The 71712-nt window shown below is 53.4% G+C and overlaps 2 protein-coding genes across 6 annotated transcripts; one reads left to right on the top strand and one right to left on the bottom strand.

The window, feature by feature from the left end:
- Window positions 1-28349: 28349 nt before the first annotated feature.
- On the top strand, window positions 28350-54091 carry LOC139235137 (AT-rich interactive domain-containing protein 5B-like). 4 transcript variants are annotated; one of them, XM_070866351.1, is made up of 7 exons: window positions 28350-28513; window positions 37502-37611; window positions 40276-40462; window positions 42471-42523; window positions 46129-46226; window positions 48481-48670; window positions 50914-54091. In XM_070866351.1, exons 1-7 carry the CDS (start codon window positions 28510-28512, stop codon window positions 52714-52716), a joined length of 2445 nt encoding a protein of 814 aa, XP_070722452.1. In that variant the 5' UTR covers window positions 28350-28509; the 3' UTR covers window positions 52717-54091. The 4 variants fall into 4 exon arrangements, with proteins under 4 accessions (XP_070722452.1, XP_070722451.1, XP_070722453.1 ...); XM_070866350.1 differs by having other exon boundaries at window positions 48478-48670; XM_070866352.1 differs by lacking the exon at window positions 28350-28513 and adding an exon at window positions 28612-28791 and having other exon boundaries at window positions 48478-48670.
- A 2174-nt stretch (window positions 54092-56265) lies between these two features.
- Window positions 56266-71387, bottom strand: aspdh (aspartate dehydrogenase domain containing). 2 transcript variants are annotated; one of them, XM_070865496.1, is made up of 8 exons: window positions 71191-71387; window positions 70170-70267; window positions 66745-66889; window positions 62571-62655; window positions 61501-61650; window positions 59523-59749; window positions 57796-57953; window positions 56266-56378 (listed from the first exon to the last, which is right to left on the bottom strand). In XM_070865496.1, exons 2-8 carry the CDS (start codon window positions 70222-70224, stop codon window positions 56341-56343), a joined length of 858 nt encoding a protein of 285 aa, XP_070721597.1. In that variant the 5' UTR covers window positions 70225-70267; window positions 71191-71387; the 3' UTR covers window positions 56266-56340. The 2 variants fall into 2 exon arrangements, with proteins under 2 accessions (XP_070721597.1, XP_070721598.1); XM_070865497.1 differs by lacking the exon at window positions 61501-61650.
- Between the last annotated feature and the right edge of the window lie 325 nt (window positions 71388-71712).

Below are 71712 nucleotides of genomic sequence, written 5' to 3'. Positions count from 1 at the left end.
GTCTCTCTCCCTCGGGGACTGGTAGATCCTATCCCAGTCTCTCTTCCGGGTTTGGTAGTTCCTATCCCGGTCTCTCTCCCCCGGTGCTGGTAGATCCTATCATTGTCTTTCTCTCCCAGGACTGGTAGATCCTATCACCGTCTCTCTCCCCCGGGGCTGGTAGATCCTATCCCAGTCACTCTCCCCCGGGACTGGTAGATCCTATCGTGTCTCTCTCCCCCGGGACTGGTAGATCCTATCCCAGTCTCTCTCCCTCGGGGACTGGTACATCCTATCCCAGTCTCTCTCTCCCGGGACTGGTAGATCCTATCCCAGTCTCTCTTCCCCGGGACTGGTAGTCCCTATCCCAGTCTCTCTCGCCCACGGGACTGGTAGATCCTATCCCAGTCTCTCTCCCCTGGGACTGGTAGATCCTATCCCAGTCTCTCTCCCCCGGGACTGGTAGATCCTATCCCAGTCTCTCTCTCCCCTGGGATTGGTAGATCCTATCCCAATCTCTCCCCCAGGAATGGTAGATCCTATCCTAATCTCTCCCCCGTGGCTGGTAGATCCTAACCTAGTCGCTCTCCCCCGGGGCTGGTAGATCCTATCCCAGTCTCTCTTCCTTGGGACTGGTAGATCCTATCCCAATCTCTCTCCCTCGAGTTTGGTAGATCCTATCCCAGTCTCTCTCCCCTGGGACTGATAGATCCTATCCCAGTCTCTCTCCCCCGGGACTGGTAGATCCTATCCCAGTCTCTCTCTCCCCTGGGATTGGTAGATCCTATCCCGGTCTCTCTCCGCCGGGACTGGTAGATCCTATCCCAGTGTCTCACCTTGGACTGGTAGATCCTACCCCGGTCTCTGTCCCCCGGGACTATTAGATCCTATCCCAATCTCTCCCCTGGGACTGGTAGATCCTATCCTAATCTCTCCCCCGGGGCTGGTAGACCCTATCCCAGTCTCTCTCCCCCGGGACTGGTAGATCCTATCCCAGTCTCTCTCTCTTCCGGGTTTGGTAGTTCCTATCCCGGTCTCTCTCCCCCGGGACTGGTTGATCCTATCCCAATCTCTCTCCCCCGGGACTGGTAGATCCTATCCCAGTCTCTCCCCCGGGACTGCTAGATCCTATCCCAGTCTCTCTCCCCTGGGACTGGTAGATCCTATCCCCAGTCTCTCTCCCCCGGGGCTGGTTGATCCTATCCCAATTTCTCTCCCCTGGGACTGGTAGATCCTATCCCAGTCTCTCTCCCCCGGGGCTGGTAGATCCTATCCCAGTCTCTCTCCCTCGGGGACTGGTAGATCCTATCCCGGTCTCTCTTCCCCGGGACTGGTAGATCCTATCCCAGTCTCTCTCCCCCGGGACTGGTAGATCCTATCCCAGTCCCTCTTTCCTGGAGTTTGTAGACACGACCCCAGACTTGGAAATATATCACCGTTCCTTCATCGTCGCTGGGTCACAATCCTGGAACTCCCTCCCTAACAGCACTGTGGGAGCACCTTCACCACACGGACTGCAGCGGTTCAAGAAGGCGGCTCACCGCCACCTTCTCAAGGGGCTATTATGGATGGGCAATAAATGTCGGCCTTGCCAGCGACGTCCACATCCCGTGAATGAATGAATACAAAAATATTCAGAATAACAGATACCCGAGATTGGAGGTGAGCTACAGGCTGGAATGTAGCCGAGGGGTTCGGGGTGGGGGTTATATGTAGAAGTTGGAGAACTATGTGTAACGCTGTGTGCTGTCGGGTACACAGAGATGTGTGCTGTGCCACACACAAGCTGACCATCAGTAGCCAGGCTACATGTATATACTGCCTACCACCTGCCGAGCCAGCTGTGCCCCAAACCGACTGAGAGCTCGAGGGCTGGTGTGGGCTGGGGTTTTAACCCTTTGCTGGTTGGGGAATAACAGAGTTGAAACAGAGCAGCAGCAGGAAGCTCGACTTCAGGCACGGATTGAATCATCCAAACGCCCAGCAGTCGCGGTGAAGCCGATCGCAGCCAGATTGCTTTGATTCGGAAATCTAGGCAAAGGGTCAGAGGTCGAAGGGCACCAAGGTTGCAAGCAGTCGGCCAGAAGATGGCTCAATGAGGATGAGGAATTGCTCGGGTTTCAAAAACCTGTGGGATCAAATAGAAAGAATTAACATTTCTATCGCATCTTTCACAACCCCAGAGTGTTCTAAAGCTTCACAGCCAACGAAGCACTTTCTGACATGCATTCACTGTTGGCATATAGAACTCGCCAATTTGCACACAGCAAGCTCCCACAAACAGCAGTGAGATCGAAGACCAGATAATCTGTTTTAGTGATTGGGGGGTAAATATTGGGCCCATAACATGAGGGAGAACTCCCCTGCTCTTCTTCGAAATAGTGTCATGTGATCTTTCACATCCACCTGAGAGAGCAGATGGGGTCTCGGTTTAACGTCTCATCCAAAAGACGGCCCCTCTAACAGTGCAGCACTCCCTCAGTACTGCCCCTCCGACAGTGCAGCACTCCCTCAGTACTGCCCCTCCGATAGTTCAGCGCTCCCTCAGTACTGCCCCTCCGATAGTTCAGCGCTCCCTCAGTACTGCCCCTCCGACAGTGCAGCACTCCCTCAGTACTGCCCCTCCGATAGTTCAGCGCTCCCTCAGTACTGCCCCTCCGACAGTGCAGCACTCCCTCAGTACTGACCGTCCGACAGCGTAGCACTCCCTCAGTACTGCCCCTCAGTAACAGGGCGCTGGGGGAGAGGGGTTACTGAGTGACAGTGTGAGGGAGCTGGATTAACATCAATACAGATACAGTCAGTGACACAGGGCGCTGCGGGAGAGGAGTTACTGAGTGACAGTGTGAGGGAGCTGGATTAACATCAGTAGGGATACAGTCAGTAACACAGGGTGCTGGGGGAGAGGGGTTACTGAGTGACAGTGTGAGGAAGCTGGATTAACATCAGTAGGGATACAGTCAGTAACACAGGGCACTGGGGAGAGGGGTTACTGAGTGACAGCGTGAGGGAGCTGGATTAACATCAGTAGGGATACAGTCAGTGACACAGGGCGCTGGGGGAGAGGGGTTACTGAGTGACAGCGTGAGGGAGCTGGATTAACATCAGTAGGGATACAGTCAGTGACACAGGGCGCTGGGGGAGAGGGGTTACTGAGTGACAGCGTGAGGGAGCTGGATTAACATCAGTAGGGATACAGTCAGTGATACAGGGCGCTGGGGGAGAGGGGTTACTGAGTGACGGTGTGTGATGACACTGTGGGAGCAGCTCATTAGCAGGGCTGGAAGGAATGCGAGTAGACGAGGTGATTGCGATGGTGGAGAGCAGGACGCAGCGAGCTTGGGAGTCGAAGGCTGTCGAGGAATGCAGAGGGAGGGCAGGAGCTCCTGGGACTCTGGGAGGGATTGGGGGAAGAAAGTTAACGTGAGATGGGGTTAGTGGCAGGAGAGGCTCGGCTGGTGCAGGAAGCAGCTGGAGTGGAAGGGGCAGGAAATATGGGGCGGTGAGTCATTGTAGAATGCTGCGCTGTAACACAATGAGTAACGGGGCACTTGCTGCGGTTTAACTGTTAACTCTTTCATGGCAGGGAAATCGGTAAAAGTAACAGTACTTTCACAAAGGTGGAATTTTTGGCTAATCATCCGTGACCTTATTCAGGGAGCAGTTTGAGTGTCTTCAGCACCACCTGTTTCAGATATGACCGGCAGGAAATTCCCCCCAATTACTGTCACGTTTACTGGCCATTCTGTATTTTCCCTTTTTCTGACCATCATTTCTTATCCCTCCCAAACCTGCTGTAAGGTTCTTTGCTCAATAATTCATAGCAACACGTTGCTATTGAGAACTAGTTGGTTTATTAGCAAAGGTTTAACAATCACACTACACATTACTAGTTCATCCACCAGGCTCACAACCACTGAACCCAATTGGCCAGGGTTTTATTGAGTCTTGTGAACATCATGTGACTGGCTCAGCCACTCCCAGTGAACAGCTCTACAAACCTGTGAGCACACACAGGGGCAGACATTACACCTCCCAAAGCTCGATGGCCAGGGGTCAAACTGTCCCTCTCTCCTCCGACCTCTAGGTAGGTGGAAAGAAGAGGGAAGGAACTTAGTCCTTCCCCAGGAGATCTCACACCCAGCTACGTACTGTTTGTGGTATTCTTGCTATTTCCTCGGCAAATGCAGCCAATTTGTACACAACGAGGTCCTAACAAACAGCAAAGAGATGAACAGCCAGTTAATCTGTGTTAGTGATGTGAGTTGAGGAATAAATATTGGCCAGGACACTGGGGATAACTCCCTCGCTCGTCTTCAAAATAGTGCCCTGGGATCTTTTACATCCCCCAAGAGAGCAAATGGGGCCTCGGTTTGCCATCTCATCTGAAAGAAGGTACCTCTGACAGTGCAGCACTCCCTCAGTACTGCCCCTCCGACAGTGCGGCACTCCCTCAGTACTGCCCCTCCGACAGTGCGGCGCTCCCTCAGTACTGCCCTCCGACAGTGCGGTGCTCCCTCAGTACTGCCCCTCCGACAGTGTGGCACTCCCTCAGTACTGCCCCTCCGACAGTGCGGCACTCCCTCAGTACTGCCCCTCCGACAGTGCGGTGCTCCCTCAGTCCTGCCCCTCTGACAGTGCGGCGTCCCTCAGTTGCCGGTGTGGGGCTCACAGATGCAGCTCGGTGCAGAGAACGATGAATTATCATGGGGGAAAAGGAGCAGTGAAAGGGAGGTCAATGTAGAGAATATTTATCTGAGAGGCAGGAGCAGCAAACGGAACAAACACTGCAACACTCAACAGTAAAAGCCCCCAAGATCTTTCCGAGGCACCAAGGCAACAATCGAAAGTGAGAAACCAACAGCCTCACTCTTCTGTTTGAACTGAGACTTTGAATTTGAATGCAATACCAAATGTTTCACATCTGCAATTATTACCCGACCGTTTGAACAGTTTGAGTTGCTCGCCTTCCAGGCACAACATTGACATGAATTCCTTGAAATAGTTTCAGAGCAGGACATTGGTAATGTTTGAGCCCAGATACATACTACTCAAACATTGCAGCTTGTCAGCATATCACAGGTCTGTCACCTCCCGCAATATCTCCGGACCCAATATCACAACAATATCTCCGGTCCCAATATCCCATCAATATCTCTGCCCCAAATATCCCACCAATATTTCCGGCCCCAATATCCCACCAATATCTCCGGTCCAAATATCCCACCAATATCTCCGGCCCCAATATCCCACCAATATCTCCGGTCCAAATATCCCACCAATATCTCTGGCCCCAATATCTCAGCCCCAATATCCCACCAATATCTCTGTCCCCAATATCTCAACAATATCTCAGCCCAAATATCCCACCAATATCTCTGGCCCCACTATCTCAGCCCCAATATCCCACCAATATCTCCGCCCGAAATATCCCACCAATATCTATGCCCTGAATACCCCATCAATATCATCAGCACCAATATCCCACCATTATCTCCGGCAACAATATTCCACCAATATTTACGGTCCCAATATCCCACCAATATCTTTGCCCCAAATATCCCACCAATATCTCTGGCCCCAATATCCCACCAATATTTCGCCCCAAATATCCCACCAATATCACCGGCTCCAATATCCAACTAATATCTCTGGCCCCAATATCCCTCCAATATCTCTGGCCACAAAATCCCACCATTATCTCCGGCCCCAATATCCCAACAATATCTCCGCCTCAAATATCCCACCAATGTTTCCGGCACCAATATCCCACCAATATCTCCGCCCCAAATGTCCCACCAATAACTCCGGCCCCAATATCCCACCAATGTCTCCGGCCCCAATATTCCACCAATATCTCTGCCCCAAATGTCCCACCAATAACTCCGGTCCCAATATACCAGCAATATTTACGACCCAAATATCCCCCCTGCATCTCCGGCCCCAATATCTCACCAATATCTCTCGCACCAATATGCCACCAATATTCTGCCCCAAATATCCCACTAATATCTCAGGCCCCTATATCCCACCAATATCTCTGCCCCCAATATGCCACCAATATCTCTCACACCAATATCCTTTCAATATCTCCACCCTAAATATCCCACAAATATCTGTGGCCCCAATATCCCACCAATATCTACGACCCCAATATCGCACCAATATCTCCGGCCCCAATATCCCACCAATATCTCTGGCTCCAATATCCCACCAATATCTTTGGCTCCAATATCTCACCAATATCTCTGCCTCCAATATTCCACCAATACCTCCGACCTAAATATCCGACCAACATGTCCGTCACAAATATCCCTCCAATATCTCCAGACTCGGTATCCCACCAATATCTACGACCCCAATATCGCACCAATATCTCCGGCCCCAATATCCCACCAATGTCTCCGGCCCCAATATCCCACCAATATCTCTGCCCCAAATATCCCACCAATATCTCTGCCCCAAATATACCACCAATATCTCGGCCCCAAATATCCCACCAATATCTCCGGCCCCGACAACCCACCAATATCTCCGGCCTCAATATCCGACCAACATGTCCGCCACAAATATCCCTCCAATATCTCCAGACTCTGTATCCCACCAATATATCTGGCCCCAAAATCCCACCAATATCTCTGGCCCCAATATCCCATGAATATCTCAGGCCCCAATATCCCACCAATATTTCGCCCCAAATATCCCACCAATATCACCGGCTCCAATATCCCACTAATATCTCTGGCCCCAATATCCCTCCAATATCTCTGGCCACAAAATCCCACCATTATCTCCGGCCCCAATATCCCACCAATATTTCCGGCCCCAATATCCCACCAATGTCTCCGGCCCCAATATCCCAACAATAGCTCCACCCCAAATAACCCACCAATGTCTCCGGCACCAATATCCCACCAATATCTCTGCCCCAAATATCCCACCAATATCTCCGCCCCAAATATACCACCAATATCTCCGCCCCAATTATTCCACCAATATCTCCGCCCCAAATGTCCCACCAATATCTCCGGTCCCAATATACCAGCAATATTTACGACCCAAATATCCCCCCAGTATCTCCGGCCCCAATATCTCACCAATATCTCTCGCACCAATATGCCACCAATATCTCTGGCTCCAATATCTCCGGCCCTAATATCCCACCAATATCACCGGCTCCAATATCCCACTAATATCTCTGGCCCCAATATCCCTCCAATATCTCTGGCCACAAAATCCCACCATTATCTCCGGCCCCAATATCCCACCAATATTTCCGGCCCCAATATCCCACCAATGTCTCCGGCCCCAATATCCCAACAATATCTCCACCCCAAATAACCCACCAATGTCTCCGGCACCAATATCCCACCAATATCTCTGCCCCAAATATCCCACCAATATCTCCGCCCCAAATATACCACCAATATCTCCGCCCCAATTATTCCACCAATATCTCCGCCCCAAATGTCCCACCAATATCTCCGGTCCCAATATACCAGCAATATTTACGACCCAAATATCCTGCCAGTATCTCCGGCCCCAATATCTCACCAATATCTCTCGCACCAATATGCCACCAATATCTCTGGCTCCAATATCTCCGGCCCTAATATCCCACCAATATTTCTGCCCCAAATATCCCACTAATATCTCAGGCCCCTATATCCCACCAATATCTCTGCCCCCAATATGCCACCAATATCTCTCACACCAATATCCTTCCAATATCTCCGCCCTAAATATCCCACAAATATCTGTGGCCCCAAGATCCCACCAATATCTACGACTCCAATATCGCATCAATATCTCCGGCCCCAATATCCCACCAATATCTCTGGCTCCAATATCCCACCAATATCTCTGCCTCCAATATTCCACCAATACCTCCGACCTAAATATTCGACCAACATGTCCGTCACAAATATCCCTCCAATATCTCCAGACTCTGTATCCCACCAATATCTCCGGCCCCAATATCCCACAAATATCTCTGGCCCCACTTTCCCACCAATATCTCCACCCAAAATATCCCTACAATATCGCTGGCCCCAATATCCCAACAATATCTCTGGCCCCAATATCCCATCAATATTTCCACCCCAAATATCCCACCAACATCTCGACCACCAATATCCCACCAATATCTCTGGCCCCAATATCTCACCAATATCACTGGCCCCAATATCCCACCAATATCTCTGGCCCCAATATATCACCAATATCTCTGCTCTCAATATCCCATGAATATCTCCAGCCCCAATATCCCACCTATATCTCTGGCCCCAATATCCCACCAATATTTCTGGCCCCAATATCCCACCAATATTGCCGCCCCAAATATCCCACCAATATCTCCGGTCCCAATATCCCTCCATTGTCTCTGGCCCCAATATCCCACCAATATCTCTGGCGCCAATATCCCACCAATATTGCCTCCCCAAATATCCCACCAATATCTCCGGCACCAATATCCCACCAATATCTCCGGTCCCAATATCCCACCAATATCTCCGGCCCCGACATCCCACCAATATCTCTGGCACTAATATCTCCGGTCCCAATATGCCACCAATATCACCGGCTCCAATATCGCACCAATATCTCCGGCCCTAATATCCCACCAATATTTCTGCCCCAAATATCCCACTAATATCTCAGGCCCCTATATCCCACCAATATCTCTGTTACCAATATCTCTCACACCACTATCCCTCCAATATCTCTGCCCTAAAAATCCCACAAATATCTGTGGCCCCAATATCCCACCAATATCTATGGCCCCAATATCCCACCAATATCTCCGGCCCCAATATCCCACCAATATCTCTGGCTCCAATATCCCACCAATATCTCTGCCCCCAATATTCCACCAATACCTCCGGCCTAAATATCCGACCAACATGTTCGTCACAAATATCCCTCCAATATCTCCAGACAATGTATCCCACCAATATCTCCGCCCAAATTATCCCACCAATATCTCTACCACCAATATCCCACCAATATATCTGGCCATAATATCCCACCAATATATCTGGCCCCAATATCGCACCAATATCCCCGGCTCCAATATCCCACCAATATCTCCGGCCCCAATATCCCACCAATATCTCCGGCCCCAATATCACACCAATATCTCCGCCCCCAATATCCCACCAATATTTCCGCCCCAAATATCCCACCAATATCACTGGCCCCAATATCCCACCAATATCTCCGCCCCAAATATCCCACCAATATCTCCGGCCCCCATATCCCACCAATATCTCCGGCCCCGACAACCCACCAATATCTCTGGCCCCAATATTCCACAACTATCTCCAGCCCCAATATCCCACCAATATCTCCGGCCTCAATAACCGACCAACATGTCCGCCACAAATATCCCTCCAATATCTCCAGACTCTGTATCCCACCAATATATCTGGCCCCAAAATCCCACCAATATCTCTGGCCCCAATATCCCACCAATATTTCGCCCCAAATATCCCACCAATATCACCGGCTCCAATATCCCACTAATATCTCTGGCCCCAATATCCCTCCAATATCTCTGGCCACAAAATCCCACCATTATCTCCGGCCCCAATATCCCACCAATATTTCCGGCCCCAATATCCCACCAATGTCTCCGGCCCCAATATCCCAACAATATCTCCACCCCAAATAACCCACCAATGTCTCCGGCACCAATATCCCACCAATATCTCTGCCCCAAATATCCCACCAATATCTCCGCCCCAAATATACCACCAATATCTCCGCCCCAATTATTCCACCAATATCTCCGCCCCAAATGTCCCACCAATATCTCCGGTCCCAATATACCAGCAATATTTACGACCCAAATATCCTGCCAGTATCTCCGGCCCCAATATCTCACCAATATCTCTCGCACCAATATGCCACCAATATCTCTGGCTCCAATATCTCCGGCCCTAATATCCCACCAATATTTCTGCCCCAAATATCCCACTAATATCTCAGGCCCCTATATCCCACCAATATCTCTGCCCCCAATATGCCACCAATATCTCTCACACCAATATCCTTCCAATATCTCCGCCCTAAATATCCCACAAATATCTGTGGCCCCAAGATCCCACCAATATCTACGACTCCAATATCGCATCAATATCTCCGGCCCCAATATCCCACCAATATCTCTGGCTCCAATATCCCACCAATATCTCTGCCTCCAATATTCCACCAATACCTCCGACCTAAATATTCGACCAACATGTCCGTCACAAATATCCCTCCAATATCTCCAGACTCTGTATCCCACCAATATCTCCGGCCCCAATATCCCACAAATATCTCTGGCCCCACTTTCCCACCAATATCTCCACCCAAAATATCCCTACAATATCGCTGGCCCCAATATCCCAACAATATCTCTGGCCCCAATATCCCATCAATATTTCCACCCCAAATATCCCACCAACATCTCGACCACCAATATCCCACCAATATCTCTGGCCCCAATATCTCACCAATATCACTGGCCCCAATATCCCACCAATATCTCTGGCCCCAATATATCACCAATATCTCTGCTCTCAATATCCCATGAATATCTCCAGCCCCAATATCCCACCTATATCTCTGGCCCCAATATCCCACCAATATTTCTGGCCCCAATATCCCACCAATATTGCCGCCCCAAATATCCCACCAATATCTCCGGTCCCAATATCCCTCCATTGTCTCTGGCCCCAATATCCCACCAATATCTCTGGCGCCAATATCCCACCAATATTGCCTCCCCAAATATCCCACCAATATCTCCGGCCCCGACATCCCACCAATATCTCTGGCACTAATATCTCCGGTCCCAATATGCCACCAATATCACCGGCTCCAATATCGCACCAATATCTCCGGCCCTAATATCCCACCAATATTTCTGCCCCAAATATCCCACTAATATCTCCGACCCCTATATCCCACCAATATCTCTGTTCCCAATATGCCACCAATATCTCTCACACCACTATCCCTCCAATATCTCCGCCCTAAAAATCCCACAAATATCTGTGGCCCCAATATCCCACCAATATCTATGGCCCCAATATCCCACCAATATCTCCGGCCCCAATATCCCACCAATATCTCTGGCTCCAATATCCCACCAATATCTCTGCCCCCAATATTCCACCAATACCTCCGGCCTAAATATCCGACCAACATGTTCGTCACAAATATCCCTCCAATATCTCCAGACAATGTATCCCACCAATATCTCCGCCCAAAATATCCCACCAATATCTCTACCACCAATATCCCACCAATATATCTGGCCATAATATCCCACCAATATATCTGGCCCCAATATCGCACCAATATCCCCGGCTCCAATATCCCACCAATATCTCCGGCCCCAATATCCCACCAATATCTCCGGCCCCAATATCACACCAATATCTCCGCCCCCAATATCCCACCAATATTTCCGCCCCAAATATCCCACCAATATCACTGGCCCCAATATCCCACCAATATCTCCGCCCCAAATATCCCACCAATATCTCCGGCCCCCATATCCCACCAATATCTCCGGCCCCGACAACCCACCAATATCTCTGGCCCCAATATTCCACAACTATCTCCAGCCCCAATATCCCACCAATATCTCCGGCCTCAATAACCGACCAACATGTCCGCCACAAATATCCCTCCAATATCTCCAGACTCTGTATCCCACCAATATATCTGGCCCCAAAATCCCACCAATATCTCTGGCCCCAATATCCCACCAATATTTCGCCCCAAATATCCCACCAATATCACCGGCTCCAATATCCCACTAATATCTCTGGCCCCAATATCCCTCCAATATCTCTGGCCACAAAATCCCACCATTATCTCCGGCCCCAATATCCCACCAATATTTCCGGCCCCAATATCCCACCAATGTCTCCGGCCCCAATATCTCAACAATATCTCTGCCCCAAATATCCCACCAATGTTTCCGGCCCCAATATCCCACCAATATCTCTGCCCCAAATATACCACCAATATCTCCGGCCCCAATATCCCACCAATATCTCCGCCCCAAATATACCACCAATATCTCCGCCCCAAATGTCCCACCAATATGTCCGGTCCCAATATACCAGCAATATTTACGACCCAAATATCCTGCCAGTATCTCCGGCCCCAATATCTCACCAATATCTCTCGCACCCTAATATCCCACCAATATTTCTGCCCCAAATATCCCACTAATATCTCAGGCCCCTATATCCCACCAATATCTCTGCCCCCAATATGCCACCAATATCTCTCACACCAATATCCTTTCAATATCTCCGCCCTAAATATCCCACAAATATCTGTGGCCCCAATATCTCACCAATATCTACGACGCCAATATCGCACCAATATCTCCGGCCCCAATATCCCACCAATATATCCGCCCCAAATATGCTACCAATATCTCTGCCCCAAATATCCCACCAATATCTCTGCCCCCAATATCCCACGAACATCTCCGGCACCAATATCCCAACAATATCTCGCGCCCCAATATCCCACCAATATCTCCATCCGCAATATCTCACCAATATCTCTGACCCCAATATCGCACCAATATCCCTGCCCCCAATATCCCACCAATATCTCCACCCCAAATATCCCAAGAATATCTCCGCCCCAAATATCCCATCAATATCTCCGGCCCCAATATCCCACCAATATCTCCGCCCCAAATATCCCACCAATATCTCCGGCCCCAATATCCCACCATTATCTCCGACCCCAATATCCCACCAATATCGCTACCCCAATTATCCCACGAATATCTCCGCCCCAAATATCCCACCAATATTACCGGCCACAATATCCCACAAATAACTCCGGCCCCAATATCCCACCAATATCTCCACCCCAATTATCCCACCAATATCACCGGCCACAATATCCCACAAATAACTCCGGCCCCAATATCCCACCAATGTCTCTGGCCCCAATATCCCCAGTCCTAATATCCCACCAATATCCCCGGCCCCAATATCCCACCAATATCTCCACCCCAATTATCCCACGAATATCTCCACCCCAAATATCCCACCAATATCTCCGAACACCAATATCCCACCAATATCTCCCACCCCAATATCCCACCAATATCTCTGACCCCAATATCCCACCAATATCTCCGACCCCAATATGCCACCAATATCACAGGCCCCAAAATCCCACCAATGTCTCCGGCCCCAATATCCCACCAATATCCCCAGCCCCAATATCCCACCAATATCCCTGGCCGCAATATCCCACCAATATCTCCACCCCAATTATCCCACGAATATCTCCACCCCAAATATCCCACCAATATCTCCGATCCCAATATCCCACCAATATCTCCAACCCCAATATCCCACCAATATCTCCGACCCCAATATCCCACCAATATCTCACCAATATCACAGGCCCCAATATCCCACCAGTATCTCCGGTCCCAATTTCCCACCAATGTCTCTGGCCCGATTATCCCACCAATATCTCTGGCTCCGATATCCCACCCATATCTCTGGCTCCAATACCCCACCAATATCTCTGGCCCCAATAGCCCACCAATATCTCCGACCCCAATATCCCACCAATATTTCCGACTCCAATATCCCACCAATATCTCCGCCCCAAATATCCCACCAATATCTCCGGCCCCAATATCCCACCAATATCTCTGGCCCCAAAGCCCACCAATATCTTCGCCCCAAATATTCCACCAATATCTCTGGCCCCAATTATCCCACCAATATCTCCGGGCCCAATATCCCACCAATATCTCTGGCCCTGATATCCCACCTATATCTCTGGCTCCAATATCCCACCAATATCTCCGGCCCCAATAACCCAGCAATATTTCCGCCACAAATATCCCACCAAACCTCGCCCCCAATATCCCATGAATATCTCCGGCCCCAATATTCCAACAGTATCTCTGGCCTCAATATCCCATCAAGATCTCTGACCCCAATAATGCAGCAATATCTCTGGCCCCAATTCTCCCACCAATATCTCCGCCCCAAATTTCCCACGAATATCTCCCGCCTCCATATCCCACCAATATCTCTGGCCCTGATATCCCACCAATATCTCTGGCTCCAATATCCCACCAAAATCTCAAGCCCCAATATCCCACCAATATCTCCAGCCCCAATATCTCTCCAATATCTCCAGCCTCTGTATCCTACCAATATCTCTGCCCCAAATATCCCACCAATATTTCCGCCCCAATTATCCCACCAATATCTCTGGCCCCAATATCCCACCAATATCTCCGCCCAAATATCCCACCAATATATCAGCCTCAATATCCCACCAATATCTCTGCCACAAATATCCCACCAATATCTCTGCCCCCAATATCCCATGAACATCTCCGGCACCAATATCCCAACAATATCTCGTGCCCCAATATCCCACCAATATCTCCGTCCGCAATACCCCACCAATATCTCCGACCCCAATATCCCACCAATATCTCGGCCCCAATTTCCCACCAATATCTCCGCCTCAAATATCCCTCCAATATCTCTGCCCCAATATCCAACTTATATCTCTGTCCCAAATATCCCACCAATATCTTCGCCACAAATATCCCACCAATATCTCCGGCCCCAATATGCCATCAATATCTCCGGCCCCAATATCCCACCACTATCTCCACCCCAAATATCCCACCCATATCTCCGGCCCCAATTATCCCACCAATATCTCCGGGCCCAATATCCCAACAATATCTCTGGCCTGATTATACCACCAATATCTCTGGCCCCAATTATCCCACCCATATCTCCGACCCCAATATCCCACCAATATCCCCGACCCTAATATCCCACCAATATCCCTGGCCCCAAATATCCCACCAATATCTCCGGCCCCAATACCCACCAATATCTTCGGCCCCAATATCCCACCAATATCTCTGACCCCAATATCCCACCAATATTTCCGACCCCAATATCCGACCAATATCTCTGCCCCAAATATCCCACCAATATCTCCGGCCCCAATATCCCACCAATATCACTAGCCACAATATCCCACAAATATCTCTGGCCCCAATATCCCACCAATATCTCCGCCCCAAATTTCCCACCAATATCTCCCGCCTCCATATCCCACCAATATCTCTGGCCCTTATATCCCACCAATATCTCTGGCTCCAATATCCCACCAATATCTCTGGCCCCAATATCCCAGCAATATTTCCGCCACAAATATCCCACCAAATCACGGCCCCAATATCCCACGAATATCTCCAGGCCTAATATCCCACCAATATCTCTGGCCCCAATATCCCACCAATTTCTCCTGCCCCAATATCCCACCAATATCTCCGGCCCCAATATCCCACGAACATCTCCGGCACCAATATCCCAACAATATATCCGTCCGTAATAGCCCACCAATATCTCCGACCCCAATATCCCACCAATAGCTCGGCCCCAATTTCCTACCAATATCTCTGGCTCCAATATCCCACCAATATCTCTGGCCCCAATATCCCAGCAATATTTCCGCCACAAATATCCCACCAAATCACAGCCCCAATATCCCACGAATATCTCCAGCACCAATATCCCACCAATATCTCTGGCCCCAATATCCCACCAATATCTCCTGCCCCAATATCCCACCAATATCTCCGGCCCCATTATCCCACGAACATCTCCGGCACCAATATCCCAACAATATATCCGTCCGTAATAGCCCACCAATATCTCCGACCCCAATATCCCACCAATATCTATGCCCCCTATATTCCATGAATAACTCTGCACCAAATATCCCACCAATATCTCTGGCCCCAATATCCCACAAACATCTCCGTCCACAATATCCCACCAATATATCCACCCCAAATATCCCACAAATATCTCCGGCCCCAATATCCCACCAATATCTCTACTCCCAATATCCCACCAATATCTCCAGCCCCAATATCTCTCCAATATCTCCAGCCTCTGTATCCTACCAACATCTCTGCCCCCAATATCCCACCAATATCTCTGGCCCGATTATCCCACCAATATCTCTGGCCCCAATTATCCCACCAATATCTCCGACCCCTATATCCCACCAATATCCCCGGCCCCAATATCCCACCAATATCCCCGGCCCCAATCTCGCACCAATATCTCCGTCCCAAATATCCCACCAATATCTCCGGCCTCAATATCTCTCGCTCCAATTTCCCACCAATCTCTCTGGCCCCAATATCCCAGCAATATTTCCGCCACAAATATCCCACCAAATCTCGGCCCCAATATCCCACCAATATTTCCGGTCTCAATATCCCACCAATATCTCTGGCCTCAATATCCCATCAAGATCTCTGACCCCAATAATGCACCAATATCTCTGGCCCCAATATCCCATCAATGTCTCCGCACGAAACATCCTACCAACATCTCCAGCCTCTGTACCCCACCAATATATCTGGCGCCAAGATCCCACCAGTATCTTCTCCCCAAATATCCCACAATATCTCCAACCTCTGTATCCTACCAACACCTCTGCCCCCAATATCCCACCAATATTTTCGCCCCAATTATCCCACCAATATCTCTGGCCCCAATATCCCACCAATATCCCCGGCCCCAATATCCCACCAATATCCCCGGCCCCAATCTCGCACCAATATCTCCGTCCCAAATATCCCACCAATATCTCCGGCCTCAATATCTCTCGCTCCAATTTCCCACCAATCTCTCTGGCCCCAATATCCGAGCAATATTTCCGCCACAAATATCCCACCAAATCTCGGCCCCAATATCCCACCAATATCTCCGGTCTCAATATCCCACCAATATCTCTGGCCTCAATATCCCATCAAGATCTCTGACCCCAATAATGCACCAATATCTCTGGCCCCAATATCCCATCAATGTCTCCGCACGAAACATCCTACCAACATCTCCAGCCTCTGTACCCCACCAATATATCTGGCGCCAAGATCCCACCAGTATCTTCTCCCCAAATATCCCACAATATCTCCAACCTCTGTATCCTACCAACACCTCTGCCCCCAATATCCCACCAATATTTTCGCCCCAATTATCCCACCAATATCTCTGGCCCCAATATCCCACCAATATCTCCGCCCCAAATATCCCACCAATATCTCTGGCCCCAATATCCCACCAATATCTCCGCCCCAAATATGCCACCAATATCTCTGCCCCAAATATCCCACCAATATCTCTGCCCCCAATATCCCACGAACATCTCCGGCACCAATATCCCAACAATATCTCGCGCCCCAATATCCCACCAATATCTCCGTCCGCAATATCCCACCAATATCTCTGACCCCAATATCCCACCAATATCTCGGTCCCAATTTCCCACCAATATCTCCGCCAAATGTCTCTCCAATATCTCCGCACCAATATCCAACTTATATCTCTGCCCCAAATATCCCACCAATATCTTCGCCACAAATATCCCACCATTATCTCTGGCCCCAATATCCCACCAATATCTCCACCCCAAATATCTCACCCATATCTCCGGCCCCAATATCTCACCAATATCTCTGCCCCCAATATCGCATGAATATCCCTGCCCCAAATATCCCACAATTATCTCCGGCCCCAATATCTCACCAAAATCTCTACTCCCAATAACCCACCAATAACTACGACCCCAAGATACCACTAATATCTCCGTCTGGAATATCCTACCAATATCTCAGAAACCAATATCCCACCAATATCTCCAGTCCCAACATCCCACCAATATCTCGGCCCCAATATCCCACCAATATCTCCAGCCCCAATATCCCACAAATATTTCCGGCCCCAATTTCCCACCAATATCTCGGCCCTAAATATCCCAACAATAACTCCGCTCTAAATATTCCACCAATATCTCCGGCCCCAATATCCCACCAATATCTATGCCCTGAATATCCCATCGATATCTTCAGTGCTAATATCCCACCAATATCTCCGGCAACAATATCCCACCAATATCTCTACCTCAAATATCCCACCAATATCACCACCCCCAATATCCCAGCAATATTTCCACCACAAATATCCCACCAAATCTCGGCCCCAATATCCCACCAATATCTCTGGCATCAATATCCCATCAAGATGTCTGACCCCAATAATCCACCAATATCTCTGGCCCCAATATCCCATCAATGTCTCCGCCCGAAACATCCCACCAACATCTCCAGTCTCTGTATCCCACCAATTTATCTGGCCCCAATATCATACCAGTATCTTCTCCCCAAATATCCCACCAATACCTCCAGCCTCTGTATCCTACCAACATCTCTACCCCCAATATCCCACCAATATTTCCGGCCCCAATAATCCCACCAATATCTCTGGCCCCAATATCCCAAAAATATCTCTGGCCCCAATATCCCACCAATATCTCCGGCCCCAATATGCCATCAATATCTTCGGCCCCAATACCCCACCAATATCTCTGACCTCAATATCCCATCAAGATCTCTGACCCCAGTAATCCACCAATATCTCTGGCCCCAAGATCCCACCAGTACCTTCTCCCCAAATATCCCAACAATATCTCCAGCCTCTGGATCCTACCAACGTCTCTGCCCCCAATATCCCACCTATATTTCCAGCCCCAATTATCCCACCAATATCTCTGGCCCCAATATCCTACCAATATCTCTGGCCCCAATATCCCACCAATATCTCTGCCCCAAATAGCCCACTAATATCACAGGCCCCAACATCCCACCAATAGCTCCGCCCCAAATATCCCACCAATATCTGCGGCCTCAATATCCCGTCAATATATCCACCTCGAATATGCCACCAATATCTCTGCCCCAAATATCCCAACAATATCTCACGCCCCAATATCCCACCAATATCTCCGTCTGCACTATCCCAACAATATCTCCGACCCCAATATCCCACCAATATCTCCAGCCCCAATATCCCACCAATATCTCAGCCCCAATATCCCACCAATATCTCCAGCCCCAATATCCCACAAATATCTCCACCACAACTATCCCACCAATATCTCCTGCCCCAATATTCCTCCAATATCTCGGCCATAAATATCCCACCAATAACTCCGCTCCAAATATCCCACCAATATCTCCGTCCAAATATCCCAACAATATCTCTGTACTCAATATCCCATCCAATATCTCTGGCCCTAATATCCCACCAATATCTTTACACCAAATATCCCACCAATATCTCTGCCCCCAATATCCCACAAATATCTCTGGCCCCAATATTCCACCAATATCTCTGCATCAAATATCCCACCAATATTCCACCAATATTTCCAGCCCAAATATTCCACTAATAACTCTGGCCCCAATATCCCACCAATATCTCCGGCCACAATATTCCACCAATATCTCCGGCCCAAATATCCCACCAATATTTCCGCCCCAAATATCCGACCAATAACTCAACCCCAAATATCCCACCAATATCTCTGGCTCCAATATCCCACCAATAACTTCGGCCCAAAAATCCCACCAATGTCTCCGCCCCCAATATCACACTAATATTTCTGCACCAAATATCCCACCAATATCTCGGCCCCAATATGCCAACAATATCTCTGGCATCAATATCCCATCAAGATGTCTGACCCCAATAATCCACCAATATCTCTGGCCCCAATATCCCATCAATGTCTCCGCCCGAAACATCCCACCAACATCTCCAGTCTCTGTATCCCACCAATTTATCTGGCCCCAATATCATACCAGTATCTTCTCCCCAAATATCCCACCAATACCTCCAGCCTCAATATCCCATCCAATATCTCTGGCCCCAATATCCCACCAATATCTTCGCCCCAAATATCCCACCAATATCTCTGGCCCCAATATCCCACCAATATCTTCGCCCCAAATATTCCACCAAAATCTCTGCCCCCAATATCCCACAATTATCTCTGGCCCCAATATCCCATCAATATCTCCGCCCCAAATATCCCACCAATATCCGGCCATAATATCCCACCAATACTACCGGCCACAATATCCCACCAATATTAGCGGCCCAAATATCCCCCTAATATCTCTGGCCCCAATATCCCACCAATATCTCAGGCACCAAGATCCCACCAATACCCCCGCCCCAAATATCCCACCAATATCACTGGCCCTGATTTCGCACCAATATCTCTGGCCCCAATATCCCACCAATATCTTCACCCCAATTATCCCACCAATATCTCTGGCCCCAATATCCCACCAATATCTTCGCCCCAAATATTCCACCAAAATCTCTGCCCCCAATATTCCACAACTATCTCTGGACCCAATATCCCACCAATAACTCTGCCCCAAATATCCCACCAATATCTCTGGCCCCGATATCACACCAATATCTCTGGCCCCAATGTCCGACCAATATCTTCGCCCCAAATATCCCACCAATATCTCTGGCTCCAATATCCCACCAGTATGTCGGCCCCAATATCCCACCAATATCTCCACCCGAAATATCCCACCAATATCTCCGACCTCTGTATCCCACCAATATATCCGGCCCCAAAATCCCACCAATGTCTCCAGTCCCAATATCACACCAATATCTCTGACCCCAATATACCACCAATATCTCCGGCCCCAATATCCCATCAATATCTCAGCCCCAAATATCACAACACTATCTCCAGCCCCAATATCCCACCAATATTTCTGCTCCAAATATCCCACCAATATCGCCGGCTGCAATATCCCACCAATATTTCTGCCCCAAATATCCCACCAATATCTCTGGCCCCAATATCCCACCAATATCTCCACCCCAAATATCCCACCAATATCTCCGGCCCCAATATCCCACCAATATCTCCACCCCAAATATCCCACCAATATCTCTGGCCTCAATATACCACCAATATCTCTGCCCCCAATATCCTACCAACATCTCTGCCCCCAATATCCCATTAATATTTCCGGCCTCAATATCCTACTAATATCTCTGGCTCCAATATCCCAAGAATATCTCTGGTCTCAATATCCCACAAATACCTCCGGCCCCAATATCCCACTAATATCTCTGGCCCCAATATCCCACCAATATCTCCACCCCAAATATCCCACCAATATTTCTGGCGCCAATATCCCACCAATCTCTCCGGCCGCAATATCCCACCAATGTCACAGGGTGCCCTCCTGCCTGTACCTGTGCTGAGCACAGACAACGAACACTTCAGTGTGATTGCCAGTCACGCTGTGAGGGCGGGGATTGTGAATTTGAACAGCTGGATGAAAAGGTATCTGTGTCAAGTTTCTAAATTTAACAGATGCAAAGTAGATATCGCGAATAAAGCCGAGGGGATGAAGACAAAATGCTTTCAATATGAAATGGCCATGTAGGTGAGTTAGTGAAAGTTCCCTCAGCATCAGGTGTAAATAGGAGGGTATTGCGGTTTCACTGGTCTCTGCACAAACCGTGCCACCCCTTCCACATGATTGATTCAGGAGCTTAAAGGTATTGTTGCCTGTGATTTATATCCTAACTGCTCAGAACCCATGAGTCAGGTATACGTTACGGATACGTGTGAAATAATTAAATAACAATTAGCCGCATTGGCCCTTTTCCTTCTGACCGAGTTTCTCCCCCTACCAGTCTTTCCCGTTTGAATATTATCGCCCCTCTGCCCCCTGCTGCAGGTTAGCTGGGATGCTGCTGATTGGCCGTATATCTGGGAATGGCCAGGACAGACGGGGAAAGGGTCAGTGCGAAATCCGCGAATTTTGCAGAGAAGGAGACTCCTACAATGTCATCGACCTAAGAGGATGTGGGACAAGGGAAGTCGGAAGGGATTCCTTAAATTGGGAGCTCTTGTGCCCCAGCCTGAGCTCAGGAATTACCAGGAATCACCGCAGGTTCACCCAGCCTCACCAGATCGACGCGGGACCGACTACGGAGTCCAGGCCAGGACTGAGCCTGAGCCCCTGGCCATCGGTCAGTCCAGGCCTGAGCCCCTGGCCATCGGTCAGTCCAGGCCAGGACTCCGTGTCCATCGGTCAGTCCAGGCCAGGACCCTGTGTCCGTCCGTCAGTCCAAGCCAGCCTCGCCTGGGGTTTCTGGCTTGGCGCTATGGGAGGCAGGGATGGGGGGGCCAAGGGTGTCACACATACACCCCCAGCCCGCCAAAGACCTGTTCCTATTGGTGGTTGGGTTGACATGATGATAGCTTTTCCTTCGATGCCATCCATTCTCAAGAAGAACAATGACTTCCTGGTCAACGAGAGGCAATTACTTTCTTTGTCTTCAAGTCTCCTCGAGTGTGGGACAGCAGCGGGGGATCTTAGGTCAGGTGACCAACAGCTGGGTCAAAGAGGTCGGTTTTAAGGAGCATCTTGCACTGGGAGTGTCAGCGATGCTCAGGAGGGCAGAATTGGAGGACGCAGAGATCTTGGGGGTTATAGACTGGAGGAGGTTACAGAGATGGGGGTCGAGGCCATGGAGGGATTTAAAAAAAGGATGAAAATTTTAATGTCGATGCGTTGCTGGACTGGGAGGCAATGTAAGTCAGCGGGCACAGAGGGTGAGGGGTGAGTGGGACATGGTCAGCGAGCGCGGGGGGAGGGGTGAGTGGGACATGGTCAGCGAGCGCGGGGAGAGGGGTGAGTGGGACATGGTCAGTGAGCACGGGGGTGGGTACACGGTCAGCGAGTGTGGGGGGGCAAGGGCATTGAAGGATTGATGGGTGAAGCACCAATATTATATTATATTATTGTTGCCCAGTCTCAGGCATTTCATGTCAATGTAACCACAATACTGGAGCTGGAGATGGTGGCGGTTTGTGGGTTTTCCGTCTGTCAGTAAATGCTACTTATAGAGAAGGCCACCGCCATAGGGCCCGTTCATCAGCAACCATGTCGGGTTCAACGTTAAACCCGAGGGTGAGGGGCCCAGCTTCTAAACACTTTCCTCTCATTGAGAGAGAGGGAGAGAAAGAGCGAGGGTCCAGGAGAGGAGGAGATAGCACACAGAGACAGAGAGATAGAAAGAGCGATCTGGAGTGAGAGAGAGAGCGAGAGGAAGAGAGGATCAAATGGAAAGAAATAGAGTGAGAGAAAGGCAGCAATAGAGGCAGAGAGAATGAAATTACAAGAGAATATGAGAGTGACACAAGAGAAATAGAGTGAGAGAATGAGTGAAATGGAGAGCAAGAGTGTGGGGAGGAATGGAGAGGAAGAGTTTGGAGAGAAGGAGTGTGAAGAGGGAGAGGTGGAGGGGGAGAGTGTGGGGGTGATGAGTGTCGGAGGGGCAGTACTGAGGGAGCGCCGCACTGTTGGAGGGGCAGTACTGAGGGAGTGTTGCACTGTCGGAGGGACAGTACTGAAGGAGTGCCGCACTGTCGGAAGGGCAGTACTGAGGGAGTGCCGCACTGTCGGAGGGGCAGTACTGAGGGAGTGCCGCACTGTCAGGGGGGCAGTACTGAGGGAGTGCCGCACATGCACAGAGCCTCTCGGTTTTGATAGGAATGCTGGGCTGGAGTTTGGTGCTGGGAGCCATTTCCAGGAAATGGGTGTAGAACGAATGTACCTGATGTTTACAGGTAGATGTCCTGCAATGATCACCGTTGCTCATCTCTGCAGCTTCTGAAAAAAGACCCTGAACAAACAGTTCTATTTCAAGCAGCGAGAGCCAGCTGGGACGTTGCAGAAACATCCATCAAGACGCAGAATGCTGAGGAAGCTCCGCTACAGTCAGGCACTCGATTCACCAGCCCAGCATATTCACAGTTCCACCATCGGCTGCTCCTGGGGGGAGTGGGGGGGGGGGGGAGTGAGGTGGGTGGGGGGAATGGGGTGGTGGGAGTGAGGGGGTGGTGTGGGGGAGCAGGGCTGGGTGGAGGGAGCAGGGGGGGGAGATGGGGGAGTGAGGGTGCAAGAGAAGAGGGGGATGGAGCGGGTTGATGTGGGGAGAGGGGAGGGGGGAGCAGTGGGGGTTTTTGGTAAGCAGAGATAGGGCAGGGGGTGGCGTGGGGGAGTCCAGGGTTTTTTGGCAGAGCGGGGTTAGAGGGGGGAGTGTGGGGGCGGGTGGTGTGGGGGGGTGGGGGGCTTTGGGAGATCGTGGGTTGGTGGGGGGAGGGGTGCGGAGGGGTGGGTGGTGTGGGGCAGCATGATTCCGGCCTCTGATAGTTCCGTTTCTCTCCCCGCGGATGAACCATTCCGCCTACCGCCAATCGCAACGGTTTTTTGCGGAGATTCAGCGATGGCCGCCTGTTATCTCTGGGATCTTGCCCCATGGGTTGGACACTCGCTGAGGGCCTTGGCTGGGTCGGCAACGCAGGTAATGCTGGGAGCAACAGGCCCAGGACTGCCCGCAGTGTCCAGCCCCAGGACTGGACAGTTGATGTCCAGCAGTCTCCAATGCCGGCTCGGTGAATGTAACGTGTGGCATGTGGTTAGAGCAGGAAGCCTGGGTGTGGGTTTCCGATGCTGACTGTGGAGTGTGAAATGGCATGATAAATACTTTCACTATCGATTGTGTAATATATCAGCACTCGGAGTGAAGCGGGGAATTCCTACGCCTCACCCCATAGTCGGACCACCAACAGCAGGGTAATATCATTCTGAGAGAGCGATAGAGAGACTGAGAGAGAGAGGGGGAAAGAGACAGAGAGAGAGAGAGGGAGGTAGAGAGACTGAGAGAGAGAGCGAGAGAGGGAGAGAGACAGAGAGAGAGAGAGCGAGGGAGAGAGACTGAGACAGAGAGTGAGGGAGAGGGAGAGAGACAGAGAGAGAGAGCGAGGGAGAGGGAGAGAGACAGAGATAGAGAGCCTGAGAGAGGGAGAGAGGGAGAGAGAGAGAGAGAGCGAGGGAGAGGGAGAGAGACAGAGAGAGAGAGGGAAAGAGAGAGAGACTGAGAGAGAGGCCGGAATCTGTCCCTCCCTGCGATTGTGAGTTTGGAGTCAGGTCCATTGTCAAAGTGACCATGATTGTCAGCGAGGCAGATCCCGCTCTGAACCCGCCTCCGTGTAAGTTTCTCAACTGTTGGGTCTGCTTGCGGATCGCAGACCCAACACCAAGCGGCGGGGCAGGTAATTAAGATACTTAACAGGTTATTTAATGCTATTTTGGGTTTCACGCCAGGTAAGTGTGTTGGGTTCTCGGTGGCTCTCCATTGATTTGGTGAGCTGACAGCTGCAGAAATGGGATAAATGCTACTATTTCACAGCTGTTCACTTTCCAGTGTCAGAAGCTGAAGCCTTCAGGATTTGGAAGAAACAGTTGAGCTGTGTGCAGTGAACCCTTGGAGCAACCTCTCTCACCAAATCTCACCTTGGTCCACAGAATCCCACCACGATCAGCCCCAACACCAACACCACTAAACACGCTAGCATCACCACCAACACCAACGTTCACTTAATGCTGCACAGGACACAGGGCACCAGGGGCCACATTTACTTCACTACACGTTGTACACCCTGGCTGCACCAGATTGGCACCATCCCACACCAGCTCCACAAAGCATCCTGCAATGCCCAAGCTATTCCGTTCACACTCATTACCATTGTGGGGGAATACTTCTGTCTGAACATTCACTTCAACTCTCACTGAATCACTTCCATAGTGATCCCCTCCCCCACCCCACAGCAACTTGCTGGTGCCCCCCCACCCTGGCCTGGAAAGAGAGAGAGAGCGCAGGAGAGAGAGAGAGAGAGTGCAAGAGAGAGAGAGAGTGCAGGAGAAAGAGAGAGAGAGAGTTAGAGTGCAGGAGAGAGAGCGCAGGAGAGAGAGAGAGAGAGAGAGCGCAGGAGAGAGAGAGAGAGAGAGTGCAGGAGAAAGAGAGAGAGAGAGTGAGAGCGCAGGAGAGAGAGCACAGGGGAGAGAGAGAAAGCGCAGGAGAGAGAGAGAGAGAGCAGGAGAGAGAGAGAGTGAGAGCGCAAGAGAGCGAGAGAGAGAGCGCAGGAGAGAGAGAGAGAGAGTGCAAGAGAGAGAGAGAGTGCAGGAGAAAGAGAGAGAGAGAGAGTTAGAGTGCAGGAGAGAGAGCGCAGGAGAGAGAGAGAGAGAGAGCGCAGGAGAGAGAGAGAGAGAGAGTGCAGGAGAAAGAGAGAGAGTGAGAGCGCAGGAGAGAGAGCACAGGGGAGAGAGAGAAAGCGCAGGAGAGAGAGAGAGAGAGCAGGAGAGAGAGAGAGTGAGAGCGCAAGAGAGCGAGAGAGAGAGTGCAGGAGAGAGAGAGAGAGAGCAGGAGAGAGAGAGCGCTCAGGAGAGAGAGAGAGAGAGAGAGAGAGCGCAGGAGAGAGAGAGAGAGAGAGCGCAGGAGAGAGAGAGAGAGCGCAGGAGAGAGAGAGAGAGAGAGCGCAGGAGAGAGAGAGAGTGAGGCAGTAAGAGGGAAAGAGGGCGAGAGCGAGGGAGAGAGTGGGGCAGTTGGAGGGAGAGGGACAGAGGGTGAGAGTGGGGCTGTTGGAGGGAGAGGGAGAGAGTGGGGCAGTTGCAGGGAGAGGGAGAGAGTGGGGCAGTTGGAGGGAGAGGGAGGGAGTGGGGCAGTTGCAGGGAGAGGGTGAGATGGAGAGAGTGGGGCAGTTGGAGGGAGAGGGAGAGAGGGAGGGAGTGGGGCAGTTGGAAGGAGAGGGTGAGAGGGAGAGAGTGGGGCAGTTGGAGGGAGAGGGAGAGAGTGGGGCAGTTGGAGGGAGAGGGAGAGAGGGAGAGAGTGGGGCAGTTGGAGGAGCGGGAGGGAGTGGGGCAGTTGGAGGGAGAGGGAGAGAGGGAGAGAGTGGGGCAGTTGGAGGAGCGGGAGGGAGTGGGGCAGTTGCAGGGAGAGGGAGGGAGTGGGGCAATTGGAGGAGAGGGAGGGAGTGGGGCAGTTGGAGGGTGAGGGAGAGCTGCCCGATGCCAGTGTTTGGGGAGCTGGTCAGGTGGTGATGACCCGCTTTGCCGTCCGTGGGCTGCACAGACACAGCCAGCAATCGCTGTGTGCTCAGCTGACAACATCCCACTTCAACCTCTCGTGACTCATATCTAACATTGAAATTCAGCAGAATGAGGAATGATTGGTGTCATTTCCACCTCAGCAGCTTCCTGATATTACTGTAAGACTACAAATTATTTTTAAAAACAGGAACTATTTCGATTTAGCCTCCCGCTTCTTATCATCATGCCGACTTCTTTCAGCGGAAACTCTTGACATGGAGTCTGTTTATTTCAATACTTGACCATGCCTAAAATCAGGTCACTCCGATATTGGGGGCACTCCCAGAGGGGCAGAGAGGCAGCCTCAACCACCGACTGAGGAATATTCCCCAATATATTGTCGGCGGAACAGAAATCGATCCTTAGAAAGTAAAACAAACTGTACTGCAATTATTTCACAACCAGGTTCTAATCTCAGTGGCAGTGTAGGGATTCAAACATTAAATCCAGGGGCACATCTGATGCTTTAGTGGTCTGAGGAGGGTCTGAGCAGCCTCTCACTCTCTCTCTGCCTCTCCCTGTACCTCTCTGTCTTTCTATCTTTATCTACCTCTCTATGTCCCTCTCAGTCTCTCTCTTTCCCCCCTCTCTCTCTCAGACTCTCTCTCTTTCCCTCCAGTAGTACTGAGGGAGTGCTGCACTGTCGGAGGAGCAGTACTGAGGGAGCACCGCACTGTCGGAGAGGTTGTACTGAGGGAGTGCTGCACTGTCGGAGGAGCAGTACTGAGGGAGCGCCGCACTGTCGGAGGGGCAGTACTGAGGGAGTGCCGCACTGTCGGAGGGGCAGTACTGAGGGAGTGCTGCACTGTCGGAGGGGCAGTACTGAGGGAGTGCTGCACTGTCGGAGGGACAGTACTGAGGGAGCACCGCACTGTCAGAGAGGCAGTACTGAGGGAGTGCTGCACTGTCGGAGGGGCAGTACTGAGGGAGCACCGCACTGTTGGAGGGGCAGTACTGAGGGAGCACCGCACTGTTGGAGAGGCAGTACTGAGGGAGAGCCGCACTGTTGAAGGGGTCGTCTTTTCGATGGAGTGTTAAACCGAGGAACTGTCTGCTCTCTCAGGTGGATGTAAAAGATCCCATGGCACCATTCTGAAGAGCAAGGGAGTACGCTCTGGTGTCCTCAACCAACATCATTAAAACAGATGATCTGCTCCTTATCACATTGCTGTGTGTGGGAGCTTGCCGTGCGCAAATTGGCTGCTGCGTTTCCCGCAATACAACAGCGACTACACTCCAAAAACAAATGCATGTCCTTCTTGTACCTGGATGCACACCTCACTGAACACACGGAAAGCAAATTTGCCATTTGAGGTTTTGCAATAAATTGGAAATGTTGCATTGGCAATGCAGTTTGCAATGTTTGGAGTTGGGCAATTTGCAATGTTTGGGCAGTTTGCAATGTGTGGAGTTTGGTAGAGTGGTGAGAGGCTCCTTTAAGGAGATGGGGACCACAACCGGCTGGGGCTCTGTGACAGCATGCAGAGGAGCTGGCCAATGAGCTCAGGGAAAGGCGGGGCTGCAGTCGGAAACTGACATTTGGCGGAGCGCCGGGTGAAATTGACAGCGTGCAGCGGGCGCAGGTCGAGCGGAGTCAGTGTCTGCGAATGGGTAATTGTTTCACATTGCATCGTCTCTCTGTCACTGGCTCACTGTCACTGGCTCACTGTGTCTGTCTCTCACTGTGTCTGTCTCTGTCTCACTGTCACTGTCACTGTGCAAACTCTCACACTCCGCACTTCTCTCTGCATCTCTCAGCAGACGTCTGCTTATTTTTTGTTGTCGCCGCAAATTCTGTTATTTTAAATGTTCACGTTTTCTGCCGTCTGTGAGAATGGGAACTCTGTGCATCGCGGGGCTCTGACCTCACTTTCTGGGAACTTTTGCAAGTGAGTAAATACACAGGATGGGTTTGTTGAGACGGGCGATGGTCTGAGCAACTTGTTTCAATGTTAATGTGCTGGATGGTGAGCAGCCCCAGGACGTGTGGTTCTATACCACCGAGTGACGCTGTGTGTGTGTAGCTATGTGTCTATGTTATATAATGTGTATCCATAACTGTATGTATCTGTGTGTGAGTATATATAATGTGTCTGTATCGATATCATGTGTATATATGTGTATGTGTATATATATCTGTGAGAGTGTGTATGGTATGTGTGTGTGTGTGTATGTATATATATATATATAATATATTTGTGTGTGTGTATATGTATGTGTGTGTGTGAGAGGGACATTGCCTTATTGTGAATACAGAAGTTTACCCTCCAGCTCCACAGCCTTGCTTTAAAGAGCCACCCGCTGTGGGTTGAAGGTTTAGTTGTCAGGAGCAGGTAGGGTCCGTGGGCAGGGTCCGCGGGCAGGGTCCTGGGCGGGTTGTGTGGCGGGGTGCAGGGAGCCCAGCCTGCCCTCGCGCTGGGTGGCTCGGTGTCCTGAGCTGCTCACAGGCTGGGGGGTATTGGCACTCGGGCCGTGCTGGTGGCCAGACTGTCCGGGGTGGGAGGGAGAGTCCGGGGTGGGTGGGAGGGAGGGAGGGAGGGACCCCGGTGTCCGGGGTGGGAGAGTGGGACTCCGGGGTGGGCGGGAGGGACCCCGGTGTCTGGGGTGGGAGAGTGGGACCCCGGTGGCCGGGACTGGCCGGTGCTCGCTGTGGGAGTGCCAGTGGTGTGGATACTATCGCCCTGTGGGTCATTGTCAGCCCTCGGTGGGGGTCCGAGATGGCGAGGGTCCAGAGTCACAGACCCCCTCCCCTCCCTTTTGCCCTGTTCACACAACACTGAGAGTGGGGTCAGCCACTCCTCGGTTCCCCGCTGCCCACCGTCACGTGCTGTGCTGTCCCAACGTTGTGCTGAAGACGCAGCTCGCACTCTGACCCAGCGTGTGACTCAGTACCCACAGGGGTTTTATTTAGATGTACATGTGTGTGTTTTTAGAAAGTGTGGTCATTCCGCTGTAATAAGACTGTGTTGTGATGCGAGCGACTCTGCAGGGAGTGAGGTTTAACACCCCCAGGCGGTTTCAGTATTTCCCAATATCTCTAACCATGTACCGATTGTAGAAAGGGGAAGTCCTGAGATGCTGACAGTGGGGAATGGCAGACTGTCAGTGAATTATAAACACCTCTCGGTTAGACCCCCTGGTCACTTGTGTCGCTGGGTTAAGCCCAGTGACTGGTGCTGTGCTGTTTGACTGAGTGAGGCATCGTCGTGGAATGCAATGCAATCCTGCTCCTGCCCCACGAGGGTGGGTTTGGGGGGGTGAACTTTTCCCTCCTCTACAGCTCAGTGGTGCTGAGGCCAACCCTCATGCCCCCAGATTACTGCCCCGACTGAGCCCAGGACCTGCCCCGCTCAGGCAATATTCCCACTCATTTGTATTTTGGGTCCGTGGCCCCTTTAAGGGGCCGTGTGGTCCATTCACAAACCGGGCTGCGCGGGAAGTCCGGGGCGCTGCGAGGCCGCGCAGCTTAACGGGAACATTGCCTGTCCACGCAGCTCATTCACCCCGCCGAGTCAGCAGCTCCCTGCTCCCCCTCCGTCTCCCGGGCAAATCTGTCCCTGGCCCTCGTCCTCCCTATCTCTGTAACCCCCTCCAGCCCCTACACCCCTCCCTATCTCTGTAACCCCCTCCAGCCCCTACACCCCTCCCTATCTTTGTAACCCCCTCCAGCCCCTACACCCCTCCCTATCTCTGTAACCCCCTCCAGCCCCCACACACCTCCCTATCTCTGTAACCCCCTTCAGCCCCTACACCCCTCCCTATCTCTGTAACCCCCTCCAGTCCCACAACCCCCGAGATCTCTGCGCTCCTCCAATTTTGCCCTCTTGCGGCTCCCCTGATTATAATCGCTCCACCATTGGCGGCCGTGCCTTCAGCTTCCCTGGCCAGTTATCCCCCCCCCCCCCGGCCAGTTATCCCCCCCAGCTGTCTAACCTCGAACCTGAAGACTTCACTGAGCTGTGACGCCCTGTGTACAATGTCATGGCCCTGACCAGTCGGTGTGATTTACTCTGGAGAGGGTGGCGGGCGGCTGGTGTGGAGCATAAACCCCGGCTCGGACCCGTTGGGCCGAATGGCCTGTTTCTGTGCCGTGCTGTACGCTCGATGCTGAATACTCTGAGATATGTCGATGTAATTGTGACCTTCAGCTCTGCTCCATAAGGGAGTCGGAGAGGATTTCTCAATACTCGCGCTCAGCAAATCGACGGGTGAATCGTTAATCGTTAAAGGCACAATATGGACCAGGGAACCGCAGGGCTCAGTAATTATAGCCAAGCAGCGCTGAGGGGGGGGGCAGCACTGGGGAGGGGGGTAACGCTGGACACAATGCTGGGGGCCTGTCTGTACTGGTGCACTCTGACCCCCCTCCCGGACGGTGCACTCTGACCCCCGGACAGTGCAGTCTGACCCCCCTCCACCCTGGACAGTGCACGCTGACACCCTCCTCCTCCGGATGGTGCACTCTGACCCCCGGATGGTGCACTCTGACCCCCAGACGGAGATCGGGACGTTATCAGGTCCGAGACGAGCAATGTGTTGTTTCTGATCAATGAGATCTTTCTGTGCCATTTTAATGACAATTGTGATTTTGAAGCTTAAGTTTATAGACAGTTGATGACGTTAAATAACGGAGCGATTGTACAGTGAGCGGTGGCTGGGCTCAGGGACCAACAACCGTTTCTGTCTCATTGCTTTTCATCTCTTGTTTCCAAAGAGGAAATGAGTAATAAAGGGAAATTCTACAGTATCTATTCAACAATAAAACTCAGCTAATTGTACTCGTGAACACATGTCTCTCTCTGTCTCTCTCTGTCTCTCTGTCTCTCTCTCTCTCTGTCTCTGTCTCTCTCTGTCTGTCTCTCTGACTCTCTCTGTCTGTGTGTCTCTCTCTCTCTCTCTGTCTCTCTCTCTGTCTCTCTCTCTCTGTCTCTCTCTTTCTCTCTCTGTCTGTCTCTCTGTCTCTGTCTGTCTGTCTCTCTGTCTCTGTCTGTCTGTCTCTCTGTCTCTGTCTGTCTGTCTGTCTCTCTCTCTCTGTCTGTGTCTCTCCCTCTCTCTCTCTCTGTCTGTCTCTCTGTCTGTCTGGTCTCTCTCTGTCTCTCTCTCTCTGGAAGTAAACAGAGGAGGACAATTGGAGCTTGCTACATTTAATAATGTGGCATCATAGAATCATAGAAATGTACACACGGAAGGAGGCCATTCGGCCGACCAAGAGCTACCCAGCCTAATCCCACTTTCCAGCTCTCGGTCCGTAGCCCTGTAGGTTACGGCACTTCAAGTGCACATCCAAATGTGGTGAGGGTTTCTGCCTCTACCACCCTTTCAGGCAGTGAGTTCCAGACCACCACACTCTGGGTGAGGAAATTTCCCCTCAACTCCCCTCTAAACCTTCCACCAATTACTTTAAATTCATGCCACCTGGTTGTTGACCCCTCTGCCAAGGGAAATGGGTCCGTCCTATCCACTCTATCCAGGCCCCTCATAATTTTATACACCTCAATAAGGTATCCCCTCAGCATTCTCTGTTCCAAAGAAAACAACCCCAGCCTATCCAATCTTTCCTCATAGCTAAAGTTCTCCAGTCCCGGCAACATCCTCCTCAATCTCCTCTGTACCCTCTTTAGTGCAATCACATCTTTCTTGAAATACGGTGACCAGAACTGCACGCAGTACTCCAGCTGTGGCCTAACCAGTGTTTTATATGGTTCTCACATAACCGCCCTGCTCTTGTATTCTATGCCTCAGCCAATAAAGGCCAGTATTCTGTATACCTTCTTAACCACCTTATCTACCTGGCCTGCTACCTTCAGGGATCTGTGGACCTGCACTCCAAGGTCCCTTTGTTCCTCTACACTTCAGTGCCCTACCATTTAATGTGTATTCCCTTGCCTTGTTAGCCCTCCCCAGATGCATTACTTCACACTTCTCCGGATTGAATTCCATTTGCCCTGCTCTGCCCACCTGACCAGTCCATCGATATCTTCCTGCAGTCCGCAGCTTTCTTCTTCATTATCAACCACACGGCCGATTTTAGTGTCATCTGCAAACTTCTTAATCATACCCCGTACATTCAAATCCAAGTCATTGATATATACCACAAAAAGCAGGGGACCCAGCACTGAGCCTTGTGGAACCCCACTGGATACAGTCTTCCAGTCACAAAAACAGACAGAAATGGGTGTTAGTCTTTGGGGTGGAAGGCGGTGTAACAGAGAGTGGTCTGCACCCGATTGCTCGCAGAAACATGAGGCCCAGACTAACCTCAAGCCCAGTACCTGCTCTGACAAACACTCCTTCCCATTGGCTGCCGCCTTTCCTACATCACAACAGTAACTACACTTCAAAAGTCCTGCATTGGTGGTAAAGTGCTTTGGGACGTCCGGAGGTGAAAGGCGCTATAGAAAGGCACGTCTCCCTTTTCTAGTTTCACCTGTTGTGCCGTGTATTGTAAACTAGGCGATCACTGAGTCTGCGGGCAGGGGAAAGGAATCCTCTCGCATTTGGGAATTGTTGGGGGTCCTGGGCTGTGGAGACCACCCCCCCGCAGGAGGGTTCATCCAGGGACCAACTGCTTCTGCTCCTTCTTGGAGTCGGTGAGTGGAGACTGGGCTAGGCTGGAGTGAGGGGGCAGTGGGATTAGTTTGGGGATTGATACAGGGTTATGGGGAGAGAGCGTGGCAGTGGGATTAGTTTGGGATTGATTCAGGACTATGGGGAGAGCATGGGGCAGTGGGATTAGTTTGGGATTGATACAGGGCTATGGGGAGAGAGCAGAGCAGTGGGATTAGTTTGGGGATTGATACAGGACTATGGGGAGAGCGGGGCAGTGGGATTAGTTTGGGATTGATACAGGGCTATGGGGAGAGAGCGGGGCAGTGGGATTAGTTTGGGGATTGATACAGGGCTATGAGGAGAGAGCGGGGCAGTGGGATTAGTTTGCGATTGATTCAGGACTATGGGGAGAGCGTGGGGCAGTGGGATTAGTTTGGGATTGATACAGGTCTATGGGGAGAGAGTGGGGCAGTGGGATTAGTTTGGGGATTGATACAGGGCTATGGGGAGAGAGCGGGGCAGTGGGATTAGTTTGGGGATTGATACAGGGCTGTGGGGAGAGAGTGGGACAGTGGGATTAGTTTGGGGATTGATACAGGGCTATGGGGAGAGAGCGGGGCAGTGGGATTAGTTGGGGATTGATACAGGGCTATGGGGAGAGAGAGGGGCAGTGGGATTAGTTTGGGGATTGATACATGACTATGGGGAGAGCTGGGCAGTGGGATTAGTTTGGGATTGATACAGGGCTATGGGGAGAGAGCGTGGCAGTGGGATTAGTTTGGGATTGATACAGGGCTGGGGAGAGCGGGGCAGTGGGATTAGTTTGGGGATTGATACATGACTATGGGGAGAGCGGGGCAGTGGGATTAGATTGGGATTGATACAGGGCTATGGGGAGAGAGCGTGGCAGTGGGATTAGTTTGGGATTGATACAGGGCTATGAGGAGAGAGCGGGGCAGTGGGATTAGTTTGGGATTGATTCAGGACTATGGGGAGAGCGTGGGGCAGTGGGATTAGTTTGGTATTGATACAGGTCTATGGGGAGAGAGTGGGGCAGTGGGATTAGTTTGGAGATTGATACAGGGCTATGGGGAGAGAGTGGGGCAGTGGGATTCATTTGGGGATTGATACAGGGCTATGGGGAGAGAGCGGGGCAGTGGGATTCGTTTGGGATTGATACAGGGCTATGGGGAGAGAGCGGGGCAGTGGGATTAGTTTGGTGATTGATACAGGGCTATGGGGAGAGAGCGGGGCAGTGGGATTAGTTTGGGATTGATGCGGGGCAGTGGGATTAGTTGGGGATTGATACAGGGCCCTGGGGAGAGAGCGGGGCAGTGGGATTAGTTTGGGATTGATACAGGGCTATGGGGAGAGAGTGGGGCAGTGGGATTAGTTTGGGGATTGATACAGGGCTGTGGGGAGAGAGTGGGGCAGTGGGATTCGGTTGGGGATTGATACAGGGCTATGGGGAGAGAGCGGGGCAGTGGGATTCGTTTGGGATTGATACAGGGCTATGGGGAGAGAGCGGGGCAGTGGGATTAGTTTGGGGATTGATACAGGGCTATGGGGAGAGAGCGGGGCAGTGGGATTAGTTGGGGATTGATACAGGGCTATGGGGAGAGAGAGGGGCAGTGGGATTAGTTTGGGGATTGATACATGACTATGGGGAGAGCGGGGCAGTGGGATTAGTTTGGAATTGATACAGGGCTATGGGGAGAGAGCGTGGCAGTGGGATTAGTTTGGGATTGATACAGGGCTGGGGAGAGCGGGGCAGTGGGATTAGTTTGGGGATTGATACATGACTATGGGGAGAGCGGGGCAGTGGGATTAGTTTGGGATTGATACAGGGCTATGGGGAGAGAGCGTGGCAGTGGGATTAGTTTGGGATTGATACAGGGCTATGAGGAGAGAGCGGGGCAGTGGGATTAGTTTGGGATTGATTCAGGACTACGGGGAGAGCGTGGGGCAGTGGGATTAGTTTGGTATTGATACAGGTCTATGGGGAGAGAGTGGGGCAGTGGGAATAGTTTGGAGATTGATACAGGGCTATGGGGAGAGAGTGGGGCAGTGGGATTCATTTGGGGATTGATACAGGGCTATGGGGAGAGAGCGGGGCAGTGGGATTCGTTTGGGATTGATACAGGGCTATGGGGAGAGAGCGGGGCAGTGGGATTAGTTTGGTGATTGATACAGGGCTATGGGGAGAGAGTGGGATTAGTTGGGGATTGATACAGGGCTATAGGGAGAGAGCGGGGCAGTGGGATTAGTTGGGGATTGATACAGGGCTATGGGGAGAGAGCGGGGCAGTGGGATTAGTTGGGGATTGATACAGGGCCCTGGGGAGAGAGCGGGGCAGTGGGATTAGTTGGGGATTGATACAGGGCTATGGGGAGAGAGCGGGGCAGTGGGATTAGTTTGGGATTGATACAGAGCTATGGGGAGAGAGTGGGGCAGTGTGATTAGTTTGGGATTAATACAGGGCTATGGGCAGAGAGCAGGGCAGTGGGATTAGTTTGGGATTGATACAGGGCTATGGGGAGAGAGCGGGGCAGTGGGATTAGTTGGAGATTGATACAGGGCTATGGGGGGAGAGAGGGGCAGTGGGATTAGTCTGGGGATTGATACAGGGCTATGGGGAGAGAGCGGGGCAGTGGGATTAGTTTGGAGATTGATACAGGGCTGTGGGGAGAGAGTGGGGCAGTGGGATTCATTTGGGGATTGATACAGGGCTATGGGGAGAGAGCGGGGCAGTGGAATTCGTTTGGGATTGATACAGGGCTATGGGGAGAGAGCGGGGCAGTGGGATTAGTTTGGTGATTGATACAGGGCTATTGGGAGAGAGAGGGGCAGTGTGATTAGTTTGGGATTGATACAGGGCTATGGGGAGAGAGCGGGGCAGTGGGATTAGTTTGGGATTGATACAGGGCTATGGGGAGAGAGTGGGATTAGTTGGGGATTGATACAGGGCTATGGGGAGAGAGCGGGGCAGTGGGATTAGTTTGGGATTGATACAGGGCTATGGGGAGAGAGCGGGGCAGTGGGATTAGTTGGGGATTGATACAGGGCTATGGGGAGAGAGCGGGGCAGTGGGATTAGTTGGGGATTGATACAGAGCTATGGGGAGAGAGCGGGGCAGTGGGATTAGTTGGGGATTGATACAGGGCTATGGGGAGAGAGCGGGGCAGTGGGATTAGTTGGGGACTGCTCTGGAGAGGAACCAGCACAGACCTAAAACCAGAGAATGCTGGGAAATCTCAGTGGGTCAGGCAGCATCTGTGGAGAGAGAAACAGAGTTAATGTTTCGGGTCTGTCAATGTTCGTCAGAACTGGTGAATGTTCGAAACGAACGGTTCTTCAGCACTGAAAGGGGAAGGGGAGGAAAGAACAAAAGGGAAGGTCTGTGATAGGGGGAAAGGCAGGAGAGATTAGAGAGACAAAAGGGACGATGGGCCGAATTCAAATGGTAATGATAGAGGTTAGGAAAAGGTTTGTCTGGATAGGGTGTGAATGGCGGAGTAAGGTGGGGGGGGGGGGGGGGGGGGGTGGTGGCGGCTAAAGATGGCCAGGGGTTACGCTCTGAAATTGTTGAACTCAATGTTGAGTCCAGAAGGCTGTAAGGTGTCCAATTGAAAGATGAGGTGCTGTTCATCGAGCTCGCATTGAGCTTCATTGGAACAGTGCAGGAGGCCGAGGTCGCAGATGTCAGAGTGGGAGTGGAGCGGGGAATTAAAGTGACAGGCGGCCAGAAGCCCGGGACCACACTTACGGACTGAACGGAGGTGTTCAGCAAAGCGATCACCCAACCTACACTGGGTCTCCCCAGCACAGGCTGGATGGGCGCTGTAAACATCAGTCAATGGCTCTGGATGTTACACTATCCGATGCCGGAGAGTTTGAGATCTGGTTATTTGGCTGAAATGGTGTTGGAAATGTGACTCCCTGTGGAAGCTGAGATTGGTGATGATATTGATTGCCATTCACTGTGAGACACTGTCTGCACAAACGGGGAACCCAGCACAACCTTCTCACCGTCTGTCCACTTGTTTTCAGCCCCCAGCCTGACGGGACGATCGCGGAGGACGAACACCCAGCCTGCCGGTGGTGAGCAGCGAGATCCCGCGGACACGGACGCTGCCAACGCGGATGTCCCCCAGCCCGAGGTACTTGCCCCAGCAGTTCCGCTTCCTGTAATGGTGCGCAAGAACGAGTGGCTGGTTAATCCCCACGGAATGTCTCGGTGTGCAGGGCCAGGGCGAGGTCATTGTCAGCCTCACTGAGGTCAAACTGCGGCGTCGGTTTGAAGCCTCGTGACCCAAGGTGTTCGAGGGGCGAGGTGGGGTAAATGGAGGCTGGTTGAGCTCAGTCGCCCCACTGTGTCTTGACGAAAGTACCGCGTCTATTCCCCGACTGACCTTGCTGCACGTCCCCACCAGACCCTTCGATCAAACTACAAGGCTGCACAGTCCATTCCCCGATTTACTCTCATCCCCTCCTCCCAACTCCCCGCTCTATGGCAACATGGAGCACCGTGATGTTGCTATGGCAGCACGTCAGGTTGAAGATCACACCTGGAAGTGAAGACTATACCAACAAATGTCTCTTGGTTTCCATTGACAACCAGTGCACCTCTCCTCTCTCCCGCCATTGAGTGTGCTCTGCCTGATCCCCTCATCAGTAATGTGTACATAAGAACATAAGGAACAGGAGCAGGAGTCGGCCATTTGGCCCCACAAGCCTGCTCCGCCATTTAATAAGATCATGGCTGATCTGATCATGGACTCAGCTCCATTTACCTGCCCGCTCCCCATAACCCTTTATGCCCTTATCGCTCAAAAATCTGTATCTCCGCCTTAAATATATTCAATGACCCAGCCTCCACAGCTCTCTGGGGCAGGTAATTCCACAGATTTACAACCCCCTGAGAAGAAATTTCTCCTCATCTCAGTTTTAAATAGGTGGCCCCTTCTTCTGAAACTATGTCCTCTAGTTTTAGTTTCCCATATGAGTGGAAATATCCTCTCTGCATCCATCTTGTTGAGCCCCCTCATTATCTTATATGTTTATATCTTTATATGTTTCTCATTCTTCTGAACTCTAATGTGTACAGTTCCAACCTACTCAACCTATCTTCATAAGTCAACCCCTTCATCTCCAGAATCAACCTAGTGAACCTTCTCTGAACAGTCTCCAATGCTTCTCCCTCCTTAAATACGGAGACCAAAACTGTACGCAGTACTCCAGGTGTGGCCTCACCAGTACCCTGTACAGTTGGAGCAGGACTTCCCTGCTTTTATACTCTATCCCCCTTGCAATAAAGGCCATTATTCCATTTGCCTTCCTGATTACATGCTGTATCTACATACTCACTTTTTGTATGTCATGCACAAGGACCCCCAGGTCCCTTTGTACTGCAGCACTTTGCAATTTTTCTGCATTTAAATTATAATTTGCTTTTCTATTTTTTTCTGCCAAAATGGATAACCTCACATTTTCCCACATTATACTCCATCTGCCAAATTTTTGCCCACTCACTGAGCCTGTCTCTATCCCTTTGCAGATTTCTTGTGTCCTCCTCACAACTTGCTTTCCCACCCATCTTTGTATCATCAGCAAACTTGGCTACATTACACTCGGACCCTTCATCCAATCATTAATATAGAGTGTAAATAGTTGAGGCCCCAGCATCGATCCCTGCGGCATCCCACTAGTTACCGTTTGCCTACGGAAAATGACCCATTTATCCCGACTCTCTGTTCTCTGTTCATTAACCAATCCTTTATCCATGCTAATATATTACCCCCAACCCCGTGAGCATTTATCTTGTGCAGTAACCTTTTATGTGGCATCTTATCGAATGCCTTCTGGAAATCCAAATACACCACATCCACTGGTTCCCCCTTATCCACCCTGCTCATTACATCCTCAAGATTGGGCCGATACTTAGTTTAGAAGAATGAGAGGTGATCTCATTGAAACGTACAAGATTCTGAGGGGGATTGACAGGGTAGATGCTGAGGTTGTTTCCCCCGGGCTGGAGAATCTAGAACCAGGGGTCACAGTCTCAGAATTCTCTGCCCCAGAGGGCTATGGAGGCTCAGTCTCTGGCTATATTCAAGGCTGAGATCGATAGATTTTTGGGCTCTAGGGTAATCAAGAGATATGAGGCTCGGGTGGGAAAGTGGAGGTTGAAGATCATATTGAATGGCGGAGCAGGCTCGAGGGGCCTCTTGCTTATGGTCTTATCACTTCGGTTGGACACTCCTAAAATACGGTTGAATCAGAACGGGCATTGACTGCACAAGTACACGGGACGGGGGATCCCTGCAGTGTGGTACAGCCCGTACCCCCACCCCTCCCAGTGTGATACAACTTGAACCCCCCTGATCAGTGTGGTATAGCCCATTACCCCCGCCCCCCGATCAGTGTGGTACAGCCCGTACCGCCTTCCCCCCCACCCCCCAGGTCAGTGTGATGCAGCCCGTATCCCACTCCTCTCAATCAGTGTGGTACAGTCTGAACCCCTCCATTAGACCCCAGCCTGTAACTCACTCCGGGGTATCGGTCATTCCATATGAACCCCCCCATTAAACCCCAGCCTGTAACTCACTCCGGGGTATCAGTCAGTCTATATAAACCCCCGAACCCCCCCATTAGACCCCAGCCTGTAACTCACTCCGGGGTATCGGTCAGTCTATATGAACCCCCCCATTAGACCCCAGCCTGTAACTCACTCCGGGGTATCGGTCAGTCTGTGTATAATCAGCCGGTTTGGGATGACACGTTGCAATGTGGATCTGCTCACTTCTGCTGTGTTCCGGTTCCAGATGCAATGTGAATTGAATGAAGCTCCTGCAGTGCTGGCCACGGACAGTGGGATGGCTGGAACGATCCCTGCGGGCAAGGATCTGACCATCAGCAGCATGGGGCAGCAGTTCCTCACTGAGCTGCACCAGTTTATGAAGGAGCGGGGAACTCCCATCGAGAGAATCCCACACTTGGGCTTTAAGCAAGGTGAGTTTCAGCCGTCCTTGAGTTGGGGTCCGCTGGCGAGGGGTTTGGAGAGGCTTAGAGTTAGGGAGGGAGCATTGCAGACCCAAACATCTCTCTGTGCACTGGCTGTACCACACTTCCATCACACACCCAGTGAAAATAGAAAGAACTTGCATTTATATAGCGCCTTTCACAGCCTCACGATCTCCCAAAGTGCCTCACAGCAGAGGAAGTCTTTTTTGAAGTGTAGTCACTGTTGTAATGTAGGAAACGTGACAGCAAATTGTGCACAGTAAGCTCCCACACACAACAATGAGATAAATGACCAGATAACCAGATTATGTTGGTTGTGGGATAAATATTGTCCAGGACACCGGGGAGAACTCCCCTGCTCTTCTTCCAATAGTGACACCTGAGGGCAGACGGGGCCTCGGTTTAACGTCTCATCTGAAAGATGGCCCCTCCGATAGTGCGGCGCTCCCTCGGTACTGCCCCTCCAACAGTGCGGCACTCCCTCAGTACTGCCCCTCCGACAGAGCACCGCTCCCTCAGTACTGCCCCTCCGACAGTGCGGTGCTCCCTCAGTACTGCCCCTCTGACAGTGCAGCACTCCCTCAGAACTGCCCCTCCGACAGTGCAGCACCCCCTCAGAACTGCCCCTCCGACAGTGTGGCACTCCCTCAGTACTGCCCCTCCGACAGTGCAGCACTCCCTCAGAACTGCCCCTCCGACAGTGTGGCACTCCCTCAGTACTGCCCCTCCGACAGAGCACCGCTCCCTCAGAACTGCCCCTCCGACAGTGCAGCACTCCCTCAGTACTGCCCCTCCGACAGTGCAGCACTCCCTCAGAACTGCCCCTCCAACAGTGCGGCACTCCCTCAGTACTGCCCCTCCGACAGAGCACCGCTCCCTCAGAACTGCCCCTCCGACAGTGCAGCACTCCCTCAGAACTGCCCCTCCGACAGTGTGGCACTCCCTCAGTACTGCCCCTCCGACAGTGCAGCACTCCCTCAGAACTGCCCCTCCGACAGTGTGGCACTCCCTCAGTACTGCCCCTCCGACAGAGCACCGCTCCCTCAGAACTGCCCCTCCGACAGTGCAGCACTCCCTCAGTACTGCCCCTCCGACAGTGCAGCACTCCCTCAGAACTGCCCCTCCAACAGTGCGGCACTCCCTCAGTACTGCCCCTCCGACAGAGCACCGCTCCCTCAGAACTGCCCCTCCGACAGTGCAGCACTCCCTCAGAACTGCCCCTCCGACAGTGCGGCACTCCCTCAGTACTGCCCCTCCGACAGAGCACCGCTCCCTCAGTACCGCCCCTTCGACAGTGCGGCGCTCTCTCAGTACCGCCCCTCCGACAGTGCGGCGCTCTCTCAGTACCGCCCCTCCGACAGTGCGGCACTCTCTCAGTACTGCCCCTCCGACAGTGCGGCACCCCCTCAGTACCGCCCCTCCGACAGTGCGGCGCTCCCTCAGTACTGCCCCTCCGACAGTGTGGCGCTCCCTCAGTACCGCCCCTCCGATAGTGTGGCTCTCCCTCAGTACCGCCCCTCCGACAGTGCAGCGCTCCCTTAGTTCTGCACCGGGAGTGTCAGCCTGGATTATGTGCTCAAATCTCTGGTGTGGTCGTTGAACAACCCACAACCTTCTGGGTCAGAGGTGAGAGTCGGTGGGAATGTAAGTTGTGAGGAGGATGCAAGGAGGCTTCAGGGGGATAGAGACAGGCTGAGTGAGTGGGCAAGAACATGGCAAATGGAACATAATGTGGCGAAATGTGAAGTTATCCACTTTGGTACATAAAATAGAAAAGCAGAGTATTTTTGAACTGGTGAGAGATTGGGAAATGTTGGTGTTCAGAGGGAGTGTGACACTGTCCCATGATCTGTGTAGACTCTCACTGCGAACCGTACCAGGTTACCTCGTGACAAAGGGTGAAAGTGACCTTCAGTGACCTTCCGTGACCTTCGCACTTGACCTGGTTGGAGATTTTTGAGTCTCGCTGATATTGTGAACCTTCTTTTCCCCTCAGTCAATCTGTCGACGCTGTACAAGGCAGTTGAGAAGCTGGGTGGTTACGAAGCAGTGAGTAATCTTTGTATTCATTGCTGACTGAACCTTTTCTCCCTCTGGGTAGCGATGGGCAGACTGTCCACCTGCATTCCTGGCCAGTTCCGGCCACCCTGGTGTGGGGCAAGTTCGATGGGTCTATTGTGTGTGTAGCACCGGAGAACGTCACTGTGGGAGCATCTGCTCAACGTGTGTGTCCCCCTGTGCCCCCCCTCCATCCCCCCCGTGTTCCCCCTCCCTCCCTCCCCCCCGTGTTCCTTCCTCCCTCCCTCCCTCCCCCCGTGTTCCTTCCTCCCTCCCCCCGTGTTCCCTCCCTCCCTCCCCCCGTGTTCCCCGTGTCCCCCCCTCCCCGTGATCTCCCCCCCCGTGTCCGTGTTCCCCCCTCCCCCGTGTCCGTGTTCCCCCCTCCCCCGTGTTCCCCCATCCCCCGTGTCCGTGTTCCCCCCCTCCCCCGTGTCCGTGTTCCCCCCCTCCCCCGTATCCGTGTCCCCCCCCCCACCGTGTCGTGTCCATGTCCCCGTCCCCCCCCATGTCCCCCCCCCCGCTGTGTCCCTCTTCCCCCCGTGTCAGTGTTTCCCCCCCCCCGCATCGGCCTGGCGTCTCCAGCAATGGAATATTATTTTCCGGACACACAGAACAAAGTCCGGGAGAACCATCATCGCGGGCGCTTTGTTTATTCGTTAGAAAAATATCAGAGATGGTCCAGAATCATCCAATCAAGGATGTGTGGGGGCGGGGCGTAGCAGAGACAGACGTGTTGGGCGACCAATAGGGAGAGAGCGGGAGCAGGAAGTCATGTGACGGACGCTCCTGGAATCAGTCAAAGGGGAGTTGGGAACCACATTGAGCGACAGACTGGAGAGAAAGTTCTGAACTCTTTGAACCAAAGCCTGAATTACTGGGCCCTGCTGCACTTTCACTCCCGGGACTGCGTTCCCATCTAACAAAAACAGCCAGTAAATGTCTCCTTTACCCACCAGGGGCTCGAGTTGGTCGGTGTCCAACCATTGCACGGTCTCCTTCATAACCCAGCTTCCAGAACAGCCGGGACACAACAGATCAAGGTCTCGGCTTTCCACTGACACTGAACCCTGGCCTTTGACCTCTGGGTCATGGGTACATATCCAGACTTTGGTTCCCAGGAACCCTCGGCTCGGAATTGCTGAGAGGATTGGCAGCAAAGCCCACAACATGTTGCAAACATTTAGTTTTTTTTCTGTCTTAAAGCTTTTAGTTTGGCACGGAGCTAAGTGTTGGGGGGCTCTTGGACGGCCTGTGCCCTGGGGAGTGGGAGTGGGAGGGGGAGAGAGAGACCCCATTGTTTGGGGGACTGGGCTTTGTGTGCGGGCCCTCGCTCCCTTTCACAGGGCCACGAGGCTGCTCTCCACAACCATGGTTACTGCCCCCTTGGCTCCTTCCCTGCTCCACCTCTGGGTCCCTGGCTCGGGGCGGGGGGGTGACTGGACTCGGATACAGAGAAGCCCCCTCGGATAATGCCCCGGCTCCCCAGATGGACAGTGGCCCAGCTCAGGCGATCCTTGACCCTACTGCCATCCTCGCCCAATGCTCCCCGCAATATTTGTTCGGACTCCACAACCCGTTAAGAAGTCCATGCATGTGTGTTTCGTTTCAATTGGAAGCTGCGCGGGACCCCGGGGGGCGGTGGGCGGGGCTACGTGGTCGGTGGGCGGCACCCCCTCCCCCTGGGGGCCGCAAGGGTTGCAGCTGTGGCACCCCCCCTGAGCTGTGTGTCGCCAGCTGGGAACAATGACGCAGGCACCTCCTCCCCGCGTGCCCAGCCCGGCCCAGCCCCGCGCTGAGAGTCGCAGCCAATGCACAATCTGTGGCAGCTGCACCAGCTGGGACTCGGGAGTTAAAATAAGAAACTGCTGCCGGCAGCTCTTCTGGGACACTGCAAGTCCCGCACCCCTCCTGCTCGCCCTCGCTCTCTCTCTCACTATCACTCTCACTCTCTCACTCTCTCTCCCTCGCTCTCTCGCTCTCTTTCTCGCTCCGTCTGTCTCTCTCTCTTTCTCGCTCCCTCTGTCTCTCTTTCTCGCTCCCTCTGTCTGTCTCTCTCTTGCTCCCTATGTCTCTTAGGGAAGGGGGAAGGGGGAGGGGGGGAGAGAGGAGGGGGATTGGGGGGGGGAGAGAGGAGGGGGATTGGGGGGGAGGAGAGGAGAGGTGTTGGGTGGGGGGAGGTTTGGAGGTGGGGATGGGGGGAGGTTTGGGGGGGGAGGTGTGAGGGGTGTGGGGGGGGAGGTGTGAGGGGTGTGGGGGGGGAGGTGTGGGAGGGGAGGGGGGATGGGGGAAGTGTGGGGGGTGAGGTGTGGGAGGGGAGGGGGGATGGGGGAAGTGTGGGGGGTGAGGTGTGGGAGGGGAGGGGGGATGGGGGAAGTGTGGAGGGGGGGGAAGGGAGGAGAAGGGAGGAGGTGTGGGGAGGGGGGAGGTGTGGGGGATGAGGGTAGGGGGCACAGGTGTCGGGCGGCCTGCTCCCCCTGCGGGCCGGGGCCAGCCCCTGGTTGCTGGGGAATTCCCAATGTAACGGTTGAGTTGAGATGTAGAAATGAAGCGGTTACTCGGGTCGGCACTGTAGCAGGAAGTGTGCTCAGACACAGGATTGTTAACAATAGATGGCCGCGTTCCGGCCCCTGCTCAAACATCGACTGCCCTACCCAGCCCTTTCCCCACGTACACAGTCTGGGTGCAAGGTTTGATTGGCTGGAGATGGTCGTGAGTTAACAGCTGATGGTTGAGACCGATCGCTTTGATCAATCTCGATCAGTTAACAACGCCATTATCGTTCCATCTTGTGCCTATCAGGAGGGTAGCAGGTGAACGAGATGGAGCTTGGTCTGTTTTGCAATGTGGGAAACGCGGCAGCCAATTTGCACACAGCAAGCTCCCACACACAGCAATCTGATAATGACCAGAAAATCTAATTATGTTGGTTCAGGAATAAATATTGGTCAGGCTATCCTTCTTCAATAGTGCCTTCGGATCTTTTATATCCAAAACACTGCCCCTCCGACAGTGCACAGTTCCCTCAGTACTGCCCCTCCGACAGTGCACAGTTCCCTCAGTACTGACCTTCCGACAGTGCGGCGCTCCCTCAGTACTGACCCTCCGACAGTGCGGCGTTCCCTCAGTACTGACCTTCCGACAGTGCGGCGCTCCCTCAGTACTGACCCTCCGACAGTGCGGCGCTCCCTCAGTACTGACCCTCCGACAGTGCGGCGCTCCCTCAGTACTGCCCCTCCGACAGTGCGGCGCTCCCTCAGTACTGCCCCTCCGACAGTGCGGCGCTCCCTCAGTACTGCCCCTCCGACAGTGCGGCGCTCCCTCAGTACTGCCCCTCCGACAGTGCGGCGCTCCCTCAGTACTGCCCCTCCGACAGTGCGGCGCTCCCTCAGTACTGCCCCTCCGACAGTGCGGCGCTCCCTCAGTAGGGGGCCATGAGCAAACCAGTTGGGTGTTTACGACAATCCAGCAGCGTTTCCATGTATTGTGTGCCGTTTATTCCCAAGCTGCTGCGCTGGGATTCGAGCTCGAGGTCGGTGGGTTTGCGGTCCGGGACCATAAGCACGTGCCGACCGCTGGTTTGCTTTCTTCCCCCTCAGGTTACAACGAGCCGCCTGTGGAAGAACATCTACGACGAGCTGGGCGGTAACCCCGGGAGCACCAGTGCTGCCACGTGTACTCGCCGACACTACGAGAGGTGCGTGCTCCCGCCGTGCCGTGCCGCGCCGCGCATGGCCTTGGTACTCGGTACAGTCGGGCCCCCGCCCACTGTCTGTCAGTGGACCGGTGCCCAGGCCCGTCTGTCAGACTCAATATTCAGGGCCATCCAGCCCCAGCCCACAGCTGAGTGGTCAGATCCCATGCACCACGCTCCTTTCAAACAACCAATCAAATTCCAGAATTGGGAACTAATTGGATCATAGGTTTACTCCCAGGGCAGGTACAGGGGGTTAGATACAGAGTAAAGCTCCCTCCACACTGTCCCATCAAACACTCCCAGGGCAGGTACAGGGGGTTAGATACAGAGTAAAGCTCCCTCTACACTGTCCCATCAAACACTCCCAGGGCAAGTACAGGGGGTTAGATACAGAGTAAAGCTCCCTCTACACTGTCCCATCAAACACTCTCAGGGCAGGTACAGGGGGTTAGATACAGAGTAAAGCTCCCTCTACACTGTCCCATCAAACACTCCCAGGGCAAGTACAGGGGGTTAGATACAGAGTAAAGCTCCCTCTACACTGTCCCATCAAACACTCCCAGGGCAGGTACAGGGGGTTAGATACAGAGTAAAGCTCCCTCTACACTGTCCCATCAAACAGTCCCAGGGCAGGTATAGGGGGTTAGGTTCAGAGTAAAGCTCCCTCTACACTGTCCCATCAAACACTCAGGGCAGGTACAGGGGGTTAGATACAGAGTAAAGCTCCCTCTACACTGTCCCATCAAACACTCACAGGGCAGGTACAGGGGGTTAGATACAGAGTAAAGCTCCCTCCACACTGTCCCATCAAACATGCCCAGGGCAGGTACAGGGGGTTAGATACAAAGTAAAGCTCTCTCTACACTGTTCCATCAAACACTCTCAGGGCAGGTACAGGGGGTTAGATACAGAGTAAAGCTCCCTCTACACTGTCCCATCAAACACTCCCAGGGCAGGTACAGGGGGTTAGATACAGAGTAAAGCTCCCTCTACACTGTCCCATCAAACACTCCCAGGGCAGGTACAGGGGGTTAGATACAGAGTAAAGCTCCCTCTACACTGTCCCATCAAACACTCCCAGGGCAGGTATAGGGGGTTAGGTTCAGAGTAAAGCTCCCTCTACACTGTCCCATCAAACACTCTCAGGGCAGGTACAGGGGGTTAGATACAGAGTAAAGCTCTCTCTACACTGTCCCATCAAACACTCTCAGGGCAGGTACAGGGGGTTAGATACAGAGTAAAGCTCCCTCTACACTGTCCCATCAAACACTCCCAGGGCAGGTACAGGGGGTTAGATACAGAGTAAAGCTCCCTCTACACTGTCCCATCAAACACTCCCAGGGCAGGTACAGGGGGTTAGATACAGAGTAAAGCTCCCTCTACACTGTCCCATCAAACACTCCCAGGGCAGGTATATGGGGTTAGGTTCAGAGTAAAGCTCCCTCTACACTGTCCCATCAAACACTCTCAGGGCAGGTACAGGGGGTTAGATACAGAGTAAAGCTCCCTCTACACTGTCCCATCAAACACTCCCAGGGCAGGTACAGGGGGTTAGATACAGAGTAAAGCTCCCTCCACACTGTCCCATCAAACATGCCCAGGGCAGGTACAGGGGGTTAGATACAAAGTAAAGCTCTCTCTACACTGTCCCATCAAACACTCCCAGGGCAGGTACAGGGGGTTAGATACAGAGTAAAGCTCCCTCTACACTGTCCCATCAAACACTCCCAGGGCAGGTACAGTACGGGTTAGATACAGAGTAAAGCTCCCTCTACACTGTCCCATCAAACACTCCCAGGGCAGGTACAGGGAGTTAGATACAGAGTAAAGCTCTGTCTACAATCCCCCATTCAGTGAAGTTGTATTTACACGGCATCTCAGAATTCCTCTCACAAAAGTGCTTTGCAGACCTTTGGTTAATTGATCATTTCTGGAGTTTTATTTCGGGAAACGTTCTCAAGTCACAAGATCTCAAACCGCAAGTGAATAAATGAGCAGTGCGATCTTTTGTTCCTGACGCTGGTTGGGGGAGGAACTGTTGGCCGGGACACCAGGAGAAGCTGGTGTTTTTACACAGCTGTACAGGTAGACCAGGCCTGGCCTGTTTCCCTCTCGCGGGACAGGGAGCGCAGAGTGACAGGGAGTGATACGGGGTAACACGGAGTGACACGGAGTAACGGCAGCAGATATCAGAATAGTCTCCTGGTGCGGTTATGGCAATCTGCTCTGACCCTCCTCCACCTCTCTCCAGCAGACTGGTCCTGCCGTATGAACGGCACATCAAGGGGGAGGAGGACAAGCCCTTGCCAGCCTACAAGCCTCGGAAACAGTACAACGTCATCAAGCACAAGGAGGCGAAGAGATCGTGTGCCGAGCAGAAGGAGAAGTACAGCAAACGGAAATGGGTGAAAGACAGCGAGCAGCGGAGTGGGGACACGAACAGGGTATGTGAACCAGGTCTCGGTAACCCAGCCCAGCCTGTCCCGCTGACCATCTCCCTATGGTTGTACAGTGGGAGTGGTGTAAGAACATAGAAATAGGAGCAGGAGTCGGCCATTCGGCCCCTCGAGCCTGCTCCGCCATTCAATACGATCATGGCTGATCTGATCATGGACTCAGCTCCACTTCCCCGCCCGCTCCCCATAATCCTATACTCCCTTATCTCTCAAAAATCTGTCTCCACTTAAATATATTCAATGACCCAGCCTCCACAGCTCCCTGGGGCAGAGAATTCCACAGATTTACAACCCTCTGAGAGAAGAAATTCCTCCTCATCTCAATTCTAAATTGTCGGCCCCTTATTCTGAAACTATGCCCCCTAGTTCTAGATTCCCCCACGAGGGGGAATATTCTCTCTGCATCTACCCTGTCAAATCCCCTCAGTATCCTATATGCTTCAATAAGATCACCTCTCATTCGTCTAAACTCCAATGAGTATAGGCCGAATCTGTTCAACCTTTCTTCATAAGGCAACCCCTCATCTCAGTCAGCCCCTGACGGTCTCTCTGGCTCTGCAGTGAGAAAGCTGTAACACTCCCACTAGCTGCAGGCTTGGTGTGGCAGCCTCCAGGCTGAGGAACTGGCTGCAAATGGTCTAAACGGGAGGGCTTACAAAATTTGGCCATCCGCTTGGAGATGGCCTTCAGCCCAGAGCCAGGGAGCAGAGTGAGTGAAGTGCCAGGTGATTGCTCCGCCCGGGACCCTCTGAGGCCTTGGGATGATTGAAGGCCTTTCAACACTCCACAGAAGGCCATGTCTCCGTCTCGAGGCAAGTAGGCCCACATGTTACCGTGGGAACTTGTGACCGGAATCCGCAATGCCAAGTGCTGCTTATTGTGGAGATGAATTTTTAATCACGCTTAACTTAATTTGCCAGTAGTGGACAATGTGTCTTGACTTTGGTATCACACTCGTATTACAAGGGGGATAGAGTATAAAAGCAGGGAAGTCCTGCTCCAACTGTACAGGATATTGGTGAGGCCACACCTGGAGTACTGCGTACAGTTTTGGTCTCTGTATTTAGGGAGGGATATACTTGCATTGGAGGCTGTTGAGAGAAGGTTCACTCGGTTGATTCCTGAGATGAAAGGGTTGACTTATGAAGAAAGGTTGAGCAGGTTGGGCCTGTACTCATTGGAGTTTAGAAGAGTGACAGGGGATCTTATTGAAACGTATAAGATTCTGAGGGGGCTGGACAGGGTAGATGCAGAGAGGATGTTTTCCCTCGTGGGGGACTCTCGAACTAGGGGGCATAGTCTCAGAGTAAGGGGTCGCCCATTTAAAACTGAGGAATTTCTTCTCTGAGTGTTGTGAATCTGTGGAATTCTCTGCCCCAGAGAGCTGTGGAGGCTGGGTCACTGAATATACTTAAGGTGGAGATAGACAGATTTTTGAGCGATAGGGCAGTCAAGGGTTCTGGAGAGCGGGCAGGGAAGTGGAGTTGAGGCCAGGATCGGATCAGCCATGATCTTATTGAATGGCGGAGCAGGCTCGAGGGGCCAAATGGCCGACTCCTGCTATTTCTTCTGTTCCGATGGTGGAATGGGTAGGAGCACTTGACCCGTGAGTGCCCACATTCAGCATTCTCCCAATCGAGGCACTGGGAACAGTGCACAAAGTAGTTCCATGATAGAACTGCAAGGTTTTAACTACCAGGAACAGATGAATGGGCTGGGATCTTTGCTCTAGAAAGGACAAGGCTGAGGGGCGACCTGGTGGAGGGTTATGAAAGGGTTAGATAGGGTCGATGGGGGAGACCAGAACCAGGGGCCATCAATATAATACAGTCACTAATAAATCCAATGGGGAATTCAGGGGAAACTTGTTCACCCAGAGAGCGGTGAGAATGTGGAACTCACTGCCACAGGGAGGGGTTGAGGCGAATAGTATCGATGCATTTAAGGGGAAGCTGGATAAACACACGAAGGATATGGTGATAGGGTTAGAAGTAGGGTCGTAGGAGGCTGCTTTGGAGCATTAACACCTCATGAGCAATTGGGCCGTATGACCTGTTTCTGTGCTGTAAATACTATCTCAGGGAAACGAGGTGTGGGAATAGCATCAGCTGACCAAGTACAAGTGACTGTCACTTCTCTACCTTCGCTATAAGCTGCGCGCAGCAACACCTTGTTCGAGCCTCAGTTCCCTACCTTGTGCCTAAAGACTCGATGCTTGTGTCTCCCCGCAGGTATTCCCTCACGTGGACTCTGAAGATGCTGGAGGGGAGAAGACTGAGGACGTGTCTGTGGACTCGGAGCCCCCGAGCCCAGGAAACACTACAGCTGGGAGCGAAGACTCCAAAGACCAGCCGCTTTATGAACCCGTGCTCCCGGACAATAGCGGGAACCGTTCCCCACTGCGGGACGCGGCGAGACCCGGCGAGAGGCCCACGCAGAGCGAGGCGTCGGAGGATCAGTGGGACACCCGCGGGCCCTCACCGGACGGAGTCTCCGGGACCACCATTGGCCGCGATCCCGTGGGTGGTAATGGTCACCGCACCAATGCTGTTGGCACTGAGTGTGTGTCGGAGGAGACGGGCGGGGGGCGCACTGCCACCTGTGAGGATGACGGGACCGACTCGCGCCGACCCCGAGCCTCCGCGACCAGCGAGGACAACCATCCAACGCGGGCATCACCCGAGGCGGGAAAGGGCCCCCAGCCGAGCCCTCGCTTCGCAAGGCAACAAGAGATAATGTCTCCTTTGGCCAAGAAGAAATTTCTCGCGCAAGGTAGTGACAGAACCTCGCCTGGTTTCAACGCCGTGGGCAGCCCAGCATCCCCTGCTGGGGTCAAGGGCAGCGAGATTGGGACCATGCCCCCTGTTTCCACCTCCTCCCCCGAGGCCAGCATCCACAGGCCCTCCGTGATCCGTCACATTCAACACCCAAGGCAAAGCCACCCGGAATACCGCTCGGAGTGGCCCTTTCCCAGCGCCGTGGCCAAGTACCAGCTCTACCCCTCGAAGCCCTCGCTGGTCCCCTCGGCCAATGGCCACGGGGCGCAGGAAGAGCAGGATCCCAAAGGAAGGGCGGCCGAGCATTGCCAACCTCCGCGGTGCTTCGGGAACTTTAGCTGCAGCCCGTACGTTCACGGGATAGTGAAGCCCCTCCTCCATTACCCCAACAAAAGCGGCGCTTTTGGTTGCTACGCCAATCCGAGAAGCTTCCGGGTGTTTGGCGGCAGTGTCCCGGCGCTGCTGTCCGAGGCGCAGAAACCAGAGCGGCGCTACGGAAGGCTCGATGCGAATGACCAACCGACGGACCTCAGCCTCCCGCGAGCCAGCAGCCCCCCAACCCAGCCGCCCTGGGTCATTGAGTCCAAGAGCAGCCCCTCGCCCCTCAGGTGGAGCTCCTTCACCAGCAGGGCCTCCTCGTCCTTCGAAGGCCACCCCAAGGCCTGCTGGGTGCCGCCCATCAGCGTGGCCCTGCCCCGGAGGGTCCCGGCAAAGCGGCCCAAGAGCGAGGGGCCGCCGAGCAATGCCAAGAGCGGCCCCCCCACCTGCCGGCCCGCCCAGCGGAGCCAGACGGAGCTGGACACCACCTACGGGAAGAAGCTTCGCATCGTCTCCCCTCTGCTGGTCGCCAAGGATACGGAGGCCAAGGACGGGCAGGGTGGCGGTGATAGAAAGGCGATGGGCGGCGACCCCAAGCACCCAGTGCCTGGCGGTCCAGGCTGGCCCCTGATGCCCCAGGACTCGGCGTACTTCGAGGCGGTGCGTTCACGCCTCCCAGCCGGCTATGCCCATCACTTGGACCACGTGAAGAGCCAAGCCCTTTACTCACCCTTCATCCCCTCGCTCACTCTCAACTCCTTCATGATCCCAGCCATTCAGGGGCCGGCGTTCGGCTCCCCCAGCTATCCCCTGGATCTGTACAAACACCTCGCTGTGGGCACCTCCTACGAAAACCTGCTCCGTCACAGACTGTACCCATTCACTGCCTGGTACCCCTCCCCACACCTGCCCCCTGCCCACTCGGCTCACAAGCTGTAGCCACTTGCCCTGTGGCCCGAACGATAATTCCCCCACCCACCCCTCCAGCCGAAGAGTTCGATTCCCCCCATCATTGAGTCAATGACTGTGTGTGGAGCTGGAGAGGGGTTCAGGGGGGAGGAACAATAAACTGTGAAAGGGGTGAGCTGGAACACCCCTCCCCCAGTCCGTGGTCCGTGAACATTTGTAACTTGGGGCGGGTTCCCAAAGACTGTGTGAACATTTGCGACGATGTAAACGGACCAACTATGCCATGTACAGCTGGTGGAGAAATGATTTAATTTTATTTGCAAGTGGGAGCTGGTTTCTTCTTCGAAGCAGCCACTCACTCTTTAACTGTGAAGATTGGGAGCAGCCTCTCTCATCGCCCGGATATATCTAATGGCCGCCATTGGGCCCAATGACTTGGGAGGCTGAGTCCTTTGAACTCGAGGGTCATGGAAGGGGTCAGAATCCAATCGGGGAATCGCCTCCTGAACCAATTTTAGAATCTCCTGTGTAAATAATCCTGGCAGATGTGCGGCAAAACCATCTGGAAGCGAAGAATGTTCTCAGCACTGCGTGGCAGACTGACTCGGAGAGGGTCCGGACGGTTCCCAAATCAACGTGACAAACTATTCCCAAAACACAGACTTTAGATGTGATTTTGGAACGACTGAAAATTTGAAATAATCAATCCATTTGTAGACTTACACGCCGCACAAAAATGTGTATTGACTGTAAGATGTCTGTCTGATACATCGGAACAGAAGGAGGTCATTCAGCCCCTTGAGACTGTTCCCCTAGTCAATCACAGAATGGCTGAATTGTATCTTAACTCCAACTATATTTAACCCTCAACCAACATCACTAAAGCACATTATCTGGTTATTATCACATCACTGTGTGTGGGAGCTTGCTGTGCGCAGGTTTGCTGCCATGTTTCCCACAATACAACAGTGACTACACTTCAAAAAGCACCTTGGTTATGAAAGGCGCTATATAAATCTCTCTCACTTGCTGTGATGAGCAGAAATATTTTTGTCCACTAATGACAGCATCATAGACTCACCGTCTCTCTGAAAGATCATCCAATTAGTAAAGCTCTCGAATAACTTCCTCCCCTGTATATTCTCTAGTTATACTGGCTAACACTCCATTAGTCTTTCTGATTATTTTTGTACCCAACGACTACATTTAATGATCGAGCGCGCACACAGTTAGTTTGGTCAATTAATGACTTGATGGGTTGCCCACACCGTGTCCCCTGCACCCCCCCATCCCGCTTTCACCCGACAGACCAGTCCTCTCAATAATGGCAACCTCGAGACCCCCCCTCAATCCTCCGAGCTTCCGAAACCGCTCCAGCGGGGGGGCAGGGTGCTCAGGGACTGGAGTGGATGGCTCGGGGGTGGGGGGGGGGTGGCTCGGGGAAGAAGTGGGTGTGGGTTGGAGGTGGGGGGGACGAGGTCGGGGACGCAGGGGGGTGTCGAGGACAGTCGGGGGGGGTCAGAGGGACGGGGTGGGGGCTGGGGGGAGGCGATGCTCACTGTTACCAGGTGTGAACAGTATCTGATGGCCGATTGGAACTGTGTAGCCTGCCACTTGCACTAGTGTGGGCACCCTGTGTTGGGGAGGAGATTCTCCGTGTGCCAGGGTGGTGGGATGCGTAGAGGGGCCTACCTGCTCCCGGGATGGGCACAGGGTGGGGCCCTGGTGATGACTATCAAACCCTTGTGCCAAGGGTGCTGTCTGGTGTTGGGCTTGTAGAATCGCACCCGAGATTTTACTTTAATTCTCCGTTATGTAAACACTGGCCAATCAGGAATCCTGACCCTACAATGATTTATGGGAGGTTTCCCATCCTCCTCTGAAAGGCTTCTCTCAGGCGATTTCTGTATTCAGTGGCTGAGGGGATCGTTCTCCACTGGGGCAAAGGCCTCCACCCAACCCTCGGTCTGTAATATTCTCATCACAATAAACTCTTTAAGATGGGCGCCTGCTGTACGTTTGCTGGAGCTGCTCTCGGTGGGTGTGAGGCCAGAGCAGGTGCACACTCCGAGGGACCAGAATGTTCCCTTGCACACTCACGCTGGTTTGCACACTTCAACTCCTCAATCCATCCCCTGACTGATGTGACCCATTGACTTGCACACTCACCCTGCCTGATGGACTCTTCCCCCCGCCACCACACCCTGTCTGATGGACTCATTCCCCCCCCTACCACACCCTGTCTGATGGACTCTTTTCCCCCCCCCCCCACACCCTGCCTGATGGACTCTTTCCCACACCCTGTCTGATGGACTCTTCCCCCCCCCCCCCCCACACCTTGCCTGATGGACTCTTTCCCGCCCCCCCCCACACCCTGCCTGATGGACTCTTTCCCCCCCCCTACCACACCCTGCCTGATGGACTCTTTCCCGACCCCCCCACACCCTGCCTGATGGACTCTTTCCCGCCCCCCCCCACACTCTGCCTGATGGACTCTTTTCCCCCCCCCCACCACACCCTGCCTGATGGACTCTTTCCCGCCCCCCCCCACACCCTGCCTGATGGACTCTTTCCCCCCCCCCTACCACACCCTGCCTGATGGACTCTTTCTCCCCCCCCCCCCCCCAACACCCTGCCTGATGGACTCTTTCCCCCCCCCCCACACCTTGCCTGATGGACTCTTTCCCGCCCCCCCCCCCACACCCTGCCTGATGGACTCTTTCCCCCCCCCCACAACCTGCCTGATGGACTCTTTCCCCCGCCCCCCCCCCCCCCCACCCTGCCTGATGGACTCTTCCCCCGTGACCCAGACTGTGCACATTACTCCCGGTAAATCCAGCTCCAATCTTCCCCCTGCCGCACACCCACCTTCCCCCCCATTGTACCCCCCCCCACTCCCGCTGTACGCCCCCACGCTGTACCCCCCCACTCCCTCTGTACCCCCCCACGCTGTACCCCCCTCTGTACCCCCTCCCCCGCTGTACGCCCCCATGCTGTACCCCCTCCCACTCCCGCTGTACCCCCCCCTCCCCCCACGCTGTACCCCCCACCACTCCCGCTGTATGCCCCCATGCTGTACCCCCTCCCACTCCCGCTGTACCCCCTCCCCACTGCTGTACCCCCTCCCCCCGCTGTACCCACTCGCACTCCCGCTGTACCCCCCTCCCACTCCCGTTGTACCCCCTCCCCCCGTTGTACCCTCTCCCCCTGCTGTACCCCCTTCCACTCCCGCTGTACCCCCTCCCACTCCCGCTGTACCCCCTCCCACTCCCGTTGTACCCCCCTCCCCCCTGCTGTAAACCCTTCCCTCTGCTGTAACCCCCCCCCCCCACTGTACCCCCCTCCCTCTCCCGCTGTAACGTCCCCTCCGCCCCGTGACCAGAGTGACTGCCCGCTCGATGTGATCCCTCAGCTCGTGCGAGCTGTGACCAGTGCTGGTATCTCCTGGCGAGTCCCGGTGATTCCCGGCAAGTGAGGCTCGAGGGGTGATTCCCGGCAAGTCCCGGTGATTCCCGATAACGCACCTTTAGTGTCACAAATGGTACGGAGGAGACAAAGGAAAATGCTTTGTAGCTGCACTTTATTGCTTGGGTTACAAGATGGCCGGCTCCGTGGGCCTGCTGGACGCTCAGGATGGACGGACCTAGCGGTTCCTCAGCACAGGAAGAGTTTGCCTCCGTGACCTTTACAATCTGGAGAAACATTAACCATTCAGCAAACCGGGCAAAGCAAGTAAATCCTCCACTGGAATAAGAAGATAAAATCCAGGAGCAGGAGTCGGCCATTCGGCCCCTCGAGCCTGCTCCGCCATGCAATGAGATTGTGGCTGATCATCCAGCGTGACTCCACTTTCCCCATACCCCTTGATTCCCTTAATATCCAAAGGCCGGATTGTGGGGCGGCAAGGCCTGAGCTGTCCAGGGGGAGGCTCCCTGCGGCACCCTTTGCTGGAGAATGAGTGGGGAGGAAGTGATGGAGAATGGGGAGGAGGGAGGCTGCTGGTTACGATAGGTTTGGCCTGAGTCCGGCCCAGCCCGGCCTGACACTATTACAAACCAATCTTGCTGCTTTCTCCGTCAATTGCTCAATCTCGGAAGTTACTCTGAGATTTCTGTTTCACACGCTTGCCAAAATCCAGCCGGAAACTTGTCCCAAGTACAGATCCCGGAGAGGGCAGCCAAGCCCCGGACCATCGCATGCCGGCAGTCGGTGTCTTGGGCACAAGATATAAATCACCGGGATGTGAGCCTTTGATTCACTATTCACTGATTAAAATTCACCTCCTTGGTCGGCCGGTGTGACCTTGGAACAATATTCTGGGACAACCCGAGAGCAGGAAATGCTGGGGGCAATGTTGGTCGCAGGGTGCTGAGTACGGGGAACTGTTTACCGGCACAGCGGGGAACAGGGACCGGAATGGGTTTCACACAGGGACTCGGCAGGAAGGGGATTCCGGGTCCGTGCCAGGGCACCGAGACCATGGGCTTGAACCGGTAACTGTGTTACAAGCGATCACTTGTCCTGATATCGGCTTGTGTGGCTCGGTGTCAGATTTTGTCGGATAATCGCTCCTGTGAAGCACCTTGTATAATAACCAAATCTTACAGCAATGGAGGAGGCCATTCGGCCCATCGAGCCCGTGCCAGCTCTATGACAGAGCGATCCTATCAGTCCCACTCCCCGCTCTTTCCCCACAGCCCTGCACATTAGCCTCTTCAAATACATGTCCAATTGCCCTTTGAAAGTTGATTCTGCCTCCACCCCCTTTGCAGGTCCTGCCGCCCAGAGCTTAATGCCCTGAAGCTGCTATATAAATTCAAGTTGTTATATTGTGTGCAAGGTGGCTGCCACATTTGCCGATATAAAATACTCACTGCGCATCGTTCATTGTCTGTTATACACTGAAACATTTCTGGGGGGGTGAGCGGGCACTATATAAATGCAGCTCCCCCTGTCTCACACATTCCATCAGTCAGGGAGTTATCTGAACCTTGAACTGCTTCACTGGCAGGCACGCCCAGTCTGTCTCTCCGGCCCCCGGTCTGGATTGACCAGCTCGGGACCTGCCATAGGTCAGAGTGCGGAGAGTGAGGGGCGATTCATACTCACTCAGCACACTGCTCCAGAACGAGGCATAGGTTCCCGTTCCCGTCACTGCCCCTGGGGCACAAGGGTTCCTCCGACTGGTCCTCACTGTGAATTGCTGGCCTGAGGCCTTGTCCACCGGACCCGTCACCTCGATATCCACAACATGCCAATCCAACAGGCTGCAGGGTCAAAGGGCAAATTCCAAATCATTAAAGAACCAAATTAGAAGAAGACGTCAAAGTAGCTTAAACACTGCATCCAGTTCTGGTCAGACCCACCTTGAGCACCTCCACCACCTTGTCGGGATGTCACTTTTGCCAGAATTCTTCCCAAATCCTCCTGGGAAATCCCTGCGGTTCCCCTCAGGATATGACCCGTCTCTATTGTGCAAATAATCGCACCCCCAGGATTTCAATGGGGAGAGGAGGGGAGGGGTGATGGGGGAGGAGGGGGGGAGGGGTGGGGTGAGGAGGGGAGGGGAGAGGAGGGGAGGGGAGGGGTGAGGAGGGCGGGGAGTCACGCCGATCATGGGATGGAGGGCAGAGGTCCCGTCCCGCCAAACACTTGGGGCACCGGAACACACACTCTGTAATTACCCATTTGATTATTTTACCCTCTTGAATATTCTTCATCTTTTAACTTCACAGGGACATGGGGAGGATGCCCCCGCCCCGAGCTCAGCTCATCCGCTGCTGAAACCCTCACCCATCCCTTGGCCACCTCCAGGCACGACAATCCAACACGCCCCATCTTTCAGCCTCCATAAACCTGAGCTCATCCAAAACTCTGCTGCCCCGTGTCCTAACTCGCACTGAGTCCCGCTCACCCATCACCCCCTGTGCTCACTGACCCGTGTCCTAACTCGCACTGAGTCCCGCTCACCCATCACCCCCTGTGCTCACTGACCCCGTGTCCTAAGTCGCACCGAGTCCCGCTCACCCATCACCCCCTGTGCCCTGTGTCCTAACTCGCGCCCAGTCCCGCTCACCCATCACCCCCTGTGTCCTAAGTCGCACTAAGTTCCGCTTACCCATCACCCCCTGTGCTCGCTGACCTACATTGGCTTCCTGTCCAGCAACGCCTCAAATTTAAAATTCTCATCCTTGTTTACAAATCCCTCCATGGCCCTCGCCCCTCCCTATCTCTGTAATCTCCTCCAGCCCCACAACCCCCCAAGATCTCTGCGCTCCTCCAATTCTGCCCTCCTGAGCATCCCTGATTATAATCACTCCACCATCGGTGGCCGTGCCTTCTGTTGCCTGGGCCCCAAGCTCTGGAACTCCCTCCCTAAACCTCTCCGCCTCTCTCCTCCTTTAAGACGCTCCTTAAAACCGACCTCTTTGACCCAGACTTTGGTCACCTACCCCAATGTCTCCTTATGCGGCTCAGTGTTGAACTTTGTTTGATAATCGCTCCTGTGAAGCGCCTCGGGACATCGCACTACGTTAAAGGCGCTATATAAATGCAAGTTGTTGTTATGTGACATTTAGCTGATCCCTCGGTGTTAACGTATGTAACCGGTAAACTCGCCAGGTTTTGCTGTTACCAGCGTGTTTAATTGTGAATAACATTTATTATCAAATACTTAATAAACCTGTAATGCTGTGACCCCGAATATTTTGAGGAGTAACTTGCTGCTCTCCCAGAAGCCTCTTCTCAGACAATGGGCTGCGCTAAAGTTGAAAGGTCAACTTGTTGCCATCGCCGAGCAGTGACCGACCGTGCGACGACCCGGAAGTGGTACTTACCTGGGGTCAGCGACCAGGCAGCCCTGCACCCGGTCAAAGCCCAGGTTGTGTGCGGCCATGGCAGCGGCAGCCATGGTGTTGACGTTGTTTGGCGCAAGAGGGCAAAGGTCTCTGACCGGCCCATCATACAGCACCGTCCGCCGGCCCCTCGCGTTCTCCTTCAGCTCCCGCAGGCGGCCTTCCAGCCTGAAACTGTCCGGGTGTTTGCTCATCGTGACCTTCAGGGCCTGCGGGGAAAGGGCAAAGTTCAACGATCAGGTAACCCCTTGACCGCTCAGTTCCCCTCAGTGAGACCCCTTGCAGGCAATCCAAGGGGAAGTCCTGGAACTGGACACAGCAACGACAAAGCTCACGCGGTTGGGGGTAATATATTAGCATGGACAGGGGATTGGCTAACTAACAGAGAACAGAGAGTCGGGATAAATGGGTCAGTTTCCAGTTGGCAAATGGTAACTAACAGGGTGCCACAGGGATCGGTGCTGGGGCCTCAACTATTTAGGCCCCTATGGGGCGATGGGGCGGGGGAGGGAGCAGGGGAGGGAGCGTCCGGAAGACAATATTTTGGGAAACGCTGATGTCCAGGTGAATTTAACAGCAGGACGTCATTTGAATTATTAATACCCCATCCCCTCACACACTGTACCCCATCCCTCTCCCCACCCCCTCACACATACTGTACCCCATCCAACTCCCCACCCCCTCACACACTGCACCCCATCCAACTCCCCACCCCCTCACACACACTGTACCCCATCCCTCTCCCCACCCCCTCACACATACTGTACCCCATCCAACTCCCCACCCCCTCACACACTGCACCCCATCCAACTCCCCACCCCCTCACACACACTGTACCCCATCCCTCTCCCCACCCCCTCACACACACTGTACCCCATCCAACTCCCCACCCCCTCACACACTGCACCCCATCCAACTCCCCACCCTCACACACACTGTACCCCATCCCTCTCCCCACCCCCTCACACACACTGTACCCCATCCAACTCCCCACCCCCTCACACACTGCACTCCATCCAACTCCCCACCCCCTCACACACACTGTACCCCATCCAACTCCCCACCCCCTCACACACACTGTACCCCATCCCTCTCCCCACCCTCACACACACACTGTACCCCATCCCTCTCCCCACCCCCTCACACACACTGTACCCCATCCAACTCCCCACCCCCTCACACACTGCACCCCATCCAACTCCCCACCCCCTCACACACACTGTACCCCATCCAACTTTCCCACCCCCTCACATACTGTACCCCATTCAATACCCCACCCCCTCACACACAATGTACCCCATCCAACTCCCCACCCCCTCACACACACTGTACCCCATCCAATAACCCACCCCCTCATACACACTGTACCCCATCCAACTCCCCCCCTCACACACACTATACCCCATCCAACTCCCCACCCCCTCACACACACTGTACCCCATCCAATACCCCACCCCTCACACACACTGTACCCCATCCAACTCCCCACCCCCTCACACACACTGTACCCCATTCAATACCCCACCCCCTCACACACACTGTACCCCATCCAACTCCCCACCCTCACACACACTGTACCCCATCCAACTCCCCCCCTCACACACACTGTACCCCATCCAACTCTGCCCCCCCCTCACACACACTGTACCCCATCCAACTCCCCCCCCTCACACACACTGTACCCCATCCAACTCACCCCCCTCACACACACTGTACCCCATCCCTCTCCCCACCCTCAAACACTCTCTCGCTCCAACCCTCCCTGTTCAGATTATCTCCTTTGCCCTTCTATTCACTGTGGGGCCCTGCTCCCTTATGCCCCAGTGAGATGTGGTGCCGAGAGTTGGGAGTGTGCCAGGAACCGATACCCTCTGCACCCAGTGAGCCGGGGACCAGGAAATGCTCAGTGCCCTGTTGTGTGCCTTGGGGCACTGCCACGTCTGCTGCCCTTGTTGCTCACCTTCAGCGTTCCGCTGTCGGCCATTTTCTGGATATCTTCTCCCCCCCAGAGGGCCCCACGGGGCACATAAAGCGTGTGTCTGTACCTCCTCGCTGCCTCTCGACATCTGCTGTCAACCCCCTGCTCCGCCAATGCAGTGGGAGAGCCAACCTGTGGGGCAGGAAAAACCATTCCGTGTGGGAAACGGTGGGGCCTGGCACACAACCCTAACACTGGTTCTCCTCCCTCGCATTGGAACATCCCGAGTGTTTGGGGGGGGGGGGCGCGGGGGAGTGTGTGGTTAGTCTGTGAGGCTGTGAAAGGCACTATATAAATGCAAATTCTTTCTTTGAGGTCTTGCTCTTCAATCATAGAACATAGAGCACAGGAGGAGGCCATTCGGCCCATGGAGCCTGTGCTGCTGCTCAGTCCTCATGGTGAAACATTCCGTGCTCTGATACCCCTCGCTGTGGAAACACTCTGTCTCACTTCCCCTCGCATTGCCCCAGTGACAGTCCTCATTCTGCCCCCTCTTGGCACCGAGTCCCAACACTCGTTCCCCATTTACCCTCCCCAGGGCCTCGCTCGCTGCGCTGCGCCCCAGGACCCGGATTGGGATTTGCCCCGACCGAATGTCAGCCTCACTTGCTGGCTGCAAGCATCGATGGGAAACCTAATCCTGGGGAGCACTCACTCCGGCCCCTGCACCCCACTATTGGCAGCCATGCCATCATTTAACTAGACCCTACTCTCTGGAATTCCCTCCCTTAAACCCCTCTTCCCCTCCACCTCCCTACCCTCCTCATTGACCGAGCGCTTGGACATCTGTCCAAATCCCTCCACCCCTGGTCCTTTTGTTGATCCCGTCCCTATGCAGCTCCTCGGGTTGTTTCTCGACATTACAGGCGCTGTACAAATGCAAGTTGTTGTTGTCCCCCACGGGACGGTTGCTGAGGTTCTCAATGAGAGGTGAGGAGAGGAGAAGTGTTTCGCTCTATCTGTATCTCACTCGTTCTTCCCCGAGATAGAAAGAAATGTCATTTTGTTGTCTCCTTCGAAGGGCCTCAAAGTCCAGGGCTGGCCAAACTTACCATAAAATCTGCGTATTTCAGGAACTCGTCCCCATAGTCCTTTGCTATCTGAGGGTGGGCCACTTCCAAAATAAGGTCGGCACATCTGGAGTAGAAAAACAGCCAATGGGCATCAGTGTCAGTCAAAGGCCGCCCTGGACAAAGACTAATTTCATCAAACGGCAAAACCGCACCGTGGCTGATTCACCGACCCCGCTCTACACACCCCTGCACTCCCTGCCCACCCCACCCACTCCCTGCCCCCCCTGCACAAACCCTACCCCCCCGCCCAGCCCCTGCTCCCCCTGCCCCCCCTGCCTGCCCACCCCGTCCACCCCCTGCCCCCCCTCCTGTCCACCCCCTGCACAAACCCTGCCCCCCCCCCACACACCCCCTAACCGCATGTCCCCACCCCGCGCACGCAACTGCCTCCAACCCCCCCTCGCGCACCGCCCCCCCCACCCACTCACCCCCGTCCCCACACCCCTACCCCGCACCACCCCCCCCCCCACCCCCCACCCCCGTCCTGGGCACGGAGCTGGTTGACCAGGTGATCCAGTGAACTATCTCAGCCTCTCCTCCAGCCCCATGTCCCTGCTCACAAACTCGGCCCCTCCCACTCCAGTCCACAGAACATTCCTTTCCCCCCTCCCCCACTCCACCATCAACCTTTGAGCATCCATTTCGTCTCCTGCTGCAATGTACATGTGAGCATGCTCGCCGGCTGGGAGAGCTGTTGAGTTGGGAGTGGCTTAGCCAGTCACGTGATGGTCACAAGACTCAATAAAACCCCGGCCAGTTGGGTTGAGGGGATCCACGATGGGGCAGGTGGTTGTGAGCCTGGTGGATGAACTGGCAATGTGTCGTGTGATTGTTAAACCTTTGCTAATAAACCAACTAGTTCTTAATAGTATGTAAAGAGAAAAAGGTTAGTAAAGACAAACGTAGGTCCCCTGCAGTCAGAATCAGGGGAAGTCATAACGGGGAACAAAGAAATAGCAGACCAATTGAACAAGTACTTTGGTTCACTAAGGAGGACACAAACAACCTTCCAGATATAAAAGGGGTCAGAGGGTCTAGTAAGGAGGAGGAACTGAGGGAAATCTTTATTAGTCGGGAAATTGTGTTGGGAAAATTGATGGGATTGAAGGCCGATAAATCCCCAGGGCCTGATGGACTGCATCCCAGAGTACTTAAGGAGGTGGCCTTGGAAATAGTGGATGCATTGACAGTCATTTTCCAACATTCCATTGACTCTGGATCAGTTCCTATCGAGTGGAGGGTAGCCAATGTAACCCCACTTTTTAAAAAAGAAGGGAGAGAGAAAGCAGGGAATTATAGACCGGTCAGCCTGACCTCAGTAGTGGGTAAAATGATGGAATCAATTATTAAGGATTTGATAGCAGTGCATTTGGAAAGAGGTGACATGATAGGTCCAAGTCAGCATGGATTTGTGAAAGGGAAATCATGCTTGACAAATCTTCTGGAATTTTTTGAGGATGTTTCCAGTAAAGTGGACAAAGGAGAACCAGTTGATGTGGTATATTTGGACTTCCAGAAGGCTTTCGACATGGTTGATGTGGTATATTTGGACTTTCAGAAGGCGTTCGACAAGGTCCCACACAAGAGATTGATGTGCAAAGTTAGAGCACATGGGATTGGGGGTAGTGTACTGACATGGATTGAGAACTGGTTGTCAGACAGGAAGCAAAGAGTAGGAGTAAATGGGTACTTTTCAGAATGGCAGGCAGTGACTAGTGGGGTACCGCAAGGTTCTGTGCTGGGGCCCCAGCTGTTTACACTGTACATTAATGATTTAGATGAGGGGATTAAATGTAGTATCTCCAAATTTGCGGATGACACTAAGTTGGGTGGCAGTGTGAGCTGCGAGGAGGATGCTGTGAGGCTGCAGAGCGACTTGGATAGGTTAGGTGAGTGGGCAAATGCATGGCAGATGAAGTATAATGTGGATAAATGTGAGGTTATCCACTTTGGTGGTAAAAACAGAGAGACAGACTATTATCTGAATGGTGACAGATTAGGAAAAGGGGAGGTGCAAAGAGACCTGGGTGTCATGGTACATCAGTCATTGAAGGTTGGCATGCAGGTGCAGCAGGTGGTTAAGAAAGCAAATGGCATGTTGGCCTTCATAGCAAGGGGATTTGAGTACAGGGGCAGGGAGGTGTTGCTACAGTTGTACAGGGCCTTGGTGAGGCCACACCTGGAGTATTGTGTACAGTTTTGGTCTCCTAACCTGAGGAAGGACATTCTTGCTATTGAGGGAGTGCAGCGAACGTTCACCAGACTGATTCCCGGGATGGCGGGACTGACCTATCAAGAAAGACTGGATCAACTGGGCTTGTATTCACTGGAGTTCAGAAGAATGAGAGGGGACCTCATAGAAACATTTAAAATTCTGACGGGGTTAGACAGGTTAGATGCAGGAAGAATGTTCCCAATGTTGGGGAAGTCCAGAACCAGAGGTCACAGTCTAAGGATAAGGGGTAAGCCATTTAGGACCGAGATGCGGAGGAACTTCTTCACCCAGAGAGTGGTGAACCTGTGGAATTCTCTACCACAGAAAGTTGTTGAGGCCAATTCACTAAATATATTCAAAAAGGAGTTAGATGAGGTCCTTACTACTAGGGGGATCAAGGGGTATGGCGAGAAAGCAGGAATGGGGTACTGAAGTTGAATGTTCAGCCATGAACTCATTGAATGGCAGTGCAGGCTAGAAGGGCCGAATGGCCTACTCCTGCACCTATTTTCTATGTTTCTATGTTTCTATGTCCCACACAAGAGATTAATGTGCAAAGTTAAAGCACATGGGATTGGGGGTAGTGTGCTGACGTGGATTGAGAACTGGTTGTCAGACAGGAAGCAAAGAGTAGGAGTAAATGGGTACTTTTCAGAATGGCAGGCAGTGACTAGTGGGGTACCGCAAGGTTCTATGCTGGGGCCCCAGCTGTTTACATTGTACATTAATGATTTAGACGAGGGGATTAAATGTAGTATCTCCAAATTTGCGGATGACACTAAGTTGGGTGGCAGTGTGAGCTGTGAGGAGGATGCTATGAGGCTGCAGAGTGACTTGGATAGGTTAGGTGAGTGGGCAAATGCGTGGCAGATGAAGTATAATGTGGATAAATGTGAGGTTATCCACTTTGGTGGTAAAAACAGAGAGACAGACTATTATCTGAATGGTGACAGATTAGGAAAAGGGAAGGTGCAACGAGACCTGGGTGTCATGGTACATCAGTCATTGAAGGTTGGCATGCAGGTACAGCAGGCGGTTAAGAAAGCAAATGGCATGTTGGCCTTCATAGCGAGGGGATTTGAGTACAGGGGCAGGGAGGTGTTGCTACAGTTGTACAGGGCCTTGGTGGGGCCACACCTGGAGTATTGTGTATAGTTTTGGTCTCCTAACTTGAGGAAGGACATTCTTGCTATTGAGGGAGTGCAGCGAAGATTCACCAGACTGATTCCCGGGATGGTGGGACTGACCTATCAAGAAAGACTGGATCAACTAGGCTTGTATTCACTGGAGTTCAGAAGAGTGAGAGGGGACCTCATAGAAATGTTTAAAATTCTGACGGGTTTGGACAGGTTGGATGCAGGAAGAATGTTCCCAATGTTGGGGAAGTCCAGAACCAGGGGTCACAGTCTAAGGATAAGGGGTAAGCCATTTAGGACCGAAATGAGGAGAAACTTCTTCACCCAGAGAGTGGTGAACCTGTGGAATTCTCGACCACAGAAAGTAGTTGAGGCCAATTCACTAAATATATTCAAAAGGGAGTTAGATGAAGTCCTTACGACTCGGGGATCAAGGGGTATGGCGTGAAAGCAGGAATGGGGTACTGAAGTTTCATGTTCAGCCATGGACTCATTGAATGGCGGTGCAGGCTGGAGGGGTTGAATGGCCTGCTCCTGCACCTATTTTCTATGTTTCTATGTTTTCTATGTGTTGCTATGAATTCTTAAGCAAAGAACCCACGAAGCGAATACATTTCACCCAAATAGTTAGTCTCATCCTTCAGCCCCTCGGCCCTGCTATGGTCCATTCTGGTAAATCTAATCTCTGCACCCTCCCCATGACCTTGACATGCTCACTAAAGTGAGGTTCCCAGAACCAACCACCACACCACAGTCCCGCTGGGGTGGATCCAATCCTCTCGTATTAACCATGATCCACCACCTCTCCACAAACTGGCTCAGATCCTCCAGCTGCACTTCCTCTCGCACTTTCCCTTTCATCTTTTTCTGATTTCTGTTCCACACGAAGGCCAACTCGAGGCTGTGCTGAGGCCCGTCCTCCTCAATCATTGCAGTCAGGTACTGGCCTGCGGGCGAGGTATGAAGAGAGAGGTGAAGACTTTGAGCTCGCATTCTGCTCTTCAACACAATTAAATCTTTGCAAAGATCAAGACCCAGTGGACCATCTTCTCCCGAGGGCTTCACCTGAGTAGGCATCGAGAGATTTCCCAGCAAAACAACTCAGAGTCTCTCCATTCAACAACAACCTTCATTTATATAACATCTTTAAACATCTCATGGCATGTCACAGGACTAAATCAGACAACATTTGACAAAAAGACAGGTGACCAAAAGCTGGGCCAAAGAGGTGGGTTTTAAGGAGCGTCTTAAAGGAGGAGAGAGGTGGAGAGGTTTAGGGAGGGAGTTCCCGAGCTTGGGGCCCAGGCAGCTGAAGGCACGGCCACCGATGGTGGGGCGATGGAAATCGCGGGATGGGCAAGAGGGCAGAATTGGAGGAGCGCAGAGATCTCGGGGGGTTGTAGGGCCGGATGAGGTTACAGAGATAGGGAGGGGCGAGGTCATCGAGGGATTTGAAAACAAGGATGAGAATTTCAAAATTGAAGCATTGCCGGACAGGGAACCAATGTAGGTCAGTGAGCACAGTGGGGTGAGCGGGACTCGGTGCGAGTTAGGACACGGGTCAGTGAGCACAGGGGGTGATGGGTGAGCGGGACTCGGTGCGAGTTAGGACACGGGTCAGTGAGCACAGGGGGTGATGGGTGAGCGGGACTCGGTGCGAGTTAGGACACGGGTCAGTGAGCACAGGGGGTGATGGGTGAGCGGGACTCGGTGCGAGTTAGGACACGGGTCAGTGAGCACAGGGGGTGATGGGTGAGCGGGACTCGGTGCGAGTTAGGACACGGGTCAGTGAGCACAGGGGGTGATGGGTGAGCGGGACTCGGTGCGAATTAGGACACGGGGCAGCAAGCACAGTGGGGTGATGGGTGAGTGGGATTTGGTGCGAGTTAGGACACGGGTCAGCGAGCACAGCGAGGTGATGGGTGAGCGGGACTTTGTGTGAGTTAGGACACAGGTCAGTGAGCACAGGGGGTGATGGGTGAGCGGGACTCGGTGCGAGTGAGGACACGGTGCAGTGAGCACAGGGGGTGATGGGTGAGCGGGACTCGGTGCGAGTTAGGACACGGGGCAGCGAGCACAGGGGTGATGGGTGAGTGGGCCTTGGTGCGCGTTAGGACACACGGCACAGGGGGTGATGGGTGAGCGGGACACGGTGCGAGTTAGGACACGGGGCAGTGAGCACAGGGGGTGATGGGTGAGCGGGACACGGTGTGAGTTAGGACACGGGGCAGCGAGCACAGGGGGTGATGGGTGAGTGGGCCTTGGTGCGCGTTAGGACACATGGCACAGGGGGTGATGGGTGAGCGGGACACGTTGCGAGTTAGGACACGGGGCAGTGAGCACAGGGGGTGATGGGTGAGCGGGACTCGGTGCGAGTTAGGACACGGGGCAGCGAGCACAGGGGGTGATGGGTGAGTGGGCCTTGGTGCGCGTTAGGACACACGGCACAGGGGGTGATGGGTGAGCGGGACACGGTGCGAGTTAGGACACGGGGCAGTGAGCACAGGGGGTGATGGGTGAGTGGGACACGGTGTGAGTTAGGACACGGGGCAGCGAGCACAGGGGGTGATGGGCGGGCAGGACTTGGTGCGAGTTAGGACACACGGCACAGGGGGTGATGGGTGAGCGGGACTCGGCGCGAGTTAGGACACACGGCACAGGAGGTGATGGGTGAGCGGGACACGGTGCGATTTAAGACACGTGTCAGCGAGCACAGGGGGTGATGGGCGAGCGGGTCACGGTGCGAGTTAGGACACGGGGTCAGCGATCACAGGGGGTGATGGGTGAGTGGGACTCGGTGCGAGTTAGGACACGGGGAAGTGAGCACAGAGGATGATGGGTGAGTGGGACACGGTGCGAGTTAGGACATGGGGTCAGCGAGCACAGGGGGTGATGGGTGAGCGGGACTCGGTGTGTGTTAGGACACGGGCAGTGAGCACAGGGGGTGATGGCTGAGCGGGATTGGGTGCAAGTTAGGACATGGGGCACAGTGGGTGATGGGTGAGTGGGACTCGGTGCGAGTTAGGACACGGAGCAGCGAGCACAGGGGGTGATGGCTGATCGGAATTGGGTGCAAGTTAGGACATGGGGCACTGGGGTTGATGGGTGAGCGGGACTCGGTGCGAGTTAGGACACGGGGCACAGGGGGTGATGGATGGGCAGGACTCGGTGTGAGTTAAGACGCGGGTCAGCGAGCTCAGGGGGTGATGGGTGAGTGGGACTCGGTGCGAGTTAGGATACGGGTCAGTGAGTACAGGGGGTGATGGCTGAGCGGGATTGGGTGCAAGTTAGGACATGGGGCACAGTGGGTGATGGGTGAGTGGGACTTGGTGCGAGTTAGGACACGGGGGCAGAGTTACGGTGCACTCAGGTTTACAGAGGGTCTAAGCTGGGCAAAGCATAAACTCAGATTCTCTACCTTAAACAGGACATTGCATTTTCAGTCATTGCCTATAGACTCTTACATGTGACTAATTGTAGGCTGACACTCCCAGTGCCAGTAATGAGGGAGTGCCGCACTGTCGGAGGGGCAGTACTGAGGGAGCGCCGCACTGTCGGAGGGGCAGTACTGAGGGAGCGCTGCACTGTCGGAGGTGCAGTACTGAGGGAGTGCTGCACTGTCGGAGGGGCAGTACTGAGGGAGCGCCGCACTGTTGGAGGGGCAGTACTGAGGGAGTGCCGCACTGTCGGAGGGGCAGTACTGAGGGAGCGCCGCACTGTCGGAGGAGCAGTACTGAGCGAACACTGCACTGTCGGAGGGGCAGTACTGAGGGAGCGCCGCACTGTCGGAGGGGCAGTACTGAGGGAGTGCCGCACTGTTGGAGGGGCAGTACTGAGGGAGTGCCGCACTGTCGGAGGGGCAGTACTGAGGGAGTGCCGCACTGTCGGAGGTCCCGTCTTTCGGATGAAACAAACCAAGGCCCCATCTGCCCTCGGGTGGATGTAAAGGATCCCGTGGCGCTATTTCAAAGAAGAGCAGGGGAGTTATCCCCGGTGCCCTGGGTCCAATATTTATCCCTCATCCAGCACCTAAAAACAGATTATCTGGGTCATTATTACATTGCTGTGTGTGGGAGCTTGCTGTGCTCAAATTGGTGCCGCACCTCCCACAATACAACAGTGAGCGCACTGCAAAAGGTGCTTCATCTTCATTAAACCGCTTTGGGACGTCCCGTTGCAGTGAAAGGCGCTATAGAAATGCAAGTTGTTTGTTTCGTTTCAACCTACCTAAGTGACCAAAGCCGATGATGCCAATTCTCCGGGTCTTCCCGTCTTCAGCCATCACGGCCCCGGATCGGCTCCTGGCTCCTGGCTCGGGCAATCCGCTACAATGCAATGGCAGGACAGGGTGAGTGTCAGCGACAGGAGGCGGCCCGGGGCCGGGGCAGGGGGAGGGGGAGGCCTGGGACGGGCGGAGGGGGGTGCTCAGGGAGGGGGACAGGGGGGCGGGCGGAGCAGGGGGAGGGGGAGGCCAGGGGGAGGCATGGGGGAGCCCCAGAGGGGGCAGGGGGAGGGCCCGGAGGGGCCCGGGGGGGGCAGGGGGAGGGGCCGGGGGGGCAGGGCCTTGGGGGGAGGTCCCGAGGGGGTTTGAGGGGGGCATTCCCTCGGGCTCGGCCTCCCCCCACACCCGCCCCCCCCGCCCATACCCACCGACACGGTGTGGGTACCCACTGAATGTGCGGCTTCAATGGCACCTGGTGGGAGGGGGAGAGAGACCACGGGTCATTGTGGGGGGATTGGGGGGAGGGGAGGGGAGGGGGAGGGCTTTAAAAGTGAGGAACTGTGCGATCGGCGAGCTGGGTAAAACAGGAGCTGCCCAGTCCCCCAACGCCGTATCTTGGAGAGACGTTAAACCAAGGCCCCGCCTGCGCTCTCGGGTGGATGTAAAAGATCCCACGCCACTATTTCGAAGACGAGCAGGGGAGTTCGCCCCGGTGTCCTGGGGCCGATATTTATCCCTCAACCACATCACTAAATTATCGGGTCATTATCACATTGCTGCGTGTGGAATCCTGCTGTGCACAGATTGCTGCCGCGCTTCCCACATTACAATAGTGACTGCACTGTAAAAGTCCTTCATCGGCTGTGAGGCACTCTGGGACGTCCTGAGGTGGTGAAAGGCGCTATAGAAATGCAAGTCCTTTCTTTCTTTACACTGGTGCAAACAGAATCCAGGATATAATCACAGCCAGATATCAAACCACTGAAAAGACACACAACCCAAAAGTTAATAATGATCAGAAAGAACCTGAGTACTGGGAGATCAGCCGTGGTCGCCTGCAGTCTGGGCAGTGTGCTTCTCTCACAATCCCTGGGACTGTCGCAGTTTGGGGATTGCTGATGCAGCTACACTTTGATCCAGTCAGTTAATAATTCACCGTCACGCTACAAGAAGTGCCTGACATTGTTTGTTGAGTTGGCTGACTGCGGGCCTCCCCACTGTGTTTGCTCTGTCTCCCGTTGTTGTGTGTGTACAGTGGCGCCCCCTCCTGGCACACTGGCCAGAGGCTGGGTGTTCGTGGACCATTTCCCATAACTCGGGTGTCTACTATCAACAAGGGCAGACATCGACGACGAGGTTCAACACCGCCTCCAGTGTGCCAGTGCACCCTTCAGCCACCTGAGGAAAAGAGTGTTCGAAGACCAGGCTCTGAAATCTGCCACCGAGCTCATGGTCTACAGGGCTGTAGTAATACCCGCCCTCCTGTATGGCTCAGAGACATGGACCATGTACAGTAGATATCTCAAGTCGCTGGAGAAATACCACCAA

The sequence above is a fragment of the Pristiophorus japonicus genome, chromosome 22, assembly GCF_044704955.1.
Source record: "Pristiophorus japonicus isolate sPriJap1 chromosome 22, sPriJap1.hap1, whole genome shotgun sequence".
Lineage (NCBI taxonomy): Eukaryota > Metazoa > Chordata > Chondrichthyes > Pristiophoridae > Pristiophorus > Pristiophorus japonicus.
The sequence above is the reverse complement of the archived record's forward strand: the minus strand, read 5'-3'. Positions and strand labels throughout refer to the sequence as shown.

What these genes read in the sequence shown, in the direction of transcription:
- LOC139235137 (XM_070866350.1), top strand. An exon ending in CGGATGTCCCCCAGCCCGAG is followed by an intron (nt 37,612 to 40,275) that starts GTACTTGCCCCA and finishes TTCCGGTTCCAG; the next exon opens with ATGCAATGTGAATTGAATGA. An exon ending in ACACTTGGGCTTTAAGCAAG is followed by an intron (nt 40,463 to 42,470) that starts GTGAGTTTCAGC and finishes TTTTCCCCTCAG; the next exon opens with TCAATCTGTCGACGCTGTAC.
- aspdh (XM_070865496.1), bottom strand. Translation starts at nt 70,224, where the DNA reads ATGGCTGAAGACGGGAAGACCCGGAGAATTGGCATCATCGGCTTTGGT. An exon ending in CATCGGCTTTGGTCACTTAG is followed by an intron (nt 66,890 to 70,169) that starts GTAGGTTGAAAC and finishes CCTCGCCCGCAG; the next exon opens with GCCAGTACCTGACTGCAATG. An exon ending in CCGACAGCGGAACGCTGAAG is followed by an intron (nt 59,750 to 61,500) that starts GTGAGCAACAAG and finishes CTTTCCCCGCAG; the next exon opens with GCCCTGAAGGTCACGATGAG.